The sequence below is a fragment of the Cannabis sativa genome, chromosome 5 (assembly GCF_029168945.1).
Source record: "Cannabis sativa cultivar Pink pepper isolate KNU-18-1 chromosome 5, ASM2916894v1, whole genome shotgun sequence".
Taxonomy (NCBI): Eukaryota; Viridiplantae; Streptophyta; class Magnoliopsida; order Rosales; family Cannabaceae; genus Cannabis; species Cannabis sativa.
Window position 1 is genome coordinate 11,921,604 of NC_083605.1, and position 72,089 is coordinate 11,993,692.

At 34.0% G+C, this 72,089-nt stretch overlaps 4 protein-coding genes and 1 long non-coding RNA gene across 5 annotated transcripts in view; 3 read left to right on the forward strand and 2 right to left on the reverse strand.

Annotated features, from left to right (window-relative positions):
- Positions 1-23,048: 23,048 nt before the first annotated feature.
- Positions 23,049-25,404, forward strand: LOC115717069 (remorin). Its single transcript, XM_030646007.2, has 5 exons — positions 23,049-23,496; positions 24,027-24,080; positions 24,189-24,276; positions 24,445-24,526; positions 25,029-25,404. Exons 1-5 carry the CDS (start codon positions 23,274-23,276, stop codon positions 25,221-25,223), a joined length of 642 nt encoding a protein of 213 aa, XP_030501867.2. The 5' UTR covers positions 23,049-23,273; the 3' UTR covers positions 25,224-25,404.
- A 69-nt stretch (positions 25,405-25,473) lies between these two features.
- On the reverse strand, positions 25,474-27,381 carry LOC115715649 (transcription factor MYB17). The gene is made up of 3 exons (XM_030644310.2): positions 27,223-27,381; positions 26,972-27,101; positions 25,474-26,286 (listed from the first exon to the last, which is right to left on the reverse strand). Exons 1-3 carry the CDS (start codon positions 27,374-27,376, stop codon positions 25,635-25,637), a joined length of 936 nt encoding a protein of 311 aa, XP_030500170.2. The 5' UTR covers positions 27,377-27,381; the 3' UTR covers positions 25,474-25,634.
- Positions 27,382-39,134: 11,753 nt separating this feature from the next.
- Positions 39,135-39,951, forward strand: LOC133037811 (uncharacterized). The gene is made up of 2 exons (XR_009687797.1): positions 39,135-39,544; positions 39,625-39,951. It is a non-coding gene; the product is annotated as an uncharacterized LOC133037811 (long non-coding RNA).
- Positions 39,952-67,206: 27,255 nt separating this feature from the next.
- Positions 67,207-67,980, reverse strand: LOC133038162 (secreted RxLR effector protein 161-like). Its single transcript, XM_061116221.1, has one exon. The coding sequence runs from the start codon at positions 67,978-67,980 to the stop codon at positions 67,207-67,209; it is 774 nt and encodes a 257-aa protein (XP_060972204.1).
- A 3,934-nt stretch (positions 67,981-71,914) lies between these two features.
- LOC115717580 (25.3 kDa vesicle transport protein SEC22-1) overlaps positions 71,915-72,089 on the forward strand; it is a 2,145-nt gene continuing 1,970 nt past the window's right edge. The window contains exon 1 of the mRNA XM_061116711.1: positions 71,915-72,089. This exon is cut by the window's right edge and continues 561 nt beyond it. The gene's annotated coding sequence lies outside the window, so the exon portion shown is untranslated.

Below are 72,089 nucleotides of genomic sequence, written 5' to 3' on the forward strand. Positions count from 1 at the left end.
GACATTATAACAAAATATTTACCACATTTATTCTTCTGCACCAATTACTTTCATGTTCAAGTTCAGTAAGCAGCAAACATCTGTTGAGAATAAAACCATGTTAAGAGACAAAGGTTTCTCAGCAAAGACAAAACCATGTATTCAAGTACTAAGTATCCACAAACACGAAACAGGAAAGCATATAGTGTTTATGTGTGTATGTATATAAAACACTTGCAATCAGATTCAACATTATATTTAAACGCCATTGGCATAAAATCTGTAAAAATCTAATAAACAATAACCAATAAAGCAATACGCAGTTCATTATCTAATATCTACCGATTATAATCAATAAAGCCCATTAAATAAAATATCTCCAATCCAACTCAAAACACAGTAGCAAATCTCAACAAGAATGTCAATAATCTCAACAAGCTGGTGTGAGCGATGAAATTGCAAGATTGCCTAAAAGTCTTTGTGTGAAATTTACCTATTTGGAACCAGATATTTTGAGAGTGAGAGTTGTCGTGACCTAGATGAAGAGGCACTACATATACACATACACATACATATATATATACGCATTCGATGGAATTTCTCTTAATATCAAATGGAATAAGAAAATAAAAAGACTAATTAGTTAGAGCAATCAAAACTAATTGTTCCTAAAATTGAGATAGAAACAACCAAATTCACAATATACAGGGTAGGTTTTTGATTTGGAAAAATATCAAGAGCTAAACATAGCATAATTAGAAAGGAGGAAAAGTCAAAAAATAAAGTCTTAACCTGCGATAGAAGTGGCTGAAGGCATGAGATCGGAATTGTCGTCGACAAGTTGAGGATGCTTGTGGTTGATCATGGCTTCAACTTGAAATCTAGTGCTGTCTTCGGACATATTCATGTTTGGATAAGGGCCAAGAATCGAATTTCAGTTTTCAAATACTCCACTCCCAAATATATAAATAATGAAGCAAAACCAAAACCCATATAATAATTATGACATAAAAGTTGTTCAAAACCAAAACCCCATGATTACCTTGTAAGAATTCGTCTGAATAAGAGGCCGCATTCTGTTCTCCGATTGAGGTGATGATGTTCTCTGGTTGAGGTGATGATGTACCAGCAGTTAACTGAACCATGCTTGCGGCGATGGTGAGAAGACGAAGGAGTGAGAGAACGAAGGAGTTAGTCGGTCGAGACTGGTTGACTATTGAGAGAAAGACTAAATGGAGATAGCTAATCGTTGTCCTGTAAAGAATCGCAATAGGGTTTTGTTAAGGAAGAAAGAGGAATCGCAAAATGTATTTTGGTTCTCCGTTAAATTTAACAGAATATTCTTTTATTTTTAAAGTATATTCTGTTAAACCAAGAATTAACGTTAGATAGACACTTTTAATATATAAAGATATATATTTGTTCTCATATTAAAAAATAAATAAAAATTATATTGTAAAAATTAGTAACTTTGTAATATATATATAGTGTGGTGTAGCTTGAACCGTAATTGTTAAATTAAAAACCGCAAACTGTATCGCACACGCAGTTTGGCTAAAATGCAAACTACAACCACACTATAAAAGATTTCAAACTATATTTTTTATGCAGTGTGGTGCGATGTAGGCGGTTTTTACAATGTAAACGGTTTGATGAATAATCCTAATATATATAAACATTTCCGAAGTAGTATATTAAGTATTCTCAAATTTTAAAGAATTGTGTAAAAATTGACCTTTTAAGTGAGTTAAATGGTAAGCTAAATTAGCTCATAGCTATTTCTTAAACTAAATGAAGCTCAAGAGCATTGATAACAGTTTTTCTACTCTATCTATGAAAATACATTATAAAAAACTCTACTTTTAATTATTTTACCTTAATCTTTTACATTATACAATACATCAATTTCTCTATTTTTCTCTACATCATTTAAATATTATATTTTTCATATATTTTATAAAATAAAATATAGAGTAATTTACGGCGTAAATAGTTAAGTTTAATTCTCAATTGTAAATAAATATATAAGTTTATTTTTTAACGGTAATAATACCCAAGTTATGTTTCTAGAACTATCATAGGTACCTGGTCGTTAAGTATCAAGTCATATATTGGTATATTTAGATTTATTTTTAAATAAAAATACAAATTTAATGACATAGAGCAATCAGGAATTGCCACGTTGCAATTTACTTGACACTTAACAGCCTGGCACTTGCAAAATTTTAAAAAAAAATTATAATTTAAGTATTATTACAACAAAAAATTAAACTTAAGTATATATTTGTAACTGAGAGTCCAAATTAATATTTATGTCGTAAATTACAATAAAATATAATAATATTATATATATATAGAAAAGTTAAACAAATACTAATATAATAATTTTAACTTATCTTTGTATTTAGCTAATTAAACATTATTCATTAAAGTAAAAAATACATAAAATACCTAAGGTTTAGCTTACTTGTTGGAAGCTTACTTTGTCATTTTCTTTATAATTTGAAGATTGAGTTTTTTTAGTTCATCTATTGGGAGTGCTGGTAGTAATGCTGTTAATACGGGTCGGACACTTTGTGTAATGACCGCTCTAGTAATGTGGATTAGAAAAGGCAATTAGCACTAATTTTTATTATTTTATTATTATTTGTGAATTAATTTATTTGTGGACCCCAATATTTAGAAATAAATGTTAGAGTTATAATTTCTCAATTCCGGAGATTTTATTAAACTCTAGGGGTATTATTTAGCTTATATGTGAAATATGTTAATTTTGTAATTTTTGCTCGGCGACAACGGAAAATGCGATGGATGGCTAGATAATCACATGAGTAAGTTTAGAACCCTATTTCATAGTGGGGAATATTTTAGAGGAAATAAATTATCGGGATTGAGCGGGGTTATGGAAATTGACCATTTTACCCCTAGTTTCAAAGAAATACCTTAGTTTAAGTCTAAGGGCATTTTTGTCATTTGAAAGGGATAAGAGATAGGTGGCTTTTTGGTTGATTGACACCTAGCAAGGATAATTTCAGCCAAGGGTTAGTTAATCCTTTTCCCAATTTGGAAAATCAAAGAAAAGAAATTAGAAGAAAGCATTTCCTCTTGAACTCTCTCTCTCTTTCTATTCGGCTGAGGCAAACCAAGGATCAAACCTGAATTTTTTCTTCCATTTCCTTGAATCTAAGCTAGGATTCAAAGTGGTTTTATCTAAGGTAAGCCCTAGAACTCTTGCTTATGTTAATTTTGAGCTTTTTTCTTAGTTTGAGCATGTGATTTTGGGAGTAAGTGGCTGTTAGGTTTCAAGGTGTTTAAGGTTCGAATTTTAGGGTTTAGTTGAGTTGATTCTAAGTTCTAGCTGCTGGTTTTAATGGTGTAGATGGTTTTTATGCAATTTTAGGTTTAAAGTTCAAAGCTTTACTCATTAATGGCAACTTGAGTTGTAATGGTTTATTCTGTGAATTTCACTGAAATCATTGTGTATGCATTGTTTAGGTATACCTTTGGAGAGTTTGGTAAAGTTTGTGATTGAATTGAATTAAGGGGGATAATTTTTTGGTTCCCAGCAGATGAACCGAATTCTTGCCAGGTGGTACGTACTAACCGGTCGACCGGTTGGTGACCCAGAACCGGGATGCCGGTTGGGAACCGGTTGACCTGTTGGGGGATTCTCCAGAACCCTAGTTTTGGCCAATTTTGAGATATTTAGGGTATTGCCATGAGGTTTATCGATAGGGAAACTTTTAGTTTCAAGTTTTAAGTCCCGGAAAGTGATTTAGCGAGTCACTCATCTGTATTACCGTTATTGTGATTAGGGCATCCATCTAGCACGTGAATTCCGTTCGGGTCAAGACACTTGAATTCGGAAAACAGGTAAGAACTGTGTATAATGTATGATGTGATTATCTGAATGTGTGTATATGTGTTTATATATGCATGCTTGAATTATGTTAAACACTACCAACACTTGTATGATTAAGTTATAGAGTGTATTGGTACAGTGATTGTTGTTGATTTGAGTACGATACAGTGATACCAACACAAGCATAGGAAAATGCTAAGGTGTGTGGTACATCACTCAGTGTTACTCAGTGATCGGGATAAACCCTACCAACACTCGTACAGCGAGGTACGATGTGTATGTGGTATAGTGGTTGTACCCTGGTATTGAACGTTCATACTCATCTGTTAAGCTCTGTAAATAGGTGTATGGGCGCCTATTTACAGGTCGGAAATTATATGATATGTTATATGCATTTCTTACTGAGTCTGTTGACTCACAGTTTCTGCTTCCATGTGTAGGTAAAGGAAAGGCGAAGGCTGAACAGGAGTGAACCTGAGCTCGGGTGAGATTGTACATGTCAAGCGCGACCTGGAGTGTTCGGTCTCGGGACATCTGGGAGTTGTATTTTGAAAGTCGCTGTGCGACCTGTAAATCTGTATATTTTGGATTGTATGCTTGAAAAGTAAAGTTTGTAAAGTTTTAAAAATCGGGATCCCGGCACTTGTAAATATTTTATTAAATTACAAAGTTTAGTATTTAATGCAAAAGTTTTAATTTGACACGTTTTTCGAGAAATTTCTTTGATTAGCAAAGATTGCATAATTATTGAAAAAGCACTGTAGCGTGCCTTAGCATTAGGGCGTTACAATTTTGGTATCAGAGCCGCCAGGTTTGTCTACCGAAGCTTGCTATGACATGTACAATCTTCATGAAAGAAAGCTCGGTTCACGGTTCAGTAAGCCCGTACTTGTTTAGTATTTTAAATAAATGTGAATGAGAAAGCATGTTAGGAAGCATATTAGATTTAAATTAAATATATTTCTTTAAAAAGAAAAGAAAGTGTGTTGCCTTAAGTTACTAAGAGCGGTGTTAATTTTGATCGCTGTCTAACCTGCCTGGCTTATGGATTCGCAGGCTAAGTCCTATTAAATGGATGCCCCGCGAAATACAAGAAGTCAGGGTGACATGGTTGAGACCGGAGGCGGTCAGGGGAATCCTCAAAATCCTCGTGGTCGCGGGCTCGTGGCGTGGCAGCTCGTGGTGGTCGCCCCCCGTAAATCCACCTCAAGCTCCTCCCGATCGGGAGCAAAGATTTGCCGAAATGCAAGAGAGAATTCGTCAGCAAGATGAAGAGATCCAAAGATTGAGGCGCAGGTCCTCCCGCCGTGCCTCCTCAAGAAGTTCAGCGTTGCGATTCCCGGCGGTGCCAGCAGAACAACCTGTTGTTGGCAACCGTATGGAACCGTTGTACGAAAGATTTCAAAAACAGGCACCTCCAGTGTTTCTGGGAGGCCCTGATGTGATGAAGGCCGAGCAATGGCTTTCGATGATTGAGCGTATTCTCAACTTTATGGGAGTGGTTGGAAATGACCGGGTGACCTGCGCCACTTTCCAGTTTCAGGAAGATGCCCTCGTGTGGTGGGAATTGATAACCCTCACTCGGGACGTCACGCTGATGACCTGGGAAGAATTTAGGGAGTTATTTAACTCCAAGTATTACAATGAAGCAGTCCGCAGTGCAAAGCGGAAAGAGTTCACTGATCTAGTTCAGACTGAGGGTATGTCAGTCACTGAGTACACAACGAAGTTTGATCGGTTGGCTAAGCTGGCGGCAGGAATTGTGCCCACGGACTTCAGTAAGAAAGAAAAATACTTAGCGGGTTTGAGTGCAAAGATCCGGCATGATTTGGTTATTACCACTACCGAAGCAACCACGTATGCAGATATGGTTGAGAAGGCTTTGAGAGCCGAGGGTGCAGTAAAATTTCTTCAGGAGCCCCGGGTGACTCCGAGTGTTGGTGGAACCCCCACTGTTCCTACTCCTGTTTATGGTAGGGATGGTGGTGACTCCACCATTGAGCAGAAAAGAAAAGTTGTTCCAGCTTCTGGTGGCTCGGGGCAAAGCAAGCGGTTCCGTGGGAACCAAGGCAGAGGAGGACGTCAGGGTTACTCTTATCCTGAGTGTCCAAGGTGCAAGAAACATCATCCGGGAGAGTGTAACCGGAAGACATGCTTCCTGTGTGGCATGGTGGGGCATTTCAAGAAAGATTGCCCCAGGCAAAGAAAGAGGAGCCGAAAGCTGAGGTGAAACCGGTTCCTGCTCGTGTGTTTGCCATTACCCAAGCTGATGCTGCAGCCAGTCCTTCTGTTGTGACAGGTCAGCTTCCCGTCAACAACTTGTTATTTACGGTATTATTTGACTCAGGAGCTACACGTTCATATGTAGCTACAAGAGTGATTGATCTTCTGGGTAGGCCTTGTGATATTTTAGAAAGAGGGTTTGGAACCCTAATGCCTAGCGGGGAATTGGTTATCTCTAATAGGCGCATTAGGTCTATGCCGATTAGGATCGAAGATAGGGAATTGAGTACTGACCTTATAGAATTGAAATTAACTGAATTTGATATTATACTGGGAATGGATTTTCTATCCAAGTATTCGGCCAGTATAGATTGTAGGCGTAAAATGGTGATTTTTCAGCCGGAAGGTGAAGATCCATTTGTTTATGTTGGATCGGTTCAGGGGTCTCGGATCCCGGTTATTTCTGTGTTGAGAGCTAGGGATTTACTATGCAATGGTTGTGTAGGATTTCTAGCGGTAGTTTTTGACTCCAGCAGACCTGAAACATTTGGGCCTGAGGTAGTCCGGGTGGTGAAAGATTTTCTTGATGTGTTCCCCGAGGAATTGCCGGGATTGCCGCCACAGCGAGAGATTGACTTTGTAATTGATTTGGCACCTGGAGTCGAACCTGTTTCTAAAGCTCCATATAGGATGGCTCCAGCAGAACTCAAGGAGCTTAAGTTACAACTTCAGGGGATGCTTGATATTGGGTTTATTCGACCCAGTGTATCGCCCTGGGGAGCTCCGGTTCTTTTTGTGAAAAAGAAAGATGGTTCCCTCAGAATGTGTATTGATTATCGGGAACTAAACAAGCTGACGATTAAGAACAAGTACCCGTTGCCTAGGATCGATGATCTGTTCGATCAGCTTCAGGGAAAGGCAGTGTTTTCGAAGATTGATTTACGGTCTGGTTATCATCAACTCAGAATTCGGGAGGAGGACATACCGAAGACTGCCTTTAGAACCAGATACGGGCACTATGAGTTTCTGGTAATGTCATTCGGATTGACTAATGCTCCTGCGGCCTTTATGGATCTCATGAATAGGGTATTCAAGGATTTCCTCGATAACTGCGTTATAGTGTTTATCGATGACATTCTTGTGTACTCTCAGTCAGAAGAGGAGCACGAGCATCATCTTCGAATGGTGTTACAGCGACTTAGGGATCACAAGCTGTATGCCAAGTTCAAAAAGTGCGAATTCTGGTTGTCCGAGGTGTCCTTTCTGGGTCACATAGTTGGGAAAAATGGAATTATGGTTGATCCAAACAAGATAGAATCAGTGAAGAATTGGCCGAGACCCAAGTCTGTAACAGAAATTAGAAGTTTTCTCGGGTTAGCAGGGTATTATCGACGTTTCGTCGAAGGATTTTCTAAACTTTCTATGCCCCTAACCGAATTGACCAAGAAAAATCAGAGATTTGTGTGGTCAGATAAGTGTGAATCAAGCTTTCAGGAGTTGAAGCAGCGATTGATAACAGCTCCGGTGTTAGCTTTGCCATCGGATCAAGAGAAATTTGTTGTTTATTGTGATGCATCCAGACAGGGTCTGGGATGTGTTCTGATGCAAGCTGACAGAGTCATAGCTTATGCCTCTCGTCAACTGAAGGATTATGAGCAGCGTTACCCAACTCATGATTTAGAGCTCGCTGCTGTGGTTTTTGCTTTAAAGATTTGGCGACATTATCTTTATGGTGAAAAGTGTGAGATTTATACCGATCATAAAAGTCTTAAATACTTTTTCACCCAAAAAGATTTGAATATGAGGCAGAGAAGGTGGTTGGAGTTAGTTAAAGACTACGACTGTGAAATACTTTATCACCCCGGGAAAGCCAATGTTGTGGCCGATGCTCTGAGCAGAAAAGGTCCCGGTCAAGTGTGTACTACGGTTATGATAGCTCCTCAACTAGCCTCAGAAATGGTTAGTGCGGGAATTGAGTTCGTGGTCGGGAAATTACATAATTTAACACTCCAATCTGATCTGTTGGAGAGAATCAGAAAGGCACAACTGGAAGATCCCGAGCTAGTTAAAGTTTGAGATGAAGTAGCGGCTGGTCGGCCTAGAGGTTTTTCAATCTCGAGCAGTGGAATGTTGTTATATAAAGCTCGAGTTTGTGTTCCTAGTGTTGATGAGCTTAAGAAAGAGATACTTGATGAAGCTCACACCACGCCTTATTCGTTGCATCCAGGAACCACCAAGATGTATCAGGATTTGAAACCCTACTTCTGGTGGTATGGGATGAAAAGAGATGTAGTGGACTATGTGTCCAAGTGTTTAACACACGGCGGATTAAGGCCGAACATCGAGACCGGCAGGGTTATTGCAACCTTTAATCCTTCCAGAATGGAAGTGGGAGGACATCGCAATGGACTTTGTAACTGGGTTACCTAGAACTACAGGGATGTATGATTCTGTATGGGTCATTGTGGATAGATTTACAAAGTCGGCTCACTTTCTACCAGTAAAAGTTACCTATTCAGTGGATCAGTATGCTGAATTGTATGTGAAGGAGATAGTTCGTCTCCATGGAGCCCCTAAATCTATTGTGTCAGATAGGGATCCAAAGTTTACATCGAAGTTTTGGGTGAGTCTTCAGAAGGCTATGGGTACCAAGTTAAAGTTTAGTACAGCCTTTCACCCTCAGACTGATGGTCAGTCAGAAAGAACCATCCAGATTTTGGAAGACCTACTGCGAGCCTGTGTTATGGACTTTGAGGGTTCATGGAGTAAGTACTTGCCTTTAATTGAATTCTCCTACAACAACAGCTACCAAAGTACAATAGGGATGGCTCCCTATGAGATGTTATACGGTAGAAAATGTCGTTCTCCTATTCATTGGGACGAGACAGGAGAAAGGAAGTACCTGGGTCCAGAGTTGGTGCAAAAGACCAATGAAGCTATTGATAAGATTAAGGCTCGGATGCTTGCTTCTCAAAGCAGGCAGAAAAGTTATGCTGATCCGAAGCGCAGAGATGTCACATTTCAGACAGGGGAACATGTTTTCCTGCGAGTTTCACCCATGAAGGGTATTCGGCGCTTCGGGAAGAAGGGTAAGTTAAGCCCTAGGTTCATTGGGCCATTTCAGATACTCGAGAAGGTCGGGCAGGTAGCGTATCGGCTAGCCTTACCACCAGCATTATCAGCTGTTCATGACGTATTTCACATCTCTATGTTAAGGAAATACGTGTCAGACCCGACTCATGTCTTGAGTTATGAAGCCCTTGAACTACAACCAGACTTATCCTATGAAGAGCAACCTGTTCAGATTCTGGATAGAAAAGAAAAAGTTCTTCGCAACAAGACTATTGCACTAGTTAAGGTGCTCTGGAGGAACAGTAAGGTGGAAGAAGCCACCTGGGAATTGGAGTCAGATATGAGGACTCAACATCCAGAGCTATTCAGGTTAGATTTCGGGGACGAAATCCTATTAACGGGGGGATAATTGTAATGACCGCTCTAGTAATGTGGATTAGAAAAGGCAATTAGCACTAATTTTTATTATTTTATTATTATTTGTGAATTAATTTATTTGTGGACCCCAATATTTAGAAATAAATGTTAGAGTTATAATTTCTCAATTCCGGAGATTTTATTAAACTCTAGGGGTATTATTTAGCTTATATGTGAAATATGTTAATTTTGTAATTTTTGCTCGGCGACAACGGAAAATGCGATGGATGGCTAGATAATCACATGAGTAAGTTTAGAACCCTATTTCATAGTGGGGAATATTTTAGAGGAAATAAATTATCGGGATTGAGCGGGGTTATGGAAATTGACCATTTTACCCCTAGTTTCAAAGAAATACCTTAGTTTAAGTCTAAGGGCATTTTTGTCATTTGAAAGGGATAAGAGATAGGTGGCTTTTTGGTTGATTGACACCTAGCAAGGATAATTTCATCCAAGGGTTAGTTAATCCTTTTCCCAATTTGGAAAATCAAAGAAAAGAAATTAGAAGAAAGCATTTCCTCTTGAACTCTCTCTCTCTTTCTATTCGGCTGAGGCAAACCAAGGATCAAACCTGAATTTTTTCTTCCATTTCCTTGAATCTAAGCTAGGATTCAAAGTGGTTTTATCTAAGGTAAGCCCTAGAACTCTTGCTTATGTTAATTTTGAGCTTTTTTCTTAGTTTGAGCATGTGATTTTGGGAGTAAGTGGCTGTTAGGTTTCAAGGTGTTTAAGGTTCGAATTTTAGGGTTTAGTTGAGTTGATTCTAAGTTCTAGCTGCTGGTTTTAATGGTGTAGATGGTTTTTATGCAATTTTAGGTTTAAAGTTCAAAGCTTTACTCATTAATGGCAACTTGAGTTGTAATGGTTTATTCTGTGAATTACTGCCTGGAAATCATTGTGTATGCATTGTTTAGGTATACTGGAGAGTTTGGTAAAGTTTGGGATTGAATTGAATTAAGGGGGATAATTTTTTTGGTTCCCAGCAGATGAACCGGAATTCCGGTTCTGGGTGGTCTGTACCAACCGGTCGACCGGTTGGTGACCCAGCTTAGGGATGCGGTTGGGGAACCGGTTGACCTGTTGGGGGATTCTCCAGAACCCTAGTTTTGGCCAATTTTGAGATATTTAGGGTATTGCCATGAGGTTTATCGATAGGGAAACTTTTAGTTTCAAGTTTTAAGTCCCGGAAAGTGATTTAGCGAGTCACTCATCTGTATTACCGTTATTGTGATTAGGGCATCCATCTAGCACGTGAATTCCGTTCAGGTCGACGGCCAAAGACACTTGAATTAAAACAGTAAGAACTGTGTATAATGTATGATGTGATTATCTGAATGTGTGTATATGTGTTTATATATGCATGCTTGAATTATGTTAAACACTACCAACACTTGTATGATTAAGTTATAGAGTGTATTGGTACAGTGATTGTTGTTGATTTGAGTACGATACAGTGATACCAACACAAGCATAGGAAAATGCTAAGGTGTGTGGTACATCACTCAGTGTTACTCAGTGATCGAGATAAACCCTACCAACACTCGTACAGCGAGGTACGATGTGTATGTGGTATAGTGGTTGTACCCTGGTATTGAACGTTCATACTCATCTGTTAAGCTCTGTAAATAGGTGTATGGGCGCCTATTTACAGGTCGGAAATTATATGATATGTTATATGCATTTCTTACTGAGTCTGTTGACTCACAGTTTCTGCTTCCATGTGTAGGTAAAGGAAAGGCGAAGGCTGAACAGGAGTGAACCTGAGCTCGGGTGAGATTGTACATGTCAAGCGCCGCGACACAGGTGTTCGGTCTCGGGACATCTGGGAGTTGTATTTTGAAAGTCGCTGTGCGACCTGTAAATCTGTATATTTTGGATTGTATGCTTGAAAAGTAAAGTTTGTAAAGTTTTAAAAATCGGGATCCCGGCACTTGTAAATATTTTATTAAATTACAAAGTTTAGTATTTAATGCAAAAGTTTTAATTTGACACGTTTTTCGAGAAATTTCTTTGATTAGCAAAGATTGCATAATTATTGAAAAAGCACTGTAGCGTGCCTTAGCATTAGGGCGTTACACTTTGACACAACATGTAACCGGTACAAGTCCAGAAGGCACGAGCATGATTAAGCACAAAAAAAATACAAGCTTGGGCACGACACGACACGAGACTACAAAGTGGCATGATACAACACGAAAAATATGTCCTTAAGCACGACACGACACGAGAAGCACGAAAGTCACGACATGTAAGCATGAATAGACTACTCTGAAAAACACGACACATGACAAGCCCGAGAAGCACGACACGACGTATTAAAAAACTTATAATTTATTATTATTAATACTAATAAGATATGAATTCATCAATTATAAATAAGTTAAAATAATAATAAAACTAAAATCTAATGTTAAATATTATAATTTTATAATTAAAACTATTAAAACATGAAAACTAAGATTATATTAATTTATTTATAGGGTAAAATATAAAAATTTGAGTATTTATAAGTAAATACTCAAATTCAATGATGTTAATAATTTTTTTGTATGATTATTTATCAAATATTATCTAGAAGTTATATGTATATAACTAAAATTTTAAAATATATATAATTTAGTAATTGTTAAAAAAATATGAAAAAGTAAAATACAAATTTAAGTTTGATATAAAAACAGACTAGCCTGTTTAAGAAATATAGGTCCACACAAGCAATGTACGTCATGAATCTGAGCACGACAAAAAAATATCAGGCCTGCAGGTCGTGCCGGGCCTACCCTTTAAAAATATGCAATACATGACACGATCCATATTTTTCTGTGGCACAACACGACACAACCCGTTTTTTTTTAAAAAAAAAAAAAATATGAATCGAGTCAGCACGACATGCACAAACTTAATTAGAACACTAGCTGGTAGTGAGGTAAACATATTATATATTATTTCATTTTTCTCTCTCTCTCATTCTTTTAATTATTTTTTTTATATCTTTTTGTTATTTTTTTTTTGTTTTAATTAATGAAATATATGTAAATATATAATATTTTAATCATGTAGAGAAAAATATAGAAAAGTTGATGTATGATGTAATGTAAAAAAGAAAAGGTAAAATAAAATTTTGTTATATAGTATTTTAAAGAATAGAGTAAAAAAAAGTGGTGGAAATACTCACATCTTTCATATTACTTATTAAATTAAAGGGTACGAGTTGTATTTTTATTATTTTTTTTAAATCTAGACCTTTGAATTTTGATGCAAACAAGTGGGCCCTAAGTTTACAATACATTCTCTTTCGACATCAAATGAAATTTTTTAGTTCAATTTTTCTTAATCATATATGTTATAAATTTTATAATTTTTTTGAGTATTTATACTGCTAAAGATAAGGGTCAAATAGTTATTTACTATACCTGTAAGAAAAATTAGTTACATGTATTGTAAAATATTTAAAACTTTTATTTTTAAAATTGTAAACTATTTCAATTTTTTTTTTTTGAAAATTGACAATAGTACTATAACGTATACAATTATAAAAAAAAAAAAAATTATATTGAAATAGATAAATGATGTAATAGAACACGCCTTTTTAAAAGTGTACTATAATTTTTTTTAAAATTAAAATGTATGAAATTGATATTAAATTGAATACAATTATAAATTAGGGTTATTCACAGTGATGGATCCAGAATTTTTACTTTGTGGGGCTTATTTCATTAAAGAATATTTACATATACATTATAATTACTCTTTACTAGATTTATTTAATTTTTTTTTTTTCGGTTTTTCTACTATCTTAGTCTATAATTATCAAACTAAAAATATTATATTTAACTTTTTAAAAGATAATATTTTTGTTAGTAGGGGCTATAGCCCCCATATTAAGGTACTAGTGGGTCCGTCTTTGATTGTTCACAAAGTATCTGATCTAAGTTAATTCACACAATCTAATGTAATCCGCAAAATGTAGATATTCACACTTGCGCGGATTAGATTAGATTGAAAAATTTAAAATTCATACTTGAGCGAATTAGATTAATTATTTAAAAAGTTATAATATATAATATATAATATATATTAATTTTCTAGTAATATTAAATAAAAGACACAAATTTCTAACTTTTTAATTGTTTTTAGTAATATATTGAGTTAGTGTATTTTATTTATTCACCTAAAACATACACATAAATTTATATATATATATATACACTAGCTTATTTATTTTAGTAATAGATACATATATATTCTAGGAAATCTAAATATATATTGTAATGATTGATTTTTTTTTTATTTGAGATGAGAACATATTATATACTGGCATATATGTATATTAGTAGAGATTATTATTGGAGATGAAGAAACAATAATGATTTTTTTTTTCTATTTTTTTCCATTTTAATAAAATATTAAATAATTTGTTATTAAAAAAAAGTAATCGATCTAAAATAACTGATCCCCGTATTATTGCAGATTGAATTTAAACTGCTATGCGGATCAGATTGAATCCAAATTATAAAATTCATACTTAGTACAGATTGGATGTTATTTGACCAAAAAAATACGAATTGAATCGAATGAACAACCCTAATACAAATAATGACTAATATCATTCTTAATTTATTTTATTGCCGAAAGATAATAAAAAGAAAAATATTAAGCAATATTATGAGAAGTGACATGTATTTTAATAGTTATCTACGGCAAAACTCTCTTAACTATCAATTCACTTGCAGTTAACTTTCAAAGCTCAAATTTTGGTGGTAAAACCTTCCAAACTGTTGAACTATTAGCAAATTTATAAGGTGTCATCTATTTTTCACAGTTAACTGCCAACATGGACTGTTTATGTATACATTCTTGTACATGTGGTACGTTTATATTAGTACATGTAACATTATTGTCTAAAAATTATAAAAAAAAATTATTTCAAAATTTATAATATTTTTTTTATTTTAAAATTATTTTATTTTTTATTTTAATTTAATTTTAAAATAAATTTTGAAATAAAAATATTAGGTGTACTAATATAAACATGCTAACATGTATAAGAGTGTATACATAAGTAGTTTAGTGGCAGTTAATCGGATGACACCTTAAATTTGCAAGCACTTTGATTTCATTTCTAAAATTTGAACTTGGAGAGTTAAGTATAAGTAAAACAATAATCAAAAAAGATTTAGCCGCGATTAACATTAACACACATAATAATAATCAAACACGATTACATGTATTCCTAGCTCCCTTTTATCTTTAGTGTCAACTTAATGTCTTATCATCTCTTTCCTTAGAATTTAGTTTGTTTCGATCCGTCAACGTTTTTTTTGTTTCGATTTTTTATTTACTCCTATTTGGAAATAGCCGATGTTAGGATTTTTATGATTTCTGATATATTGAAAAAAATTAAGAAAAGTGGGCAGAGAACTCTTCTTATATATATATATATATAACGTACTGCTATATCGTATTGGTGATCACCTTAGTTTTAGTTGTAGGCAGAGAACTCTCTTGTTTTGATCTGATTATTTTCCCAGAGCGTTAGATCTTGTTCGGATTTTATTAGTAAAGTGTTTCTTCTAAGAAACAAATTAATAAAATATAAAGATGGAAATTTTGAGACGTAGAAGAAAGGAGGATTCATGAAATTAATTAGATTAAAAAAGGGGAAGACGATGAAGAAAATTTGAATGAGAGAGTTCGGTTTGGAAGATTTGAGGGTTTATATTATTATAGGTTTTGCTTTTTTAAATATTTAAATTTTATTTTGGTTTTATTAAAAAAAAATACCTTGATTTATTATTGTAAAAGTTGTCTTGTCGTTTTGACATGTTTAGTATGTGATTTTTGCTGTTGAGTGGTGTGTAATTTTTGCTGTTGAGTGGTGTGGTTAGTTCTGAGTGGTGTGATTTTTGTTGAGAGTTATGAATTTGTTGAGTTGGAATTGTCGTGGGCTTGGGAACCCCCGGGTTGTTCAATTCCTTAAAGAAATAGTTTTTTAAAAGAGACCCAATTTAATTTTTTTGTGTGAGAAAATTTGCAAGAAAGAAAAAGTTGATTGTGTTAGAGCTTTATTGGGCTATGATGGAAGTTTTGTTGTTGAGGCCCGTGGACATAGTGGAGGTCTTGCAATGTTGTAGAAAAATCAAGATGATGGCAAACTTCTTAGCTTTAGTAATAATCACATTGATTTGGAGTTGAAGCTTGACGGATACCCTTTGTTTCGTGTGACTGGCTTCTATGGTGAACCTTAGAGGAGTTTGGGTGGGAATTCTTAGATACTTATTCGGCAGCTTGCTGGGGAATCGATTCTTCCTTGGTGTTTAATGGGAGATTGGAATAATGTCCTTCATCATAGTGACAAGAGAGGCGGTCAAACTTATCCAAGCTCGTTAATTCAGGGATTTCAAGATGTGGTTTCAGATTGCAGTCTTATTGATATGGATTGAAGTCTGTTTGGATAGAGCTCTCGTCACGCATGGTTGGAACGATCTTTTTCCGGATGCAAGGTTAGAAAATTTAGAAATTTTTGCTTCTGATCATTGTCCTATTTTGTTGAATCTTAATTTATTCAGAAAGTGGTTAGATTAAGGAAATTTTGGTTTGAAAATGCTTGGTTGTGTGAGCTTATGTGTCGCCAAATTGTGCATGATAATTGGGATGTTCATGAGTCAAATTCTTTGAGCTCAAAAATCAAATGTTGTAGTATTGCTTTAGCCGAATGGGGGAAGGATATCACTAGTAATTTCAAGCAGCGAATAAATAGTTGTCATAAAATTCTTAAGCTTTTGAAAAATAGAAGGGATGTTGATTCGGTTAACAGGTACAAGGAGGCTCAAAATCGTTTATTCAAAGTCCTCGCCCAGAAGGAGGTCTTCTGGAAACAGAAATCCAAACAATTGTGGTTGCAATCTGGTGACGAAAACACTAAGTACTTTCATGCTTGTGCGACTACTAGGAGGAAAAATAATCAGATTTTGTCTCTTAAAAATAGAAGTGGGATTTGGGTGGATTGGGAAAATGGCTTACCGGGTGTCGTTGAAGATTATTTTTAGAGAGTTGCTCACAGCTTCAGATTGATTGGGGTAGGGTTACGGCTTGTGTGCATAATTGGGTATCGACTTCTATGAATCAGTCTCTTACTATTCCGGTTGACATTGAGGAGGTTCGGAAAGCACTCTTTCAAATGCATCCTGATAAATCTCCTAGTCCTGATGGCTTTAATCCTGGATTTTATCAGAAGTTCTGGGATATCGTTAGTAAGGATATCATTCGATTAGTTCAACACTTCTTTACTTTTGGTGAATTTCCTGATCATTTAAAAGAAACGAATATTGTGCTTATTCCGAAAAAGTCTAAACCCGAAAGCATGAGTGATCTAAGACCAATTTCTTTGTGTAATGTGGCTTATAAAATTGTTTCTAAGGTGCTGGCCAATCGGTTGAAAGTTGTTCTTCCTAGTGTTATTTCTAAAACTCAAAGCGCCTTCTTACCCGAAAGACTGATAACTGATAATGTCTTAATCTCTTTCGAGGTGATGCATTATTTGAAAATGAAGCAAATGGGGAGGGAAGGGTTTATGGCACTTAAATTGGACATGAGCAAGGCTTATGATCGGGTGGAGTGGGGCTTTTTACAGGCTATGTTGAGGAGATTGGGATTTGATGAGCATGTGGTGAAGTTGTTAATGCAGTGTGAGTTTTGTCTCCTACACAATCACATAGGGGGTGTCATTAAATTGGGCCTATAATTCTTACAGGAGGTCTTCGACAGGGAGATCTCCTTTCACCCTATCTTTTCCTTCTACGTCCAGAAGGATTCTCAACTTTGATAAGAGACTATGAACGGTTGGGGAAGATTCGAGGGTGCAAGGTTGCTCGAGGGGCTCCTGTGTTATCTCACATGTTCTTTCATGATGACTGTTATGTGTTCTGTAAAGCCTCTGAGGATAGTGCTATTAACATGATAGAAATATTAAATATCTTTCAAAAGGCCTTAGGAAAACAAGTCAATCTACAAAAGTCCTCTATATTTTTCAGTGTTAATATTGTCAATGAGGTGAGGCAACATCTGTGTTCTATGTTGGGAGTGAATGAGGCAGGTGATGATAGCACATATTTGGGTTTGCCAAATATTGTGGGTCGTAATAAAATGGCCTTACTTGGGTTCTTGAAGGATAAAATGCGTAAAAGGATTCAAGGTTAGGAAGAAACATTACTTTCTAGAGCAGGAAAGGAGTTGCTAATAAAAACTGTGGTTCAATCTCTTCCTAGTTATGCAATGAGATGGAGCAGTTGATGTGTAAGTTTTGGTGGCGTTCGTCGAATAACAACAAAGAAATCCATTGGAAAAAGTGGGATAGATTGACGGTACATAAGTCTAAAGGTGGTATGTATTGGAAATATATTTTACCATGAACTTAGATCTACTCACAAGTATGTTGATTTAACAACCTAAAAATGAACTTCTAAAACGATGAACTAAACACATAAAAGTTAAGAATAACTTACATTGATGGTAGCGGAATTAAGTGTCTCCTTCCACTCAGATCTCTCACCCTTGATTCCTGTCTGTAGCAGAGTATAATCAAGATCTGAGCCCGAAAATTCTTCAGTTGGATGTGATCCTTCACAGTCTTCCAAACTATGATGAGGTACTGAGTGATGTGTGTGGGCACTTCTCTCTCACTAGGATTTTCGAAATTCTCTCTTGTTTTTCTCTCTTGATTTCGTGTATAGTGATTGCACACACAAGCCCATGCAAAAGCATTCCAAGAGTAGAGAGAGGGGGCGGCTATAAATAGGAAAAGGGAAGAGCACAACTTTCCAAATAAACAGTTTCCTCTTTTACTGTGTAATTGAATAACTGCCTTATTTAGTGTGATCCACCACTTTCCTATTTAGGCTAGGCTTTGATTAGCAATTACATGACAATTTAAATTGAAAATAATAATTGGGAAACAAGCAAAGGGTGGCCGGCCATGGTGTGTATGGGCCTCACTGGAATTTTGCAGTTTCCTCAATTTTATTTCTATTTCTCCAGAAATGCCATTTTTCCAATTCTAACCTTTTAAATGCCAAAACTAATTATTTAATAACTAAAATAGATTATTAAATAATATTGCCATTTAAAATAATTATTAATTAGACATGCAAAGTCTCTTAATTAATAATTAAACCTAGAAACCCTTTTATTTACAATTTCATCCTTAAACTGTGAGAATTCACAAATTAGACATAGTCTAACTTTTAGAATTATAATTGATTAATCATAAATCAATTATAGAGTCTTACAAACAGTACAGTCTCAACTAGAATGGGGACCATGGATCTATATGCTGAGCTTCCAATAAGTTGAACCGATTTACCAAGTAAATCCCTAACTTATTAATTCCTTGTTGAATCCACTCTTAGAACTTGGAATTGCACTCTCAGACTTATATAGAGCATATCATATGTTTCACGATATCAATATGCTATCTCATTTAACCATTGTTATAATCTTAATGTGATTTAGAGATCCTCTATATAGATGATTTACATCGAGATGGGACCAATTTACCGTTCACAACCCTCAATGTATTTTGCCCCTTCGAACACTTAGTTACCTGTAAATGATGTTTTAGTGATCTAATATACAGTCACTGAAACAAGAGCTCATCCATTTACTTCTATTTAACTAAGCTCAAAAGGAATCATCACTTTACTTCTATACAGTAGAAGCTATAGATTTCCATATTTATGTTCAGCACTCCCACTTAGTTATGCTATCATGTTCCCAAAATATACGTATCATCCTGTCCTAAAAGGTAGGCTTAACTAATAAATCAAAGAACATGAATAGCACTCCTGAGATTGAGCCTAAGCATATCAGGATTTAGATTCTTTTAATCTAAGATCAACTTCTGACATTGACTTGGAAAGATACAACGGTAAGTTTACAATATCTTTGACCAAGTTCAATATCGGTCCAGTCCAATGTATACTCCATACATTCGAAACTAGTATACTTTGCCAATGTTCTGGAAATAACATAACACTTACTCCAAGTGTAAGTATACTTCATCGCTGATTATCACATCAGTGTAAATCCAAAACACTGATGAACAGGGACCAAATCTTTTGAATCATATAATCACAATCACATTCCACTGTATTGACAATACTGTAATTGTGAATAACTATATGTTCTGGATTTAACTGATTTTGTGCATATATCAAGTATACATATATATTAAACCATAAACATGTAACATACATGTAATCATAATTCACTTTAAAATTCTAAATTGATAACTAATCAGATTGTAATGGGTTTTATTTAGGGCACAAAACCCAACAGTATGAGATTTCACAACTTGCATGACTTTTAACTTGAGTTTGCTTTGTAAACAAGGATGGAGATTGTTTAGTTGTCCGGACTCACTTGTCAGCAAGATTTTTAAAGCTAGGTACTACCGTAATGGTACCTTTTTAAATGTTGAGTTGGGGAGCAATCCAAGTTTCGTGTGGCGAAGTATTTATGAAACTTAAGAGATTGTTTGAAAAGGGGAGAGATGCAGAGTTGGTGATGGTTCTCGAATTAATATAGAGTTGGATCCGTGGCTGCCGAATGAAGATAATCCAAGAGTAACTTCGAATAATCCTGCTCTTATTGATCAAAATGTTAAAGCTCTTATGGAAACTGATACGTTGACTTGGGATGTTGACTTGGTGCATGATATGTTTAATGAAAGGGATGCTAACTTGATTCTTAGTATTTCCTTGTCTTCAAGTCGTTTATGTGATGTTTGGTATTAGAGTTGGGAGAGCTCGGGCCATTTCTCAATAAAACCAGTTTATAAGTTCTTACAATTGAGCAAAGAGTTGGGTGCACATGATGATAATTTTGTCTTTTAGAATACTCTTTGGAAGCTAAGTGTTCCTCCGAAAGTGAAAGACTTGTTATGGCGTGCTGCCACTAACTGTCTGCCTACGAAATCCAGACTTCGTTCTAGACTTCTTGCTTGGTGGATTGCTCTTTTTCCAAAGCGTGTTGGCAACAGTTGGCTGCTGGTGTTAATTTGACGACTGTTGGTTCTTTTGCCAACTGGTTTTCTATGGTTCTACAGCAGGCGGATGGGGAGAAAAGGAGGTTGATCGCAATGACATGTTGGGCAATTTGAAAACATCCAAATGAGCTAGTATGGTCTGATAAGTCCCCTACTATTGCGAGTGTTGCTCACTTAGCTCAAGCTTTACTCGCAGATTGGACTCGGGCTCATGATTCAACATTTAATCCTACAGCTGAATTCCTTACTGATGTCGTTGGTTCTGAGACTTGGGCCAAACCAGCTGAAAACACCTTGAAGATTAATGTAGATGCTACCATTTTTTCAGGAACTGTAACTTACAGCTTTGCAGGGGTGATTAGGGATAAAACTGACGCATTGGTGGAAGTTTTTACCTGCTGTCGGTCAGGGGTGTGGCAACTCGAAATGGTGGAAGCTTTGGGTGTTAAGGAGGTACTGAGTTGGGTTAAACAGAAATATTGGAGGAAGGTTGTCATTGAAACTAATAGTCTTACTGCGGTGCAAGGATTACGTAGCTATACTCCTATGGTTTCATACTTTTGGAGTATTATTTCTGATTGTAAGATGCTGTTAAATAACTTGCGAGATGTTTATCCCAATTTTTTTAGACGTTCTGCAAATAGTGTTGCTCATTTCTTAGCTCGAGCATCTTATTTAGTTGTTGATCGTGTTATCAGTAGTAGGGATGTTACTCCAGATTTTAATCATGTAATCACTGTGGATTGCAATTAATAAAGATTATAAAATTTTTCAAAAAAAAAAAAAAAAGATTTAGCCGCTAAAGCTTCATTTACAAACCGAATAAACAAGGTAAGAGATCGGTTATGAATGTACGAGAATCTTACCATAAAAGAAAAAATATTTTGTCAACTACAATATATATTATAAAAAATAGTTAATTAAGTATAAAATATAAGAATTCACGAGAGATGTGGCTTTGAGGTTGTCAAGGTAAATTAAATAATAATGCTATAATAAAAAAAGAGTCGTTTTTGAGCGTGGCTCCCACACAAAGATTCCTTCATCCACACGAAACTGAAGAATCCCCGAGAGACATCTTTTCATAATGATTCAAAAATCTACTCTATCAATAATACGTCGTCGTTTAACTCAGCTCAAATCAAAACCATTGCTTTCTCTGTTTGTGGTTAGTTTGTGACCGAATCTGAGCTGTCTTTTGCTTATTCATTTATTTTTGTATTCGAGAGAAAGGTTGTACGTGGCTTTCATATAATCCTTGCCTTTATTACTTTTTAAAAAATTTCTATTATATTACATTGAGTGAGCTATAAATCATAGTTAGTTTTGTTATTTAGCTAATATATCTATTCAATTATCAACCACGTATATATCAAAGAATTTGCAATAGTAGTAATTTTTTTTTTGTTGGAAACTGCAATAGTAGTATTTTTAAAGATGTTTAAAATTTTAATATTATCTAAAAATATAATATATATTTTTTTTCATATTATTTTTAATATTTTTATTTTAAAAATATTTGATTGATATGACATCTTTTAAAAATATTATTATAAAAATATTATTTATTTTAATTATAAATTATATCCTGAGGACCAGCTTAAAATGTTGTATAAAAATTTAAAATTAAATCCTTTACAAAAAAAAGAAAAATATATGTACATTAAAACTACAATTCTATTATTTTTTTTAAAGATGTTAAATTTTTTTTTATAAATTTTTTATTTATGTATTTATAAAAAAAATAGACCTTTATTATTATTTTTTTTTCTAAAAAATTAACCTTAGAAAAGAGAGCCTTGTAATAACTCAACTGCCCAGGACTAGCTCTGTGTATAACTTAATTCATTTTAAAATTTTATTAAAAAAATTACCAATACAAATTACAATTATTATTTTGATAACTAAACTGTACACTCATTCTCCAAAATTTAAGCTATGGGATATTTTGTATCTAAGTGAAACAGACTTTTCAAGCTAGTTAGCTCAAGTGATCATAAAAAAGTAGTGTGTATAAAAAGTTTTGGTTCGAATCTTAAATTATACATTGTATAATATTTAAAAGCTAAATTAAAAAACCAAACGAGTAAAACAAATAAAAATCATTCCATCGGTAACCTTTGAAGTAATAGTGTAAAAAAACTGGAGCATTTCATCTTGATTTTAACAAAGGCCCAAATCCAAACCACCTTAGGTGTAACAACAAAGCAAATCCAATACAACAAAAGAAGAAACAATAGTCCAAAAATCGCTATTAATTATTAGCCGTATCATCATAACAAAAGAAGGTAATTACAGGCATAAAGTTTCTATAAATAACCTTTTATTTATTAATTTATTATATAATTCCAACAATAAATATATAAATATAAATGATCAAATGTGGGGCCCATACAGCGTGGCAATTCAAGGTTGGCTTACTTGTACCAACTATCCAGCTAGATCACCCAAGTTTTTGTTTCAAATAACAGTTATCTTCTTCACTTCAACTATAATATCCCAACCAACTCTCTCTCTCTCTCTTCAATTTACTCTTTCTTTCTTTGCTTTGGAATTTATTGAAATTTTTATTCTTCTTATTATTATCACTACCTTTTTATTTTATTTATTTATTTTTGATAAGTTCAAAGGACTTTCTTTTCTTCCATTTTTCTCTATTAGCTTTTTCTAAGACACGTTATGGCAGAGGAAGAGGCCAAGAAGATTGAATCAGAATCTCCGTCGCAGCCTCCACCAGCTACAGTTCCGGCTCCGGCTCCGGCTCCAGTACCGGAAGAGAAGGCCACCACTGAAGAAGCTCCCAAAGATGAAACCCAGGAGAAAGCTGTGATTCCACCACCTTCTTCTGAGGACAAGCCTGATGATTCCAAAGCTCTTGTTGTTGTTGACAGTATAGAGACTAGTAATTCTTCTAACTTCAACTCTTACTTTCTTATATGTTTGTTGTCTGTTCTGTTTGGCTGGAAAGAAAAGAAAAGAAAGGAAAATTGCTCTCTTTTTCTCTTTTTTTTTTTCCTTTTTTAGAAAGGAAAAAATTGTTTTAGTTGGCAAAAGTATTATATTATCTAAGTTGGTTGCTTTGGTTACCTACATACAAAATCATAAAACTATATTAAATTTGTAGCTAAATTATATTGTATTTGTTTTATAAATATCAGAATCAGGAACCTTTTATTTTGATCGTATTGTATAATATTTATCAACCCCTCTTTTTTTGGTCATAGATGACTAGATTTTTGAAATCAAATTAATACTATTATTAGTAAAATTGATTTTAATTTTGAAATCCTTGAAAAAGCAAAGCTAGGCAAATTACAGGTTAAAATTTTGCTAGAGAGGCATGCATATATATAAATATGTTATAATAGTTAAAACCATAAAAATTTGTTCTCCCCTTTTAAATTAATCTAAATTGTTACATATTCTTAACAGAGGCATCTGATTCTGGTATAGAGAAAAGTAGTAGTGAGGGTTCTGTCAACAGAGGTAAAGTAAACTTATATTTCAATTTCCTTTATCAATTCAATTTTGTAAATTTAGTAGGAATAATATAACTCTTTTGATATTAACTTTTACTCTAATTTTCTTTTAAAGATGCTGTGCTTGCAAGGGTTGCTACAGAAAAAAGGATGTCTCTTATCAAGGCATGGGAAGAGAGTGAAAAGTCTAAGGCAGAGAACAAGTAAGAGTTTTATTAAGATTGTTTTTCTCTCTTAGTAACTTTTACTATTAAGTGTTAATGATTACTTTACTTTTGGTTGCTCTGGTTCACGAACTTGACTAATGGCAAATCTGATTTCAAATTGGCTGATACCTTGTTACTTAATTTATTTTTTATGATGTTGAGCAGAGCTCAAAAGAAGTTGTCTTCCATTGGAGCATGGGAAAATAGCAAAAAAGCATCTTTGGAGGCTCAGTTGAAGAAGCTTGAGGTATCAAACATTTCAATTCATTCTGTCATTTATAAACTTGTGTCGACTCTATCTCTTAAAATACATTATTAAAACTTAATTTCTCTATTTTACATCGAAATTTTACAGCATACAATACAACACCTACTCTATCTTTTCTCTAAATTATTAAAATACTTTATTTTCTTATACTTTTTATTAATTAAAGCAAAAAAATAATTAAATTAAGAAAAAGAAAGAGAAAGAGAAATGAATAAAATAAAGAAACTTTAAAGCTTCTCTAAGTAAAGAGCAACAATTTTGCTTTTCTAAAATAAAGAACTATTTGAATGAGCTCTTAAATTCATTTTATACATGATTCTTTATAATTTTAAAGAAATGCTCTTTTAAAAGAGCTTGGAGTGCTAAAGTGTATCATAGATTAATGAAAACATTAATACAGAACATTGGCATTTGACATTCAAAATTGAGATTATAAAAACAACCTTTTCCTTTTATCTTTTTCTATTTGAATAATGTACAGGAGGATTTAGAGAAGAAAAAGGCAGAATATGTGGAAAAAATGAAGAACAAGATGGCTTTGATCCACAAGGATGCAGAGGAGAAAAGAGCAACCATTGAGGCAAAGCGCGGGGAAGATCTTCTCAAAGCAGAGGAAACCGCAGCTAAATACCGCGCCACTGGAACTGCTCCAAAGAAGCTCCTCGGTTGTTTCTAATTTTTTAATTCTCAGATTTCTTCTTCTTATGGATAATTCAGATGTGGTTGTTTTAACAGATGATATATTGGTTTCAAATTAGTTTGTGTGCATAAGTTCTATATTTGTGTGTATAGACGTTTGGAGGGCAAACAAAAAAGTGTAATTTAATTGTGAAAGATTAAGTTTTGTTTTATCTTTATTGTAGTTATTGAATTTATGAAGTTATTATATTCAATATTTAGATTTTGTTACATTCATTTCATGGTGAAACTAAAACACACAGCAAGAAAGAACTTCCATTGAAATGACTTCTAAACATTAGAAGTTTAGAAGTTCTCGTATCATTTTTAGTAACCTAAAGGCTAAACACACACATATATATATATTCTAAGTTTAAACATCTAACACTGAAGATAGCCTAATAATGAGCTAAAACATAAGAGAGTTATCAGGTGATCTGTCAAGGGAGATGGCAAAACCATCTTCATTTCCTTGAAAGAAATCCAGATCAAAGCCAACTGGGGAATCTAGCAGCATATCAGAAACTGTATTAGTAAAATCAGACAGTTCACAAAGGCTAGATGAGTTGGAATCAGTATTTGGTTTATAGCCATCTTCTTCTTGTTGAATCATTTTATTTGAGTGATTGTTGTTTATGTTTCCTGCTTGTATAGGCACACAAGAACTTGACCCGAATTTCGCAGTGGAAGTTATTTCGGGTACATGGCTTCGGTACATGTCTTCATGTTTTGATTTGATCTGGCGAAATGATTTTCCAATCTCTGAATTCCACAGGAGTAGGAAGTGATCTGCAATCTTATTAGTCGATGAGCTAAGTTGTGATGATTCCATAGAAAGTCTCAGCTCAGCTTCTAATCTAGCACTCTCCCATTGTATAGAGTGGCGAGTTAAAGGGGATACTTGGTCCTTGTTATGGCTTGGATTATCAGATTGACATAAGAGCAAGCTGTGTTGGAGGTTTTCAGCCGAGCAAATGCCACGCTTCTTCAAATGAGTGTTCCAATAGTTCTTTATCTCATTGTCTGTTCTTCCTGGAATCTGAGATGCTATAACAGCCCACCTTAGGCCAAAATTGAATCATTTTAGGTCCTTTATTATCAATACCAGCTTATGAAAACTCAATTTTACAACAAATATATATTCAAGGATAGGAGACCATGTTAAAAAACAAAACAAAACAAACAAAAAATACCCTTTACAGAATATATTGTAGAAAGTGTTGTTATTGGCATTGCAGATAAAAAATTAATGTGTCATGTTGTTGAGAATTATGTGGTTCCATCTCAAAATTAATTGACTATAAGTAAAGTAGCTCATGTTTTTATATATGACTCATTATTCTACTATTTATTCTATGTGGGACAATGTCCACAATATTCCCTCTCAAAATATTAGCTATTTTTTTTTCTCACTAATCTTGAACTTTATTAAAGTAAATATAATAACTATCTGTATATGTGCAGATTAGATAGGATTACGCAAAGAATATAGCTCTCATATCGTGTTCAGAAGGTTTCATCCAAAACCAACATTTGTAAAAAGGTTTGGAACTTTTGATATGTATGCAAAAAGTGTCATTTTGCAGTCTTGAAAGTAGTGATCCTTCTCAGTGTACTACTGTGGGTTTGAAATTTTGTTGTGTGTATATTCAAAAAGACAAAAAGTATATATACATATATGGATGTGCAGCAAAAGATATAAAAGAAAGCATAAAAAAATGATTGGAACAACGTTATTTTTTTTACCTGTTACCAAACATGGCATGAAGTTGGATTATAGTGCTCTCTTCTTCTTGAGAGAAGGGACCACGCTTAATACCAGGACGAAGATAATTTGTCCATCGAAGCCGACAACTTTTTCCACATCGAAGTAAACCTGAACAAGTAGTCAGATAATGTTTGTTTCTTAACCTTTTATCTATACAAGTAGTAGTTTATTATATTATATTTATAAGAACTAAAAACATCTATAACAAATGTAAACAAAAAAGAGAGACCAGCATGCTTAGGAAGAGAACGCCAGGTGCCATGACCATGGCGTTTGATGTAGTTGACTAAGATTTGGTCTTCCTCTGGTGTCCATGCCCCTTTCTTCACTCCATTCTTGTCACAACATGCTATCTTTCCCATCTTCACCTCATTGAGATTCATACTCCCACACCTCTACCACATTATATATATTTATACACAAACATAATATTTAATTTTAGTACTACGAACGAAATCCTTGCATTAAATTGACGTGTCCCATTATAGCTACGCTGGATGGAGGAGTTAATTCTACTAGCTAAATTAATAAAAATTTTATATTTTCTTGCTAAATGTACATATCACTCTTCATTATCATAAAAGTATTCTCTATATTATATATTTTTTTTTTAAATAAAAAAAAAATATATATTAAAAACATATAATAGTGAAATGATGTAGAATAAAAAAATATTAAAAATTTGATTTATAGTGTAATGTAAAATGTGAGACAAAATAAAAAATAATAATAATAAAAATATGATCCTTACTTTTTAATATATTATTTTTTGTAGAGTGTCTACCATAATTTATGTTTTATTTAAATGGGTTAAGATGCAAAATGACCTTAAATCTAACAATTAAGTTAATAAATGTTTCTTTTTATAAAAAATTAACAAAATGTCAATTCTGTTAAAAATTTGATGATGAAATTATAATTATAACCTTGAATAATTAAGTATTTGGTATATTTATTTTGCACAATAATATATCGTTTTTATGTGCAATAGTATATTAAAAAAATTTGAAAGGTAGTATATTAGTTTAAGATTGTAATATATTATTTTAATGTGCTATGGTATATAATGAACGAAAGACAGAAATTAAAAAATGTGGAATATTAGATTAAGTTTGAGGTAGAGTTATATTTCACTAAGAAATATGGTCTTTATGTTCATTAGTATATCATAAAGGAAAGAAAAAGAAAAAAAAAACATGTGGAACATTAAGGTGCCGTTTGGTAACACTTTTGTTTTTTAATTTTTTAATCACAAAATGAAAGTAAAATTTTTGTTTTTAAAAAATTTGTTTTTGAAAAACAAAAATGCGTTCTGTAACCACTTTTGTTTTTCAATTTTAAAAACAGAAAACAAAAGTGTGTTCTATAAAGTTTATTTTTATTTTTATTTTTTGATTTTATTTAAGTCGGGTCTAGGTCCGGGGTCGGATTCGGGTTCAAGTCAAAAGTCGGGTTTAGCGCCAGGGCCGTAGGGAGGGGATTTGGGTCCGGGTCTGGTCCTAATCTAAAAGATTGATTAAGAAAAAAAACTATTTAAAAAAATATTGAAAGTGATTCTTTTTGTTTTTAAAATTTTGATTTCTAATTATAAAATTGAAAAGTAAAAACAGTTTTATAGAACATGTTTTTGAAAAATATTTTCACTTTTCTACTTTTAAAAACAGAAAACTGATTAAAAAAGTGTTACCAAACCCCACCTAAATTAAGTTTTTGGTATATATATATCTTTTCTACTATACTGGTAGTATATTAATTTTTTACTATAGTATTTATGCTTATCATTACAGAATATAGTTTTTATATGCTCTTGTATATCATGAAAAAAAAATCATTTAATATATAGTATATTAGTTTAAGTTTATGGTATATTCATATTGGTCTAAGGTATATCGTTTGTAACTTTGTATGTGATATGGTATATCGTGAAGGATAGAAAGAAAAAAAAAACTATTAAATATTAATTTAAGTTTTTAGTATTTTTTTATTTTGTACGGTATATCTTTATTATGTGCCATGATAAATTAATAAATAGAGTGGTATATTATTTCTATTTGCTATGGTATATCATGAACGAGAGAGAAAAAAAACTTGTGGAAGTTTATTTAAGTTTTTTTTTATATATTTATTTGACTATAGAATTGTTGTGATATATTCATATTACTCTAAGGTATAGTATTTGTATGTTATATTATATATCATGAAGGAACGAAATAAAAATAAAATTAAAAGAATTGAATAATAGTTTAGTGTTCGGTATAGTTATTTTGCACTATGATATATTATTTTTATGTGTAATAATATACTAAGAAAAAAAAATTGAAAGAAAATATATTAGTTTAATATTGTGGTATATTGTTTTAATGTGCTATGGTATATAATGAACGAAAGAGGGAAAAACATGAAATATTAGTTTAAGTATTAGGTATAGTTATATTTGGTTGAGGTATATTGCTTTTATGTTCATTGGTATTTCATAAAGGAAAGAACAAAAAAAAAAAAAACTTGTGGAATATTAAATTAAGTTTTTTGTTTAATTTTTTTCACTATGCTGGTGGTATATTAATTTTTTTTCACTGCACAAACAGTAGAACAAATCGAAAAAAAATAGAGTTGAGCTTCATCTATATAACTAAGGGCATTTTAGGTATTAACATTTATAAAATGCCATTTACTTCATTTTTTTCAAAAATGGACATTAACTTTCATCAGTGTGAGATTTAAGGCCATTTATTACAATTTTTCTATTTAAATACAGTATCCTATATTTTCAATAATATTTATTTAATATCTTATAGTTTGAAATTATATATATTTATTATCTTAACTTAAACTCAAATTTAATCGATAAAATTTTGAAAATTTACACAATATTATATTTAGTAAAAAATTTATACTTTTACGTTCAAATATATAAATATTTTTTTGCATTTAACGGTGTTTTATAAAAACAATACGAAAACAATAAAAAAAAGTTTTTTCATAAATATGAGAAAATGGGGTAGAGTTTACTTTTATATGACATAAATAAATAATGCAAAAAAAATATAGGATTAAAAAATAATTAAAGTTTAAATAATGAGAAAAAATAATAAATAAATTTAATAAAATTTGTAATAATAAGTTTCGCCAGAAAAGTCACTGACGCCGAAAAAGTCACTGGAAAATTCATCGGTGCTGGAAAAGTTACTGGAAAAGTCACCGTCGCCTAAAAAGTCACTGAAAAAGTTACAAGAAGTAGATGTCTCAGTTATAAATAAAAATAGAACCGCTTCTATAATATAATGAATAAAAACCAATAACTCAAACCGGTTATAAGCAAAGCATGCCCAGACATCCCAGTAGGGCAAGCCAGCAACAGGCACTCTGAAGGCTGGCCTCCATCTCTGAAAGCTGGCCTCCATCTCCAAAGGTTGGCCTCCATCTTTGGAGGCTGGCTACCATCTTTGGCCAGGCACACTGGCAGGTGCCAGCAACTCTGCCCAAACCTCCAGTGGCAGGACACTTAGGGGCCACCATTGGCAGATCCCATATTGCAGGCGAGACTAGCAAAGCTAGGGAGTGCTATGCTTGGACACTCTATCACGAGCCCAAAAGCGACATCTAGGTAGGCGAAGAATGAGACTCTAAGCAACCAAAGCTTGGAGAGCCCACGATCTCTTTCTCAAAAGGAGATCCTGCCCTAGTCAGTTTCCCACAGTAGGGCAAGCCTGCCCAGTAGGGCAAGCCAGCAACAGGCACTCTGAAGGCTGGCCTCCATCTCTGAAAGCTGGCCTCCATCTCCAAAGGTTGGCCTCCATCTTTGGAGGCTGGCTACCATCTTTGGCCAGGCACACAGGTAGGTGCCAGCAACTCTGCCCAAACCTCCAGTGGCAGGACACTTAGGGGCCACCATTGGCAGATCCCATATTGCAGGGGAGACTAGCAAAGCTAGGGAGTGCTATGCTTGGACACCCTATCACGAGCCCAAAAGTGACATCTAGGTAGGCGAAGAATGAGACTCTAAGCAACCAAAGCTTGGAGAGCCCACGATCTCTTTCTCAAAAGGAGATCCTGCCCAAGTCAGTTTCCCACACAACAACTCTCTAGTCGTTACTACATAAATCGAGCAAATGACTTTAGCAAGATACATGGTGGACAATAGGGGTGTGCAGAAAGTCATTCAATTCAATCCCAACCGATCCAATAGAATCAAATATCCAATCATAATTGGATCGAATCGGATGCAAATTTTTAAAATCCAATTGGATCAGATCGGATGTTGGATGAGACATCCGATCCAATGGATAACCGATCCGATCCAATCCAATATCATCCAATGTCCATCAAATCATATTTAATATTTATAATTTAATATATTTAATTATTTTGTTTTAAAAAAATATATTAATTATTAATAGATTTTACTGTGCACCTGCACACATTGATTTAATATTTTATATAATATTTGCATTTGATGTATTGGACTTGTTTATTAAGACTTTTGCTTATTAAGTTAGATTTTTGTTATATTTTTATTATGGGATTATGAAAATTAGGTTGAATTTGGATTAAACTATTGTTTATTATTGGATTATTAGGCTTTAAATTATGTTTTTTTTTATATATTTTTTTTTTCTTTTGAATGAAATCAGCCTAAATAGTGGCTAAAATGGATTGGATTCATCCATTGGATCCATCCAATGGATCCAATCCAATCCAATAAAAAACTAGTTAAAGCATCCAATGGATGAACCGATCTAATCCAATACATCCATTGGATCAGATCGGATCGGATGACTCAATTCAATTGGATTGGATCGGATGGCAAAATCCAATATCCAATAAATAATTGGATTGGATCGGATGGGTCTAAATCCATTGGATGTGATCCAATGAACACCCCTGGTGGACAATGGAGCCTCCTTCAACATTCTTTTCAAATCAACATATGAAAAAATGAGGCTCCAACTCCCTGACTTGGCACCCTGCAGTCAAGTGATGTATGACCTTTTTGGCCAAGACATCACACCCATCAGGTATATCAAGTTACCCCTCACTGTTGGAAAAAATCCAACTACTAGAACTCTGATGGTGCAGTTCGTCGTAATCGACATTCCCTCGGCTTCCAATGCCATGATGGGTTGGTCACAAGCCCTATACGACTTGAAGGTGGTAACATCCATCTACCACCTCTTCCTGAAATTCCTAACAAGGCAGGGGTAGGATGTTGAGAGGAGACCAACAATCTGAATGTTACTGTTACGACTCTTCCTTGTCAAAAGCTAAGAAAAAGAAGATGCATCCCCTAAATTAGGATCATACAAGCTTCATGATAGACTTAGTCTTGTATAGCTACAAAGTCATGCCCTTCAGGGTTAAAGAATGCAGGGGCCACATATCAGAGGCTTGTGAACAGAATGTTCAATGATCCTATCGGCTGCAACATGGAGGTGTATGTGGACAACAAGCTTGTCAAGTCTAAAAGGGTTGGGGACATATAGAGGACCTAGACGAATGCTTCAAAATCCTTCGCAACTTTAACATGAAGCTTAAACCCAGAAAAGATCCAAGCCCTTTTGGACATGAAGTGGCCCACAACCATCAAGGAAGTACAAAATAGGACGCATTGTTGCACTAAGCAGATTTGTGTCCAAGTCTACAGACAAATGTGTACCCTTCTTCAACATTCTCAGAGGCAACAAAAAATTCAAGTGGACAAAGGAATTTGAAACCGCATTCCAGGAGCTGAAGAAACAATTGACTCAGCCACCTGTGTTACCCAATCCCCTAAACAAAGAAGAGCTAGGCGTGTACCTAGCAGTCACCGAACATGCTTACAAGAGAAGAAGGAAGAGTACAACACCTTGTATACTACATCAGCAAGAGACTGGTCGACACTGAAAGTCGATACCCACTCATGGAGAAGCTGACCCATAGCTTGCTCTCGGCTTCTAGAAAGCTAAGGACATACTTCCAAATACACCCTATAAAGGTGTACACTGATCAATAGTTGCGGTAGGTTCTACAGAGACCTGAAGCATCACGCCAATATAAGGCTACCTCTCAACCAAGCATGGCTAGCAAATGCCAAGCTCTCATCAGCTTCATGGCTAATCATAGAAGCATATCTCTCAAAGTTTGGGAGAAAAAAAGGAGCCAGAGAAGAAGCGAGAGCAAGAACCCAAGAGGTACATTAACCACCTGCCCGATGCAAGCATGACCCCCAGGGCATCTGTGGGCAAATGATGCACGAGGTAACAAGATCAGTTTCAAAACTTCTGACAATGATGCTGAACATGAAGCTCCGAATGCTAGCCTTAGGCTAGCACACAAAGCGCTAGCTAACCACCTAGACATGCATCACGACTCTCAACTAGTCGTAGGCTATGTCCTAGGTGAATATACAACTCAATACAAGAAGAAGATGGCCTACCTGAGCTGTTAAGTCAGCTCAAAGGATTTACTAAAGGTAAGCCCCCAAAGGCGACACAATAGCCGATGCACTCGCTCAACTACCCAACTGTGCCTTGACAACCAAGGCAAACTTACTAATTGCTCAGTTCTTCAAAGAACTAAGCATCCCTATTCCAAAAGAAATAGACTTACTGGACAATCAATATGGATACACCTACAACAACATACCTCCAAACAAAAATCTTACCAGAAAGTAAGAGGGGATGACTGTAAGGTGTCAAATCCTGCACAACATAACACGTGGAAGTGGTATCTCAACACCACCTCTAAGGAGAGTTACCAATAAAGAAGATAAATAGCTATTGAAAAAAGTGCACAAAGGCTTTACGATAGTTATGCCGGGGGGCAAAGCCAACCGAGTTTAGACGGGATCAAACTGCAGCATCGGTCTAACCTTCGAAAGGCTGGGCGATGTTGCGAAAATTAATAATTACTACGCAAGTATACGCAGTCAAGTAGTAGCTCACGCAAGTGAGGTCGAACCACAGGGAATTGGATTAATTACTACTAAACTATACTTATAATTCTATTTGGCAAATCAAAAGTATTTATTATTTAAGAAGAATTAAAATAATTCAGAAAACTTAATAACACAGTTAAAGTTAAACAAGATGAGATGATAGGGAGGAGAATCCTGTTGTTGTTTACCCAAATCGTTAATGCCTAATTGCTATCCTATTCTTGTAGTGAATGACAGATTATAAAGTAACCTAGCTCTTTTCAGATCTTCTAGGTTCTAAATCACATATTATCTAATTAATTCCTTAACTAAACTAACATGAAATCAGCATTAGGTAATAATCTACTCGTCACATAAGTCATGTGAATACTCTCGTTTCACATAGAACATCGATTATCCAAATTTTAGCATTCTCAATTCTCACTTTTCCGATTTCGAATTGAGATCATAAAGCATGCACAAGGTGATCAATCTTAAACATGAAATTAAGCACAAATTAAGATAATTTCACAAACAAGAATGGAGGAATGACAATTAAACATTAACTAGGCAAAACATTAAACAACAATCACCATCCTCCCTAAATGGGAAATTTAGTTCAGAAATAAATCCATAACCATTCCTATAACAATATTCAACATAAAGAAATTAAAACAGAATAGAGAAAGAAACTGTTGGTGGAATAACTCTGGATCTTCACTTTGATTTCCTCTGCTCTTCTTGCCTCTTTCTGCTGTGTTTTAGGGTTCCAAATCGCTTCCCCTGACTTCCAATCACACTTTTCTATCTATATCTAATTTTTAGGGTTCGTCGGACAAAAATACCCCTGAGTCGTACGGAATCTCGCCGCGGCCAAGTATGGTCTCGCTGCGTCCAGATCGATGCTAAAAATGATGGTTCTGTAACTTTTATATGGCCGCGACGAGGGTGTATCTCGCCGCGGCGACTGTAGCTTCAAAATTCTGCCTATCTGCTTGGTGATCTAGCCGCGGCCAAGCTGTCTCTAGCCGCGGCCAGATATGCCTACTTCTTCAAAATGGTGTTTTTCTTGGCTCAGCTCGTCTTTTACTGGATTTTTGCATCCCGAGACCTCTATTATTCCAAAGAACCTGAAAACATAGAAAACAAGCGTAATTCTGTCCCAACACGGTGAAAAACGCACATAAAATAGATCCAAAATATAGGCTAAAAATAGCCTAACAGCCGACCCTGGCCTGAACAAGCTGGCCAACCATAGAGCCATCAACTTGGCCGGCCACCACCTCCACAAGTTGGCCGACCATAGAATCAATGACTTGGCCAGCCGTAGCCTCCTCTAAATGGGCAAGCAAGGCTCTAATGTGGCTACCACCTAGTCTCGCCCTCGCCAGCCCTATCCACTAGCAGTCTGCTTTCATACTTCTGGTCTATAGTGACCTAGCGGTAAACAATATCTTACATAGGATCCATTGACAAAAGAGAAAGAAGACCAAGCCAACTCAAAGCTGCATGGCTTCCCATAAAGAGTTACCAGACCCTTCAACAAATACATAAAAGAAAGAAATTCTATGTAAGAGAATTACTCCCTGAAGAATATTTCTTAACAGTAAAGGTCCTACAGTAAGCATGTTTGGACCAAACTAAAAAGGTCCGCACCATGTTACAAGATAACAATAAAGGTGCATACAAGTCTGTCAAGTACAACGAGAACTTAGAGTTGGAACTTGTACCCAAACACTGAAATAGGGAACATCTCGATAAGTACTCTCACCAGCCAACTTGTCAATTAGTTCCTCTAACATTTCACCGTGCAGGAACCCGTAAATGAGCTAGTACCCATTGCTTTTTAGCACGGCCTCCCCTCACTCTTCAGTGATGGCCGTTGCGCGCTAAGCCGCGTAGGGGTAGCCACTACGTGATTTCAAAAGTAGACACTAAGTTGTAAGCTTTTGTTACACGTAAGACCAACTATATCTAAACTACTTGCTAAAAAGATTAACTTCTTTAAGTTATTCTTTTAGTTCCACATGCGTACAACAGGCGAAACCCTAAGAAAAGTCCCATGCAAGGTCTGTGAAATTTTGTGAATAGCAAGTGACCAAGAGACCTGAGTCTGTATGGTCACTTGGGGGCACCCACACTGTACAATGCATCGAACTGCTATAAAGAACTTATTCAGAGAAATTTCAATGCTTAGAATGAGCTACAAAACCTGCCTCTAAGTCGTATACACATACTTTGGATTGACAAAGTAAATCCAAACCCTTACATGTCAAGATTATAAGAAGATAGCCAGGACAATAATATGTTCGTTGTAGAAGGCTTTAAGGCTAAATAATCGTAGTGTTTGAAAATAGAGGGCCTATAGGCCAAAGCAAGAACATGAAAGCCTTGAGGCCGAATATAAAATTAATTCAGATGCATGAGGTTAAGGCCCTACATGAACCGTATAGCTAGAAAAGAACCAGACAGAGCTCCTACAGGGGCCACGTACTGGGCTACAGCTAAGGCAGAGTTCCTTACAGGTTCCAAGCCATGATGAGTCTTAATTTGAACATTCAACTATAATAGACTCACCAGTAAGTTTCATATAGAGTTTCCAAGGGAACCACGTATGAGACTAAGGTAATATATGCCTATAGAGCCAGTTCTTGCCAAAGTCAAAAGAGGATAGAAAACTGGCTATCCACTTGGAACTAAGGCCCATGCCGTCCAAGGTTCTCAAGCTTTGAAAGGGTCAGCCAGGGTCCCATGACTCAGTCAAGAACTGGCTAGGCTCACCAAACCCAAGCATGAACAGGCTAGCTTTATAGGGTAAAACCCTAGAGCTGGCCAACTCCCATAATTAAGCCCTAGGGTCGGCCAGGTCTTAAGCAAGACCTCCTACGCCGGCCAAGGTAAGTTTTGAATCTTAATGTCTGTTCTTCTTTCAAAACTCGAATATGTGCCTCGTATTCTTTATGACTCAAAGAGTCAAGAATCACAACAAAGGACATAATTTAATCTTTTCCATCAAAAAGTCACACATTATACATTTCAAAAAAGTCATGAGGATCAATATACTAAAGAGATTACAAACTAACATGAGAATCAAAAAGTTTCCAAAAGCTTAAAAATTGCTTTAAACTTGTTAATGGAAAGTACAAAGAAGAGATATCCAAGAAGAGAAAATGAGATGTATATAGAGAGAGAAGATCAAAGATCCAAAAGCATACCAAGAAAAAAGCTAACACTTGGCTAGACAAGGCTACTCAACAGAGACTGCTACAAACAGGATGAGAGCTAGAAAGTCCCTATCCGACCAGATGTTCGAACAATGACTTGGGGGATAAATGTTATCCCAAATTTTGTCCACCTGACGTGGCATGTCCACGTTGTTGGGTTTTATGCCCTAAATAAAGCTCATTTCATATAATCAGATTTACTTATTAATAAAGATCAGAAATAACATTTTATGTTGCATGGTTCACATGATTTATTTCATGATTATATGTGTATAATGTATGAATTCTTTTTAAGTCCAGAACATATGAGTTTGTTAAAGATTATAGTGTTGTCAGCACAGTGGAATATAATCTTAATTATATGTTCAAAAATTTATTCCCTGATTTTTCAGAACACTGGATTTAGACTGACATGGTATAATCAGCGATAGGTATTCTTATACCTTGGAAAAGTTTTATGTCCTTTCTAGGACATTGGCAAAGTTTACCAGTATCGGATGTATGGAGTATATATCGGAAGGGACCGATATTGAACTTTGATTAGATACATTAAAACTTACCGAAATATCTATTCAATTCAATATCACCTGTTGATCCTAGATCAAATGATCTTAATCTTGATATGGTTAGGTTCAATCTCAAGAGTGTTATTCGTGTTCTTTGATTTGTTAGTTAAGCCTACTTTTGGGTCAGGGTGATACGTACATTTTGGGAACACGGTAATGCAATTGAGTGGGAGCGCTAACATAAATATGGAATCTATAGCTTCTATCTGACGAATAGAAAGTAAAGGATGATTTCCTTCGAGCTTAACCAAACAAAAATAAATAGTGGAGATCTCATTTCACTTAGCTGAAATATCATTTATACAGGGTTAAGTGTTTTAAGGATAAAATACATTGTAGGGTGTTACGGTAATTCAATCCCTTTATAGTGTAAATCATCTATATCGAAGATCATTCATCACATTAGGGTTATAACAATGGATAACTAATGACGTGTCTATATCATGGAACATATAGAGTGTTCTATATGACTGAGAGTGCAATTCCAGGTTTTAAGTGTGGATTCAATGAGGAATTAATAAGTTAGGGAATTCACTTGGTAAATTCAGTTCCACTTATTGGAAGCTCGGTTATATAGACCCATGGTCCCCATACTAGTTGAGACCATACTGCTTGTAAGACTCAGTTAATTGATTTTAATTAATCAATTATAATTCTAAAAGTTAGACTATGTCTACTTTATGAATTTTCACTAAGCAAGGGCGAAATTGTAAAGAAAAGAGATTTTAGGTTTATTTATTGATTAAGAGACTTTACATGTCTAAATTAATAAATATATAAAATGGCAATATTATTTAATAATTATTTTCAAGTTATTAAATAATTAGAATTGGCATTTAAAAGGTTAAATTGGAAAATTGGAATTTTTGAGAAAATGGGAATGGAAAATAACAAAATGGGAAAGTTACAAAGTGAGGCCCAATACCCTTTGTATGGCCGGCCACTATGCATGAGAATTTCCATTTGTAGTTTCCATTATTTTAATGTCATACAATTCTAACCTAAACCTAGAGGGTTTTCTATAAATAGAAAGTGTTGGCTTGAGGAAACAGACACATCTTTGATCACATTAGTTTCCCTCAGAAATTTTCTCACACACCTCTCTCTCTTTTCTTTTCTTTGTATTTTCGAAAATTCCTTGAGTGAATGAGTAATGCCCACACACATCAAGTGGTATTTCAATCATAGTATGTAAGACTATGGAAATTCTGCATCAAAGAAGGAGAAAAGAAGATCCATGTTCAGATCTTGGTGATGCTCTGCTACAGAAAGGAATCAAAGGCTAGAGATCTGAACGGAAGGAGTCATGATATTCCGGTGCACCCAATGTAAGGTTTTCTAACTTTATATGTGTTTATTTTCATTGTTTTAGAATTCATATTAGGTTGTTAATCCAACATACTTGTTAGTAAATCTAGATCCTGGTAAAATAAATTCCAACAACTGGCACCAGAGCCGCACTCCTAAACTCAGCCGCACGCCTAAACAAAACACAAAGCCTTCTCAATCTCAATCCGAAACTCAACTCTCTCGCCTCTTCTCTCTCTTTGTTTCATAGTTATTCTTGTTATTATCTCTCTCGGTGGTTCGCGAAGGGGTTCTCGATGGTGAGGGGTTGTTCTTAGTGGCTCTTTGCGTCGATGGTGAGGGGTTGTTCTTAGAGGCTCTTCCCGGACATAAGCTAGAGGATGACCGGAGTTGAGTAATAGCAGCAATGGTGGAAATCGAGCGACGACTGTGGAAATCGAGCGACGACCGTGGAAATCGAGCGACAACCGTTATTCTTGCTTGTTGATCAGTTTCTCTTTGTCTCTGTGCACAAAACGTTGGACGACCGTTGCCGTCCCCGTCCCCAACAAGCCCCATCAAGTAAGTACCCTATGTCGATCTCTATTTTCTATTCTCTTGGTCTCTCTCTCTCTCTCTCTCTCTCTCTCTCATTTTTGCAGGGGTCGATGGTGCGGGTTCAAGTCGACGTTCCTGGTTTCGGATTAACGTCAGGTTCAAGTCACTATTTAATGTTCGTCGTTGATTGTACTGGCCGGTTTAGCTAAGGTTCGTGGCTGCCGATCTGAGTCGGGCGAGATTGTTTTTGCTGATTTGTAAAAATCGTCCAAACCACATCAGTGTTATTTTGTTTTTGTAACAATGACATTTTGTTTGTAATTAACTATTTCAATTAAGTTTTTTATGTTCATTTCATTTTTCATTTTGTAAAATTTATTTTCTTATTCAGTGTAAATTTATTCAGTGTAAATGAATATTAAGTTTTTACATCTTTTAGTTTATAAAAAATTGTTGGAATTATATATATTCGTTTAAATTAATTTGTTAGAATTATATGTAGTTAAAAGATTTTTACCCATGATTTATTAATTGTTTCTATTTTATTTTTATAATATTAAATTTAATTATTATTTTTTTTTAGAAAAATTATATAGATTCTAGTGGAGCAAAATTGGACATTAAAATAGCATCCCAATTTCAAGTCCATCAATGTTGGACTAGAAATGTTTTTCTAGTCCAATATTATTGGACATGAAAAATATACTTTTTATGTCCCTTGATATTATGTCCAACACAAAAAGGGACTAGGAAGACTTATCTAGTCCAACTTTAATGGACATAAAAGGGATTTTTTGTAGTAGTGTTGCAAGAAATTTGGACTTTAAAACGATTGTTTGATGTTTTTGGATGGTATCATGTTGTATTGAGTGTTATTTGATGATTGATTGATGTTTGTGAATTTTCGTTAAAAATAATTGAATATATGTTTCTGGAATTATTTTATTAGATAGTATGGGAAAAATTAAGCAAGTTACCTTTTTACAGAACTCAATTTCGATTTAATTTGAATTAGTTATGATTTTTTGAATTTTCGAAAAATCGAGGTGGTGTCGCTGCACCTCGTGCGCGCGCGGAAATCATGCAACCTCCCCCTGCGCCGAGTTTTCACGCCCAAACACCTCCCCATGCGCGCGCAGACATGTATGCTCAGCATACTGTTCGTACAGCTCGCAAATTTTTCGTTATTCTTCGTTTTTTCATGCTATTTCATGGATTTAACTTCCGATTTTTTGTGTAGTTCTGTATTTATACATTTACTATTCCTTTTTTTTTTTTGAACAAGAAGAAATCTTTTTATTCAAAACAGGCAAAATACAAACAAGAAAAACAACCCCAGCAGGCCGAGAACAGCCCCTGACAACCAGCTGTTAATTACATTGAATATATAGTTATCAATCTTCCCTTTTCCCCCATTACAACCCAAAAGACATCTAGACTTTACACTATCTTTGATCTCTTTGCTCAAAGCACAAACAATCTTACAATTCATCTCAAAAACACACCTGTTTCTGTTTGTCCAAACCAAGTATAAAGTTGCCAAAATCACAGTATTAATAATCTTTTCCTGCAAGTTTTTGGCTGTCTTGGAGAACCATATGTTCATGTCAACTGGCCATTCAAATTGGCCACACCAATTGTTAATCTCACCAGCCAGCTTCCGGGTAAAACAGCAGTGCACAAACAGGTGCTGGTGCGTTTCATTAGCCTGACAGCAGACCGGGCATAACGGGGAAGAAATTGGTAAAAAACGGCTGAGGTTGTCCCTGGTTAGCAGTTGATTGTTCACGATTTGCCAACCTATGAAACGATGCTTGGGAAGGACCATTCTATTCCAGATGTTTCTTGCATAATCAACCTTGCAAGCTTGAATATAAGAGAGATAAAAAAGCTTAGCACTGAATTTACCTCTTTTGACAGCAGCCATGACATTGGATTCATAGACAGTTGAGCGAAGACGGAGGATTTTTTTGAAGTACCAGCTCGCATCTTGTTTGAATTCAACTGTCCAGAAGCTCAACCCTTTCAGATAAACCGCATCAATCCACCAAACCCAAAGATTGTCTTGTTTGCTCGAAATTGCCCAAATATGCTTTGCCATAAGAGCTATGTTCCAAACCTTCCCTTCTCTGAAGCCAAGCCCTCCTGAGTTCTTGGGGAGGCAAACTTTCCTCCAAGAAGGAATGTGGAAGTTGCTTCTGGTCCCTTTAGATCCCCAAAGAAAGTCTCTACAACATTTGTCAATAGCCGCTGTGATTTTTTGAGGAAGCAAGAATAAACCCATCCAATAGTTCCTTATACCAAGGAGAATTGAATGGATTAATTGGGCTCGTCCGGCAAAAGAGAGGTTCCTACTAGCCCAAGTGTGTAGATTCTTGTGAAGCTTGTCAAGGATGATACCACAATCAGCAGAACGCCACTTGGTAGGCCGAAGGTTCACACCTAAGTACTTCAAAGGGAAAGAGCCCTCTTCCATTTGTAATATGTTGGCAAGTCTCTGTCTACAAGAAGTTGGAATACCCCCAAAGAACACCGTTGATTTGGCCTTGTTGGCAGATAGACCAGTTGCTTCACTAAACCGTTGGAAGGCCTCTTTCACTATCTGAACTGATTTCTCATTGCCCTTGCAAAAGAGAATAAGATCGTCTGCAAAGCAAAGATTGACCAGGCCTAAAGATTTGCAAAGAGAGTGGAATCCGAAACCTTTCGTCTTAGAACTCTGTATCAGAAGTCTAGATAAATATTCCATTATGAGCACAAACAAAAGCGGTGACATTGGGTCCCCTTGACGAAGGCCTTTTTCACCCTTAAAGGAGCCTTGTATTCTTCCATTAAGCAACAGGCTATAGGTAGCTCCTTGAAGACAGCTTAAAATCCAGCTAATAAACTTTGATGGAAAGCGGAGAGCTTTTAAGATATCAGCCACAAAGCACCAATCAACCGTATCATAGGCCTTGCTCAAGTCAATTTTCATGATGCAGCGAGAAGAAATGTTCTTCCTAGTATAACCTTTAAGAAGATCCTGCAAAATCAAAACATTATGAGCTAAAAGTCTCTTCTTAACAAAGGCACCTTGGTTTCCATGAATAAGCCCAGGCAGAACTTCCGAGAGTCTAGTACAAATCATCTTTGAAATGCATTTGTAAGTTGTGGTGCAGCAGGCTATTGGTCTGTAGTCAGAAGCTCCTTGAGGATTATCAATCTTGGGAATTAGAGATATGGATGTAGCACTCACTTCCTGAGGAAGTTTTCCAGATTGAAAGAAACCCAACACAGCACAAGAGAAATCGTCCCCAATATCATTCCAAAGCTCTTTGAAAAAACACGCTCCAAAACCATCAGGGCCCGGACTTTTGGATGAGTGAATGCTAAATAAAGCTTCTTTGACATCCTTCTTGTTGAACGGCCGAATGAGTTTGAACTGGTGTTCAACAGTAAGCTTATTCCCATACTCCAGGCAGTCCACTTCCAAACGTCTTGAAGCCGAACTCTGTCTCCCCATGAAATTGCGGAAATGATTTTCAAAATGCTCAATCACTTTGTCATAATCATCAACAACCATCCCATTGTCAGTGAAAGAACACACTCTGTTTGCAGCTCTCCTCTTTTTCATGATAGCATGAAAATAGCTTGTATTTTCATCACCAAGCTTTAGCCAACAAGCTTTAGAATTTCGGTGAAGGTAGCTGAAGTACTGTTTTCGAGCACCAAAGTAGCTAGCACGGCTTATTTTTTCAGTTAGAACAGCTGAAGGACTATTCGGATTGTTTGCCAAGGCTTCTTGAGCTTCTATAAACTTGTCTCGAGCTTCATTGTATAGGCCAGTGATATCCTCTTTCTTCTGAACATAGCAGCTTTTCAAAGTGTGTTTCACCCTAAAAAGTTGCTGGTGCAGCGAATTCAAATCTGTGACCTTGTAGTTCTTCCACGTAGTGAGAACATTATCTTTGAAATCCTCTCGGAACACCCAGTGATTGCAAAACCGAAAAGGTTTAATTCCACAATTACCAACCTTGATATGCTTGACTAGGCAGTAACTGTGATCTGAGAGGGCCCCCCATCTGAAGCTTGCTTCTGTATTCGGGAAATGATCTAACCAACTTTCATTTGTGAAAACACGATCCAGCTTTGAGTACACTCGGCTTTCCTCCTCGTGGTTATTGGACCAAGTAAAAAAGGAACCTGAAGTCTTCATCTCTTCAACTTGACCATTAGCAAGCCAAGATTGACTATCCTGGATTTCAATGTCTCTAATTTTCCTTCCTCCACTTCTATCTTTGTAGGCAAACATAGCATTAAAGTCTCCAAGGATAATCCAAGGAGCTTTTAGGTGCCCAATGCTAGTAAGCTTATTCCAAAGATCTTTCCTCTCATTTAGAGAGTTGCTACCATAAACCGCAGTGAGAAAAAACTCCTCCTTGTAACCCACCATTTTGAGTTTACAATGAATAAATTGCCTATCTTCCATCAAAATATCCACTTTAACAAGTTTATCAATCCAAATCAACAAAATTCTAAAAGAAATCTCTTGACTGGAATGAATCTTCCAATACGGATTATTAGTCATAAGTTTGCTAACTCTATCATGATGGATCTTAGTCTCAAAAAGAGCCCCGAAACCCACCTTATTTATCTTACAATGATCAAACACTTCACGCTGCTTCTCCACATTATTCAGCCCCCTAACATTCCAACCTAAAAGATTGAGACTATCCATTTGACAAGTTTCTAATATCAGTAGCCAACATCCCCTCTGCATCCTCTAATGCTTCATAGTCATTACTGGTAGTTGCTTCTTGTTGCGGCCTAATGACATACTTAGTACCTTTCCTCTTAGGAGTCACCCACTGCTCATTATTAGGCTGTATATCCATATGTTTCAATGCCCCTACACCATCAGGAAATTCTCCCCTATCCCCTTTACTATCACCAGTAGGTATAGTAATATTAGTAGCAGATATATCAGAATGATTAGCATCAGTAACATTCGTTTCAAATTCCTTGACACTATCCATTGGTTTCTCACTGTTACTAACTTCCTGTTTGGCAGCATTGTTATTATTCCCTTGCTGTTTTTTCTTCCATATAATCGGTTTCCCTTTGTTGCAGTTGGAAATGGAGTGTCCAAGCATATCGCAAGCCGTACACTTGGTAGGCAACCACTCATATTCAACAGATTGTTCCATTAATTGCTTCTTCTCATTAACATAAGCAATAGTTTTCGGGGGGTCTTCCTTAATCTCAACATCCACTAACACCCGAGCATACTTGATCATAGATCTCTCAAGAGTAACCTTGTCGGCCATGATCGGTTTTCCTATCGTACTAACAAGAGCACTCAAGTTCTTCTTCCCCCAATATTGGAGTCCCAAACCATTTAACCTCACCCAAACCGGGACCGATTTGACCATCCGTGCTGTGTCCATATCCTCAGACCAAGGCCTAAGAATCACTGGTTTTCTATCAAATTGAATTACTCCAGTTTCAAGAATGACATTCCGAGTAACCTCATCTTTGAAACTTACAAGTGTAAACCCTGAGTGCATTCTAACAATTCTTTCCACTCCCAAATTCCCCCAAATTCTTTTGATAAAACCTTCAAACACTCTAAAAGGAGGATTTGCCCCTAAAACAATACACACTATCGATGATCTCCAATATGAAGCCTCTATTTCCACTTCATCCAAATCCAAATTAGCAAACACCTGATCCCCAACTTTGGAAGGTTCAGTATAAGAGAGCTGTGAGGAAGGGGTTTTTACCTGATTCAGATTGAATTTACTCCAGGTGAACTGAGCAGATGCCTGACAATCCATCACCTCCGTATCGTCCGCCCAAGCCGTCGATTTAGGAATCGACTTTTCCACTTCTGCAACAACCTCCTTCTCCGGTTCCAGTTCATCGCACGGGTCTAGGAAGACCTCCGTAGCTTCATCTTGGATTGAGGACAGCTCCGGGCTTGCAGCAGCTACGGTGATATTGGCTGCACGAGGCTTCGATGTACCTTTCCTCTTCTTCACCATGGGAAGAGAATCAGAGCATCACACGCCTACCTGATGCCATGGAAGATTGAAGAGGGAAATCGCACAAGGAGGAGTAGAAACAAGCGAGAAAAAGTGTAATTTGAATTTGAAAATAGTAAATATCTATCTTTTTGCTTAATTATCTATCTTATTTTTAAATTTGATTATATCTGATCTTATTTTTAAATTTAAGGTCAGATATTAAATTTTTTAAATTAATTTTTTTTTAAAAAATAATTTGACCTTATTTAAATTTAAAATAAGATAACTATAATCATGTAATTTTAAATAGATGTAAGATATTTTGCTAACTTTTAAATTTTTTTATTTTATTTATTTAAATTATATTTAAAATCTGAAAAAGATATTCATTTATCTTTTTTAATTTTTTATTTAATTTTTATTTATAAAATAACATTAAATTTTTAAAAGTAGTTAACAAATTTTGTAATGATATTTAGGTTGGTTGAAACCTAATTTTTCAAAATTGTAGGTTTAATTTTAAATATTCTTTTTTTTTAAAATTTTGAAATTTTGAAATTTTACTTTATTTTATTATTTTCGAAAATAATTTTTTTTAATTAATATTTCGAAATTATTTATTTAAAATTAAATAAATCCTACATCCAACTATCCAGCTAATCTTGTTGCAGGAGTATGTGTTTTAGCTTGTTTGTAAGTTTTTAAAACCTATTATTGCTTGATTGCAAATAGCCATGGTTAACTTGTTGAGAGATCCAATGATCTGATTTTAACTCATGGCTCCCTTGGTCAAGTAAATAATTTGTAATAGGTATATTTTCACAATCTTCTTTCATCTGTGTATGACCTAGCAACATGATAGGATCCATCCAAATTATGTGCCTGTGTGAGCCTATGTGTTTAATTTCCTTATAGATGCATATAGGTTGTTGTTGCTAAATAAAATATCATAGTTTTTGATAGATTTTATTTAGGCCCATTTAGTTTTTGGGCCTATTCAATTAATAACAATTGTTCATTTTAAGGTTAAATTCCTCTCTTTTGGGCCTTGTGTGAGAGTTGGGAGCCATAGTAGTGGGTACGACATACTGAACCCAGCACCCCCTCACATGAACTACCCCAATTGTGAAGGCCCATTTGCGTGATTTGAATAACTGTACTAGGTTAATTAAACTAGTTTAACCTAATAAAATTGATTAGCAACATAATTAATTTCATTTATTTTGAAATTAATTTAAGAAAATCATAGTTTAAAGAATTTTATTCGAAGCTAAACTATATGTATTTTCTTTTATTTAATTAAATATAGAATTATAACCAGCTAGATTCTTTCTGAAGCTTAATTTAAATTTTTCATTAAATATTCCTTTTTAAGTTGATATTTAGTTATCTCTAACTAATCAACTTAAATCTGAATATCTTTTGGATTTAAAATTTCAAAATTAAGTTGAGGAATTGGTTATTAAGATTCTTTAGATATTTTTTAAGTTGATATCTTTTCGAATATTAACTTAAAATAGAATATTTTCAAATTAAGTGGTTACAACTTAATTTTTGATATTTAATTAAATTTAAATTTGAAAATATTTAAGTTCTAGATTTTTTCTAATATAACTTAAATTAGATATTTTTTTTTTTTTAAATTTTGTGGAAAAGATACTTAGTCAAATAAGATATTTTCTAGATAGTTATTTGAGACTACTTATTATTTCTAATATTAATAGGAAAAAATTATACATTGTGAAATTAATTATTTATATAATTAATTTTGGTACAATTTATTTTAAGTATATTTTTCCTAGTATTAAACTAGAGATTAATAATTAAGCCTTCTCTAAACTTAATTATTTATTTCTTGAATTTAATACATTTAATTAATTTGAAAATTAATATCTAAGTTGATTTTCATCATGATATTTTTAGTTGAAATTTATTTTTTTAACTAAATTTAAATAATTTTCAAAATATATTTTTTTCTTTATTTTATTAATCAAATTTCGAAATTGCATTTCTTAAATGCTGGAATTTCAAATTTTATTTGAAAAAATAGACTAAATTTGTAAATTATTTATTTTAATTTTGGGCCAACTTAAATCAATGATTTTTCATTTAATGATTAATTAAAATAAATGAGGTAAAATATATTTAATTAGAAAATGAATTAATTAGTCCATGAAAATCTAGATAGATATTGTCTGTTTTTGCTTGAAGTATTTTTCTAGTGTATTTAATTAAATAGAAAATTAATATTTAAGTTGATTTTCATCATCATACTTAAATATTTGAAATTTTTCTTATATATTTAATTAAATAGGAAAATTATATTTTTTGTTGTAAATTAATTTTATTAATTAATTTTGGGCCAACATTAAATTAGAATAATTTTTTCCAGGATTTTTTTTATTTTAATATGCATTTTCGAAAATTGTATTCTTAAATACTTTAATTTTTTGAAATGCAATATATATTTATAGAAAATTAAATTTTGTAACAACTTAAATTGAATATTTTTCTAAATATTTATTGGAAATTATTACTAAGATGGAAGAAATTCATGTTATTTTCATATCCATCTAAGTAAAATTTATAAATATTAAATTAAAATTTATAATTAGAATTTTTCATTCTAAATTGGAAATTTTAATTAAATAAATTTATATTCAAAATAAATAGATTAAAGTAAGTATCAAAGAAAATACAACTCTCTTTAAATAATGAGCTTTATTATTATTAGGATATTCGATCTCCATTGTTGGTCTTACAATAGTTAAATATTTTCAATATAACCTCGAGACGCTAGACTTCGTCCCCCTATGGATGGTTATTCGTTGAACGCATTTAACACCGTAAGATCTCATTTGATAAGTGTTTTGTAAGTTTTCGTCTCTATTAGACTCTCCCCTACGGTGACTACTTAGAGATAAACTTATGAAACATGAAACAATGGTGGAAGCTCATAAAATGAGAATAACCTTGATTCTCGCCTACCAGGACAACGTTGGATTCTTATTTTTGATCGAATAAAAGGTTGCTAGAATGGTTTGCATTTTAGATGAGCTGACAACTCTATTCAATGAATGATACTTTGACTCTCGCCTACCGGGACACTGTATCATTTTGTTGGAAACCTTGGAAATTATTTAGGATTGTATATTTTAGTATTTTCACTTGTCATTCCTACTTGCTATACGTTTAATAATTTCTGAATTGTGTATGAATTTATATTGAACCATATTATTTTCTGTTATTAAGTTGTACTTTAATTTCGAATCTTCATTGTTGGTTTAACTTAGTTTGTTTATCTAATGAGATAAATCCCTAGTGGATTTTCACCATTAGACATACATAATAGTGTTAGATCTCAAAAGATAAATATTGTATATGCGACATCTAGCTGTTCATCAATTGATGACACCTTAGACTAGTATTTTTACGATATGAAATAAGAAGATTATATAAATAAGATTACTTTGACTTTCGCTAATCGAAGCATCGTTGGATTCTTATTTAAACAACGAAATTATGCATGGAGTATGCATCGGAAGGGACCGATATTGAACTTTGACTTAGATTTATTAAACTTACCTTAATATCTATTCAAGTCAATATCGCCTAGTTGATCCTAGATAAAATGATCTTAATCCTGTTATGATTAGGCTCAATCTTCAGAGGCTATTCGTGTTCTTTGATTTGTTAGTTAAGCCTACTTTTGGATCAAGGTGATACGTACATTTTGGGAACACGGTAGTGCAATTGAGTGGGAGCGCTAACATAAACATGGAATCTGTAGCTTCTATCTGGCGAATAGTAAGTAAAGGATGATCTCCTTCGAGCTTGACCAAACAAAAATAAATGGTGGAGATCTCATTTCACATAAGCTGAAATATCATTTATACGGGGATAAGTGTTTTAAGGATTAAATACATTGTATGGTGTAACGGTAATCTAATCCCTTTACAGTGTAGATCATTCATATAGAGGATCATTGATCAAATTAGGATTATAACTAATGATGTGTCTATATGGTGGAACATATAGAGCATTCTATATACTGAGAGTGCAATTCTAAGTTCTATGCGTGGATTCAACGAAGAATTAATAAGTTAGTGAATTTTAGTAATAAATTCTTGATCGGCTTATTGGAAGCTCGGTTATATAGACCCATGGTCCCCGCACTAGTTGAGATAATATTGCTTGTAAGACTCATATAATTGGTTTTGATTAATCAATTATAACTCTCAAATTAGACTTTGTCTATTTGTGAATTTTTTCACTAAGTAAGGGCGAAATTGTAAAGAAAGAGTTTTAGGGGCATATTTGTTAATTATGATACTTTGTATGGTTCAATTAATAAATATGATAAATGACAATATTATTTAATAATTATTTATAGTTATTAAATAGTTAGAATTGGCATTTAAATGGTTGAATTTGAAAATTGGCGTTTTTGAGAAAATCATATGCAGAAAAGATAAAACTGCAAAATTACAAAAAGTGAGGCCCAAATCCACATTGTATGGCCGGCCACTTTTGTAGGGCTTTTCCTCTGATATTTTCATTATTTTAATACCAAATAATTCAAACCTAACCCTAGTGGAATGCTATAAATAGATACTGAAGGCTTCAGGAAATTGACACACTTAAATTTTCTACTTTTTCATTCAAAAAAAAAATGAGCCTCTCTCTCTCCCTATCTTTGGCCGACCACTCCATCTTTCTCTTCGTCATTGAGATTTCGAAATCCTTAGTGTTAGAGTAGTGCCCACACACAGCAAGTGATACCTCAATCATAGTGAGGAAGATCGTGAAGAAAGACTTTCAGCAAGAAGGAGTTTCAGCACTAAAGATTCAAAGAAAGAGATCGAGGTTCAAATATTGATAATGCTCTGCTACAGAAAGGAATCAAGGGCTAGATATCTGAACGGAATGAGTCATTTAATTCCGCTGCACCCAATGTAAGGTTTCCTAAACTTTATATGTGTTTATTTCATCGTTTTAGAAAGTTCATATTTAGGGTGTTAATCAACATACTTGTGAGTAGATCTAAGATCCTGGTAAAATAATTCCCAACAGTCTATTCAATGGACTTAACAAAACTTCCTGTTCCTTGTACTATAGGTAGGAATGTCAATCTGGGCTATTTTCGCGGGCCGGGCCGGGCCCCCGGCCCGACGGGCCAACTGTGGCCCGAATGATTCGGGCTCTTATCGGGCTTCTGGCCCGGCCCGGCCCGGCCCGGTATATATTATTTCGGGTCGGGCCCGGCCCGGCCCGGTTTCAAATATTAAAAAAAAACCTAAATCCCTAAAAAAAAATCTCTGGGTGATGAAAACTATGTTGAATTATTTGCTGGGTTTGTCCTATTTTCCCCATATTTAATCAAGATTTTAATGGGTTGGTAAGGATTTTTATTGGTTGATAGCAGTCCACTTATTACTCGTAGAATTGGGATTTTCTTCCTTGAGATCGATCGACTGAGTATATATAAGTATTCATAATCAATTATATCGGCATAGAGAATTGATTAAGTTTTCTTACTGGTATGTATTGTTTTTTCTTCAATATAATATATGTATATATATAAGTTTTCTTACTGGTATGTCTGGTCAAGCTTTTCAAGCTTTCATCAGCTATAGTAGACCTGTACACGTTTTCCTTCCCAAGAATGATCTGAAACAAGCTTTTGTGATCCTTACAAGAGTTTTACTTGAATACGGTATTCAATGGCAGCATATATATATGTGTGTATTTCACTGTCAAGCAAAGCGATATTTTTGTATTATTGTGCCATGTTGTACCGAGACTTGAATTACAGAACTTATTTGTCTTAATTTACAAGGGTGATTATTTTCTACCTAAATTTTATGTCTGCAATGAATAATTATAATTCTTAACAACTCTCCAAGTAGATTTTATGGTTGGTTTCATGAGTTCAGGAGTCATTTTCCCATTGTTCCTTTAAGAAAATAACATAATATATAAAAAAAGTGTCTATAATGAATTGTCTCAACAACCACCAAAATTAAATACCCAAATAAAACAAAACAAAATAATAAGTATTCTTAAAAAAAAAAAAAAAAAAAAAAAAAAACCGGGTCGGGCCTAACCCGGCCCGATTATCTCGGGCCGGGCTTGACCCGCTAGGCCAAAAGAAGGAGTCGGGCCGGGCCGGGCCGGGCCAAAGTGATGTCGGGCCGGGCCCGGCCCGGCCCGACTGACATTCCTAACTATAGGTTTGAGTTTATCTAAACCTATGGCTTGTGGTATACCTGGTAATTACTTACTCTAATACAAGCCTAAGATGCTGAAGCATTTTCTTTCCAATTGAAATCTATAGAAGCTTCACAACTTCTTAGATATAGATTTTATTTATCTAAGGAAAAGTCTCAACTATTCCAGAGAAGATAAATCCATGACAGAATTTCTTAAATCAACAGTGAGAGGTCTGAGATATGCTTTTGTATGCCTTAGACCAGACACCTGCTGTTGAGTGGGAGTAATGAGTAGGTATCAGATTAATTCAGGAGAAGAACATTGGAAGAGAATCAAGTAAATTTTAAGATTAAGAAGAGGAACTATATGTTAGTCGATAAGGGTGTGTTTAAAACTCTTAGACTACACCACATCAGATTTCGAGACTTGCCTTTGTGATATAAAGTCTGCTGAGAAGATGGTGATTACTTTGGGGGTGGAGTAGTGATTTTGGAGAAGTTTAAAAACCTATCTGAAATCTCTTAGTCTACCAAAGAGAGACTGAATGTTAAAAGTTGCAAGAAAGGTACTTATACAGTCTAAGGAAAGTTCTATACATTTGTGGCACTGTTCCAACTTGCCTTAACTACTAGGGTTACTTCCTGAATAACCAAGAAGTAGTTGCCAAAAGTATAGAATCCAGTATCCCAAGAGAGTAGACATATAGAGAGGAATTTCACATTATCAAGGATTTTGTGATTAAGGAAGAGTAATGGTGGAGAAGAGGTTGTGTTTAATTCAACCTGTCAGATCCTATTACGAGGAGTTTACTACTATTACACTTGATTGGTATATCAAGGTGTTAATGATTATTTGAAATGCACTTTTTGTTTTATATTAGTGCAAGTGGGAGTTTGTTGGGTTTTATGCCCTAAATAAAACTCATTTCATATAATCAGATTTACTTATTAATAACGATCAGAAATAACATTTTATGTTGCATGGTTCACATGATTTATTTCATTATTATATGTATATAATGTATGAATTCTTTTTAAGTCCAGAACATATGAGTTTGTTAAAGATTATAGTGTTGTCAGCACAGTGGAATATAATCTTAATTATATGTTCAAAAGTTTATTCCCTGATTTGTCAGAACACTGGATTTAGAATGACATTGTATAATCAGCGATAGGTATTCTTACATCTTGGAAAAGTGTTATGTCCTTTCGAGGACATTGGCAAAGTTTACCAGTATCGGATGTATTTAGTATACATCGGAAGGGACCGATATTGAACTTTGATTAGATACATTAAAACTTACCGTAATATCTATTCAATTCAATATCACCAGTTGATCCTAGATTGAATGATCTTAATCCAGATATGGTTAGGTTCAATCTCAAGAGTGTTATTTGTGTTCTTTGATTTGTTAGTTAAGCCTACTTTTGGTTCAGGGTGATACGTACATTTTGGGAACACGGTAATGCAATTGAGTGGGAGCGCTAACATAAATATGGAATCTATAGCTTCTATCTGGCGAATAGAAAGTAAAGGATGATTTCTTTCGAGCTTAACCAAACAAAAATAAATGGTGGAGATCTCATTTCACTTAGCTGAAATATTATTTATACAGGGTTAAGTGTTTTAAGGATAAAATACATTGTAGGGTGTTACGGTAATTTAATCCCTTTACAGTGTAAATCATTTATATAGAGGATCATTGGTCACATTAAGGTTATAACAATGGATAACTAATGACGTGTCTATATCATGGAACATATAGAGCGTTCTATATGACTGAGAGTGCAATTCCAAGTTCTAAATGTGGATTCAATGAGAAATTAATAAGTTAGGGAATTTACTTGGTAAATTCGGTTCGACTTATTGGAAGCTCGGTTATATAGACCCATGGTCCCCATACTAGTTGAGACCATACTGCTTGTAAGACTCAGTTAATTGATTTTAATTAATCAATTCTAATTCTAAAAGTTAGATTAAATCTACTTTATGAATTTTCACTAAGCGAGGGCGAAATTGTAAAGAAAAGAGATTTTTGGTTTATTTATTGATTAAGAGACTTTACATGTCTAAATTAATAAATATATTAAATGGCAATATTATTTAATAATTATTTTCAAGTTATTAAATAATTAGAATTGGCATTTAAAAGGTTAAATTGGAAAATTAGAATTTTTGAGAAAATGGGAATGGAAAATAACAAAATGGGAAAGTTACAAAGTGAGAGAGTAAGTGCCCACACACAGAAATTTCTCTCTTCAGAAAAACTGAGCCTTCCTCACTTTCTATACCTGGCCGAAATCCCTTTCTCTTTTCCCTTCATCAATTTCGTGACCCTAGTGAAAGAGTAAGTGCCCACACACAGCAAGCAGTAACTCAATCATAGATTGGAAGACTGTGAAGGATCAAACTTGAAGAAGAAGGACATTCGGGCTCAGATCTTGATTATACTCTGCTACAGAAAGGATACAAGGGTTAGAGATCTGAGTGGAAGGAGACATTAATTCCTCTGCATCAATGTAAGGTTTTCTTAATTTTATATTTGTTTATTTTATCGTTTTAGAAAGTTCATATTTAGGGTGTTTAAACAACATACTTGTGAGTAGATCTAAGATCCTGGTAAAATAATTTCCAACAACTGGTATCAGAGCCATGGTAATTGATTTACTTGCATGAAATTTGGACTTTAAAACGATTGTTTGTTTGTTTTTAGATGGTATCATGTTGTATTGAGTGTTATTTGATGATTGATTGATGTTTGTAAATTTTCGTGAAAAATAATTGCGATTCTGTTTCTGGAATTATTTTTATTGGATAGTATGGAAAAAATTAAGCAAGTTAGCCTTTTACAGAACTCAATTTCGATTTTATTTGAATTAGTTATGAATTTTTGAAGATTTGAAAAAATAGGGGCTCTACTGAAATTTTCCTGCGATCGCGAAAACTGTCCGTACAGCTCACAATTTTTTCGTTTTTCTTCGATTTTTCATGCTTTTTCATGGAATTAACTTCCGATTTTTTGTATAGTTTTGTATATATACTATTACTATTCCTAATTCAATTCTAATTATCATTTTGAATTAATTTAATATTTTTTAAATTTAATTCAAGATATTAGTGTAATTTGAATTTGAATAGAATTAGTATCTATCTTCTTGCCTAAAAAAAAAAAAATCTATCTTATTTTTAAATTTGATTATATCTTATCTTATTTTTAAATTTAAGGTCAGATTTTATATATATTTTTAAATTAATTTTTTTTTAAGATATTTTGACCTTATTTAAATTTAAAATAAGATAATTATAATCATGTAATTTTAAATAGATGTAAGATATTTTGCTAACTTTTAAATTTTGTTATTTTATTTATTTAAATTAAATTTAAAATCTGATAAGATATTTCATTTATCTTTTCTAATTTTTATTTTTAAAATAACATTTAATTTTTAAAAATAGTTAGCAAATTTTTGAAATGATATTTAGGTTGATTGAAACCTAATTTTTCAAAATAGTAGGTTTAATTTTAAATATTTTTTTAAATAATCTCGAAATTTAAATTTTTTATTTTCGAAATAAATATTTATTTTTTTTATTTATTTTTCGAAAATTAAATTAATTTTTTTTTAATTATTTAATTATTTATTTCTCGAAATTGTTTATTTAAAATTAAATAAATCATACTTCCAACTATCCAGCTAACCTTCTTGCAGGAGTATGTGGTTTTAGCTTGTGTGTAAGTTTTCAAAACCTATTATTACTTGATTGCAAATAGCCATGGTTACTTTTTGCCAGATCTAATGATCTGATGGCTCCCTTGGTCAAGTTAATAATTTGTAACTGGTAAATTTTACAATCTTCTTTCATTTGTGTATGACCTAGCAACATGATAGGATCCATCCAAAGTGTGCCTGTGTGAGCCTATATGTTTATTTTGTTTTAATATAGATACATATAGGTTGTTGCTAAATAAAATGTCACACCATGATAGATTTTATTTAGGTCCATTTAGTTATTGGACCTATTCAATTAATAACAGTTATTCATTTTAAGGTTAAATTCCTCTCTTTTGGGCCTTGTGTGAGAGTTGGGAGCCATAGAAGTGGGTACGACATACTGAACCCAGCACCCCCTCACATGAACTACCCCAATTGTGAAGGCTCATTTGCCTGATTTGAATAACTGTACTAGGTTAATTATATTAGTTTAACCTAATAAAATTGAATTAGCAACATAATTAACTTTTAAAATATATGAAATTTATTTTCATTTTAATATTTTAAAGTTAATTTTAAGAAAAACACTTTTAGTTTAGATATTATTTCTAGACAAACTATTTGTATTTTTCTTGTATTTAATTAAATATAGAATTTTAACTAACTAGATTCTTTCTGGAACTTATTTAATTAAATATTCCTATTTAAGTTATAAATTAGTTGTAACAACTGATTTTTCTTATCTAACTTAAATTTGAATATTTGATTTAAATTTTAAATCAAGTTGAGGAATCCTAGGCATTAGTTATTAAAGATTCTTAAGATATTTTTTAAGTTAATATCTTTTCGAATATTAACTTAAAATGGAATATTTTAGATATTTTTTAGGTTAATATCTTTTCAAATATTAACTTAAAAAGATGTCTTCAAATTAAGTGGTTACAACTTAATTTTTGATATTTAATTAAATCTAAATTTGAAATTATTTAAGTTTTAGATTTTTTTCTATATAACTTAAATTAGATATTTTTCAAATTTTTGAAAAGATACTTAGTCAAATAAGATATTTTCTAGATAGTAATTTCTAGACTACTTATTATTTCTAATATTTAAATAGGAAAATTATACTTTGTGAAATTAATTATTTAAATAATTAATTTTGGTACAATTTTATTAAGTATATTTTTCCTAGTATTAAATAGAAATTAATAATTAAGCCTTCTCTACACTTAATTATTTATTTCTTGAATTTAATACATTTAATTAACTTGAAAAATCTAAATATCTAAGTTGATTTTCATCATGATACTTAAATATTTATTGATTTTTCATGACACTTAATTAAATAGAAAATTATTTTTAGGTTGAAATTTAATTTTTCAACTTAAATTTATATGATTTTCAATATATATATTTTTCTTTATTTTATTAATCAATTTCGAAATTTCCATTTTAATTATGCAATATTTTCGATTTTTTTTTTTTATTTATTTTGAAAAATAGATTGAGTTGAAAATTAATTATTTATTTTAATTAATTCTTGGACCAACTACAATCAATGATTTTTTCATTTAATTGATTAATTTAAAATAAATGAATTTAAAATATATATATTAATAGAAATTGAATTAACTAGTCAAAAGAAAATCTAGATAGGTGATATTTTTGCTTGAAGTATTTCTTTTCTATTTTTTATTATTTTCGAAAATTGTATATTTTTAATATATACTTAATTTTTCGAAATTCAATAAATATATTCTAATTTTTAAGTTGCTAATTATTTAATTCAATTCAACTTAAATTAATTTCCTTAATATTTATATTTAAGATTATTACTAAGATGAAAATAATTAATTTTATTTCAATCACCATCTAAGTATAATTTTATAAATATTATATTAAATTCTTATTTTTTGAATTTTAATTCTTAATTTTGAATTTAATGAGAATTTATTTATTAGAATAATAAAGAAAATACATTTTAAATAATGAGCTTTATTATTATTAAGATATTCGATCTCCATTGTGGGTTTTACACCGCGTTTGTTTTAGTGAGTAATCCTCCCTAATGGAGGAACGTTCATTAGCAATTTCGCACCGTTTAATCTCGCATGATAAGTGGTTTGTAAGTGTTTTATATGGTATAGATCACCCTAATGGTGGCGACCATATTTGACTTGCAAATTGCGAAACAATGGTAGAAGCTCATGAGATAGAATAGCCTTGACTCTCGCCTAAACGGGCAACGCTGGATTCCAATCTTGATCGAATAAAAGGTTGCTAGAATGTTTAACATTTTAGATGAGCTGACAACTCTATTCAATTGATGGTAGCTTTGACTCTCGCCTAAACGGAACACTGATATCAGTTTGTTGAAAAACCTTGGAAATTATTTAGGATTGATTTTTTAAGTATTTTCTCATATCATTCCTACTTGCTATGTGCTTATAATTTCTGAATTGATTTTGTGTTAAACCATTATTTATTTCTATTTGTTGATTTCTATTATTTTGTAGTATTCTGTATTATCAAAATGAATCCCATGTTATCACTGTTGACTGAAAACAAGCTGAATGGATCTAACTTTAATAAGTGGAATGAGAACATTAACATTGCTCTCATAGGAGAAAGTGCCTTGTTTGTTTTAACTGAGCCGTCACCTGAAGTGCCTGGGGACAATGCTTCCAAAGCTGTGAAAGAAAAGTATGAGCGTTGGCAGAAAGCAAATGACAAAGCTCTATACTTTATGCTTTCTAGCATGGTTTGACACCCTCAAAACTCAGTTTTCTAAAACCGAGAAGGCTGCTGAAGTTATGACGAAGTTAAATGAGCTATTCGGTAAGGCATCACTTCAGTCACGCTTTGACGTGACTAAGAAGTACATTAATGCACGGATGGAACCTCATCAAAACGTGCGTGACCATGTTCTCCTCATGTCAAGTTATTTCCAAGAAGCCCAAGATCATGGTGCTGAAATGGACAGTGCTACTCAAGTTAGTCTTATCTTGAATAGCCTGACTCCAGCATTTCTACCATATACATCAAATTATGTCATGAATAAGAAGGAAATTAATTTTCATGAATTAGTCAATGACCTTCAAACTTATGAAAATTTGATTGGAGGACCCAAGAAGAAAGGGAGTAAACCTCATAATCCTGGAAATGGTAATGGGACGATTAAACCTGAAGCAAATGTTGCCTCTGCTTCAAAGCCCAAATCAAAGAAGAAGTGGAACAACACCAAGAAGCGAACAAAAACCATGAAGAATAAAAAGGTTGTTCCTTCTGGTGATGCTACACTTAAAGGAAAGTGTTTCTACTGCAATGAGAAAGGTCATTGGAAACCCCAGTGTCCTAAACTTCTTGCAAAGAAACAAGGTATTTCCATTTATAAACTTTAAGAGTTTTAGTGAATTATTATCCAATTGGATTTATGATTCTGGACTAAACTTTGTTTATTTATTTTCTTCTTCTTATAGGCCAAGTTACTTGAACTCAATTGAGTTGGATCAGAAAGCTGGACCAAAGGGTGAAATCGTCCAGATGAAGATGAAGCTCTTCAATTTATTTTTGAATTAATTGTTTTAGTTTAAAGATAATTTGGATTTTAAATTTTAGTTAGGGATATTTATCCCTGTTTTTCTCATATTATTGCAATACATATTTTTATTAATAAATTTCTAATTTTTTGAAATTTACTATTGCAAATTATGAGATTGAGCTTCATTTAATTTATCTTCATCAATTATTACCACATTATATTTGTATGTTTGTATGTGTAAGTGTTTTTATTATTGATGCAAATTGTATAATATTTACAACTCTTCATAGAGTTATATTAAATAAACACTAGAAATTATTTCTATGTTTATTAATAATTGTTAATTCTCATACAATTATTAAGAATTTGTTTATTAAAAGGATCTTTTGATCTGATAGGGGTAGAGAAAAGTTAAGAAAACTATGCAGTTCAACGATCTTTTATATCTAATGAACTCTGGATAGTATTCAACTCCACATAGACTCTATCACACTAAGAGAATCATGATCTTTACAACCTTTAGGGGTGGATCATAATCTCTATATACTTAGGGGTGGAGGTTATCCATAGTACCCTATATGTATATTCTTAGGGGTGGAGTCCATTCCACAATTCCCTATGAAACACATATCTTGTTTAAACATGGAAGTAATATAATGAGTCAACTATTGTCAATATAAATTCTTGATCTTGATTGTATGTTCCATTTCGATTTTACTCTTGTAAGTAAGAGTTTGATACCTTTGAAAGTTCTTTGTTAAAGTTTCACACTACCTTAATTGAGTGGGAGAATTTTAAAGTTCTATACCCATCTTCATTAGGTTGATAATTGTGATAGGTACTTAAAAACACTACTGAAAAGCAAATCTAACCATTCACATGGATATGTATAGCTTATCAGAATTATGAGAATAAGATAAAGAACTCTAGTTCAGTCCATTCAAATGACTTGAACCAAGAATTCTTAATCCTCATAAAAATTTGATGGTATCTTAATTTTGATTACTTTATCTCTGGCATGTAATTTTTAACTTCAAATACTAGTCTGCTATGTTGATGACTTACTCTTAACTTATTGTTTCAGACTAACACAAAAGTCACAGCTAGGTAACTCTCTAAACAATCAGAGGTTAAAAGTATTATTTAACCAGACATCTGCTATTGAGTGGGAGCTATCTGAGATGTAATCAAATAGGGAACATTAGAAGATATTCAAGAAAGATTTATGAAAGTGATCTATATGATATATATTAAGGAACTGTGTATCAGTTGTCCTTGTATCTCACCATCTAATTTCGATTTCTATAAGATGGTGCTTACTTTGGGGGTGGAGGAATTATTGTATAATAATTCAAGCTCTACCAGAGAAGAACTATAACTTGGTCTATTCGAAAATACCAGAAAGTTATATCACTGAAGAAAAGTCTACACTGTATTATCTCAATTACATATTTTAAAATATGAGCGATATGTCTTCTGTTAATTCAGATGTACTTTTAAAACAGTAAAAGATTTCAGTATCCCTTGATGAGTAAAGCATATAGTAAAGGATGTTTCATAAGTGTATTTATGAACTAGTTTCCAGAAGTTTGGGTGGATTCAAATATACTACACTTGATCTGAAGATCAAGACATCAGATTGACCTATTTGCACAGTTTGTTTTATATTAGTGCAAGTGAGAGTTTGTTGGGTTTTATGCCCTAAATAAAACTCTTTACAATCTGATTAGTTATCAATATAAGAAATTTGAAGTGATTGATATTTGCATGACTTTTACATGCTAATGGTTTAATATGTTTGATATGTTTATTACATTCATACACACAAAATCAGTTAAATCCAGATCATATGTTTATTCACAATTACAGTATCGTCAACACAGTGGAATGTGATTGTGATCATATGAATCAAAAGTTTTGGTCCCTGTTTCATCAGTGTTATTGGATTTACACTAATGTGATAATCAACGATGATGTGTACTTACACTTGGAGTAAGTGTTATGTTCTTTACAGGACATTAGTAAAGTATGCTAGTTTCGAATGTATGGAGTATACATTGGACTGGACCGATATTGCAACTAAGTTAAGATATTGCAAACTTACCGTTATACATATCTTTCCAAGTCAATATCAGTAGTTGATCTTAAGATTAAAAGAATCTAAATCCTGATATGCTTGGGCTGAACTCAGGAGTGCTATTCATGTTCTTTGATTTATTAGTTAAGCCTACTTTTGGGTCAGGGTGATACGTATATTTTGGAAACATGATAGTATGATTGAGTGGGAGTGTTGAACATAAATATGGAATCTATAGCTTCTACTGGTGTATAGAAGTCAAGTGATGATTCCCTTCGAGCTTAGCAAATAGAAGTAAATGGATGAGCTCTTGTTTAACTGACTAATTATTAGATCACTAAACAACATTTACAGGTAGCTAAGTGTTTTAAAGGGCAAAATACATTGAGGGGTGAGAACGGTAAAGAAATCCCATCTCGATGTAGATCATCTATATAGAGGATCTTTAAATCACAATAAGATTATAACAATGGTTAAATGAGATAATATATTGATATCGTGGAACATACAATATGCTCTATATAAGTCTGAGAGTGCAATTCTAAGTTCTAAGAGTAGATTCAACGAAGAATTAATAAGTAGGAATTTACTTGGTAAATTTGGTTCACTTATTGGAAACTCAGCATATAGATCCATGGTCCCCATTCTAGTTGAGAACATTCTGCTTGTAAGACTCATTAATTGATTCGTGATTGATCAATTATAATTCTAAAGTTAGATTATGTCTAATTTTATGAATTTTCACTAAGCAAGGGTGAAATTGTAAAGAAAAGAGTTTCTAGGTTTATTTATTTATTAATGGACTTTATATGTCTAATTAATAATTAAATTAAATGACAATATTATTTAATAATCTATTTTAGTTATTAAATAATTTGTTTTGGCATTTAAAAGGTTAGAATTGGAAAATTGGCGTTTTTGAGAAAATAGAGATAAAATTTGATAAAACTGCAAAATTAAGTGAGGCCCAATAACACACCATGGCCGGCCACTTAAATAGGTTTTTCAAATTAATATTTTCATTATTTTAATGCCAAATAATTCCTAACCTAAACCTAGTAGTTGCCTATAAATAGAAAGTGATGGCTCAGTCACATAACATGCTTTCATTAGTAATCTGACAGAAATTTCTCTCTTCAGAAAAACTGAGCCTTCCCCACTTTCTATACCTTGCCGAAATCCCTTTCTCTTTTCCCTTCATCAATTTCGTGACCCTAGTGAAAGAGTAAGTGTCCACACACAGCAAGCAGTAACTCAATCATAGATTGGAAGACTGTGAAGGATCAAACTTGAAGAAGAAGGACATTCGGGCTCAGATCTTGATTATACTCTGCTACAGAAAGGATACAAGGGTTAGAGATCTGAGTGGAAGGAGACATTAATTCCTCTGCATCAATGTAAGGTTTTCTTAACTTTATATGTGTTTATTTTATCGTTTTAGAAAGTTCATATTTAGGGTGTTTAAACAACATACTTGTGAGTAGATCTAAGATCCTGGTAAAATAATTTCCAACACAATCATAGTATGTAAGACTATGGAAATTCTGCATCAAAGAAGGAGAAAAGAAGATCCAGGTTCAGATCTTGGTGATGCTCTGCTACAGAAAGGAATCAAGGGCTAGAGATCTGAACTGAATGAGTCATGATATTCCGCTACACCCACTGTAAGGTTTTCTAACTTTATATGTGTTTATTTTCATTGTTTTAGAATTCATATTAGGTTGTTAATCCAACATACTTGTTAGTAAATCTAGATCCTGGTAAAATAAATTCCAACACACGTAAGCCAAAGATCGAGTACATGTGGAATACAACTTTGCCAATAGCAAGACAGGGTCTGCATGGAAGGTATGGCAAAACTGTCAATAAGTAACTGAAAGAAGTGAAGCGAGCCATCAAGAGGTTGTACCAACATATATGGTTGTCCAAGAGAAGCTTATAGGCCGGCTAGAGTGAGCTTGTATGGCTGGCCAAGATCTGGGAGCAAGCTGGTTGACCAAAAGGTGACTGTCAGACCAGGGGAACTTCCGTTGGACAAAAGGAACCTGACCTCTACAAGGAAACGGTGTACAAAGCTGTCCTCCACTTGCCAAAGGCTGGCCTCTACATCCAAAAGTTAGGCTCCTCTTGGTAGAGCTACAGTGACCTGTAAGATCTTGGCAGGCACATGACCTGCCAGGTCCTGGTAGGAGCATGGCTGGCCAGACCTCAACTTGCAGACCTTTGCCGACTAGACCATATCCTACAGTGTATGGGCGGCCAGGATTGGCCTGGAAGGAGTTTATGTACAACCTGATACATGGACAACAAGTTACCTACAAATTAGGCCCTTAACAACCTAACAAACTGATGAAAACTATCTACTTTCTAGGGGAAATTTAGTCTTTTGTATTTAATCAATTTATATGTAAATATCTAAGGGCTTAAGTTGTAAATTAGGGTTTAGGCTTTCCTATATAAAGGCCTTAACTCTAACATAGAAAACCTAAGTCTAATTCTAGCCTGCAAATCACTCCAAGTCTAAAACCCTAATCTCTTCTCTTCTCTTCTCTCTCTCTCACTTGTACACGCCTAAGGGGCTCTTCTCACTTCATCTCTCACATGCCACTAAGGCAATACCTCTCTCAATAGAGATTTTCCTACTTGATCCATGTTTTGTAACCTTATAGAGAGTTATATCATATCACACCTATAATGATCTTAATAATATTATCTCTTGGTATGAATACAACCATAATAGGAGTTGGTCATTACCCGCTAACTAAGGGGGCTGGACCTCTATAAAAATCCTTGTCTTATTTACTTTATCGTTCTTGTTATGTAACACGTGACAAACATCAGGTTTATACGACTCCACTGTCGGTTGATCACTTTTTCAGGTCAACAATACTAAATAAGTATATTTTTTGTATTGAAAAATTTGATAGATTTTTATTTTTGTCTAAATAATTTATTTTTTTTAGTTTTGTCATCACATATTTTTATTTTTATTTGATAAATTTATATTTTTCATTTTTATACTGACATACTTTAATATTTATTCCATAAAATTTTTATTTTTGATTTCTATTCTACATATTTATTTTTAATCCAATAAATTTTTTTTTCTACAATAAAACTAATATATATTAATTTAAGAAAAGCTTTCTACCTTTAAAATTTGTAACTGCTCCGCCACTTCTTGGTACATTTCTTATGCACACTCTACTCTATGCCACTCTTACTATATGTTAATCTTTTTTAATTTATTAATATTAATTAAGTTCCATTAAAGTTATATTTTTTAATTGGTTCACATGTTTCTTAATGTATGGTATTACTACTCCAGCGCAATAGAGTTATCTTGAGCTCATAGAGTTGTGGAGATGGGGTGGGTGGGTGGAGATTTTGGGATTTCTCAAAAGGACATAGAATCATTGTCTTGTATCCTTCTTCATTTTGAACCCATTTAAAAGGCTGAGTGTAGGTTTTATTGTCAAAATTTTGTAGCTACATTGTTTTGTCCGTTTTCAGCTTACTTTTGATTGGTGATAAGATTCTTTCCATTTTTTTCTTGTGGATTTGGGATGGCTCGATGATTGTAGTTTTATTATTTTTTTTCTATTTAGGTTCTTTACAATAATTGTGTGTTTGCAACATGTGTCCTTGTGACGTTGACTTTGTCTCATTTTTGTGGGTTTTACTTTATTTTTTTTATTGTAGATTTTAAGCTTTTTGCTCTGTTTGTAATCATCATGGTTTTTTATTGAATTGGATATGATGTATTAGAATTTTATTTTTGCACCGTTTTAAAACAAAATTCTAATAACTCCAATTCAATTCAATAATTTAACATTTAGCTTATTCAAATAAACTAATAAATATACCTTTAATTTAAATAAAAATATTCACAAATCTATAAACTTAAATCTAAAATAAAATAAAAAATAACTCTAAAAATTTCAAAAAACTAAAATTAATAAATAAATAAATATTTAAAGAATTTTTTAGAAAAGAAAATACATAAATACATAAATATTATGTAAATATATATAAATACATACGACAGAGTTTGGTGCCCCGATCGTGGCTTGGTGGTGGTATGGAGGCGCTGGTGGCTCAGTGGTGGTCCAGAGCCCAAGACATAATGATGACCCCACAATCTCTCTTGTTTTTAGGGCTTATCGAGGGAGGGGGATGATGGGGTGGGTTTCTCGCTCATTGGGCTTACCAATGGAGGAGGAGGGAGACACATGGTGAGTGAGAGGTGGATTTCTCACTCGTGGAGGCCTCGGCTAGGTCGCCGTTGGGTCAAATCTCTGGAGAAGAGAAAAGAGAGTGAGAAGTGGTGGGTGTGGTGGTTGTCCTCGGAAAAGAGAGATGCGAGTGAGAGGTGCGTCACTAGCTTTGATTCGACAAGAGAGCTTCGTCGACGGAGAGAGAGAGAGAGAGAGAGAGAGAGAGAGAGAGAGAGAGAGAGAGAGAGAGAGAGAGAGAGAGAGAGAGAGAGAGAGAGAGAGAGAGAGAGAGAGAGAGAGAGAGAGAGAGAGAGAGAGAGAGAGAGAGAGAGAGAGTTTGTCAAATCTGTGTTTTGATCTGTGTTTTGGGTTTGGGGATATTTAAATATCCCATATACTAGCTGACAGTTTTGCAGCGTCACTATTGATATAGCCTTCAGTTTTAAAGTGTTAACTATTTTGTTCACTACAAAAAAATTTACTTTTAGTCACAATAAAATTTGTGACTGAAAGTGAAAAAGTTGTGACTAATTATAAATTATCATTCCTATATTGTGACTAAAAGGTCCGTAGCTAAAAGTATTAGTTACAAAAATTACAATTTGTTGTGACTAAATGTAGTTTTAGTGACAATACTTGTTGTGACTAAAATTAAATTAGTGACAAGTTATATCTAAATACTATACTTTAGTCACAAATAATATTTTGTTGTGACTAAAAGTCACACTCAGTCACAAAAAAATTATGTTGTGACTAAACAGTTGTCACTAAAAGTAGCAGTTTTGTAGTGGTTGCTAAGTGTGCAAAACGAAAGACAATTAATTTGAAACACAATGTTTTAGTTATTAATTAAGTGACTGTTGTTTAGGGGTGGGCATCATCCAATCCAATCCAATTGAACCGAACTGATCCAATCCAATCTAATTACAAAAAGTTGGATATCCAATTACAATTGGATTGGATTGGATGCTAAAAGTTGGATTCTAATTGGATTGGATCGGTTATTGGATGTCAATCTCAAAATCCAATTAAAAACTGATCTAATCTAATTACATTTATATATATTAAAAAAATTATTTATATAATAAAAAATATTGAAAAATATAATAAATATTTATTATATTTTTATTAGATTTTTTTGTATGTTGAATTTATAACACTTGATTGTTTAGTGTATTTATTTTCATGATGTTTCGTTCTATTTTATTACTTAGAAATGTTATTGTTTTAATTATTTAAAATTTTTAGCTACAATACACTTGTAAGAACAGTATATTTATGTTGTGAAAAACAGTACCTCAGCAAGAACAAATGTAGAACAGTAAGATCAATGAAAAACCAAAATGACAAGTGCAGAGTTATGCAGTAAAGATTAAACCAGAAAACTTGAGCAATAAAACATAAAGAACACAATGTATTTTACGAGGTTCGAGCAAGATGACTTGCCTACATCCTCGGCCAGAAATAGCCACAACTATGGCTTATGAGAATTTATTGATTGAGCTTCAAAGGAAGGATTACAACTGATACAGATTTACATACACAATGAAGCAATGCTTCTGTAAATTCTATCTCTAATGGTGATGATCAAAGGAACAAAGTCACACCAGTTTTGGGCACTCAAAACATCTCTCAATCAAACTGAATTCTCTCTCTTTCTCACTGTATAATTCTTCTCCAAGATTTTTTAATGTAGCAGTGTGAAGGAATAGCCTCTTAAATACTGATGTTGCATCAGTGGTTCACAAGGCCCGAACACTAACTGAATTAACTAATAGTTAGTTAAGTTAGTTAAGTTCAGTAAGGGCAAAGGTGTCATTTGATATTTGGACAATTATTTCAACAATTATCCACCTTGGACATATATCAAATGATTAGAGGCATAGAGATGAGTTGCAGCTATTCTGGACTTGAGCAATCTCAGGCAGTGAGAATGCTAAGCAAATTCAGACAAAGTCTGAATTTTGCTTGAGGAACATACTTGGTTAGCATGTCAGCAGGGTTTTCTTTAGTTCCAATCTTCTTAATCTGTATTTCTTTCCTTGTAATCACTTCTCTAATAAAATGTAGCTTGATATCTATATGTTTGGACCTTTCATGGTACATGGGATTCTTCATTAAGTGAATAGCACTTTGATTATCACAATGGACAGTGATGTCTTCTCCTTTGAAACCAAGTTCTTCAGTGAATCCTCTTAACCAGATTGCCTCTTTAATGGCTTCAGTGGCAGCCATATACTCTGCTTCTGTGGTGGATAATGCAACTACCTTCTGTAGATTCGATTTCCAGCTAATACATCCACCAAACACTGTAAATGCATAACCAGTGATAGACCTTCTGGTGTCAATACTCCCTGCATAGTCTGAATCAACATACCCTGCAATTTCAGTTTCAAATTTTCCATTGTCTCTGTACAGCAATCCAACATTAGAAGTTCCATTTAGGTACCTTAGAATCCACTTCACAGCCTCCCAATGTGTCTTGCCTGGATCAGATATAAATCTGCTTACCATGCTCAATGCATAGGCCAAGTCAGGTCTGGTACAGACCATACAGTACATTAAGCTTCCAACACAGGAAGCATAGGGTACATTGTCCATGTACAGTCTGTCTTCTTCATTAGCTGGTGCTTGATTTTGAGCAAGTTTGAAGTGTGAGGCAAGAGGTGTAGTGACTGTCTTGGCCTCACTCATGCAAAACTTGTCAATAATTTTCTGAATGTATCCTTCTTGAGATAAGAAAACGAACTGTGTCTTTGTCTCTTGATATCTATCCCGAGTATTCTTTTGGCTTCACCTAGGTTCTTCATTTCGAATTCAGAGCTGAGTTGTTCTTTTAGTAAGTCAATGGCCTTTCTATCTTTTCCAATTATCAAGATGTCATCCACATAGAGCAGAAGCCATATAGGAGTCTTGTTGTAGTAGACACAGGGGTCATATTCACTTCTTGTGAATTCTATTTGCAGCATGAATTCATGGAATCTAAGATTCCATTGTCTTGGTGCTTGCTTCAGGCCATATAGGGACTTTTGTAGTAAACAAACTTGATCAGTTTCCACATTCTTAAATCCCTCAGGCTCTTCCATGTAGATTTTCTCTTCTAAACTTCCATGTAGGAATGCTGTCTTTACATCCATTTGATCCATTTCAAGATCAAACATAGCAACCTTAGCCATCATGATTCTAATGGAAGTTTGTTTTACCACAGGAGAGAAAATGTCATTATAGTCAATTCCTTCTCTCTGATTGAACCCCTTTGCAACTAACCTTGCTTTGTATCTGATTTCTTCACCAGGTAACCCTTCTTTGTGTCTGAATATCCATTTGCAGCCTATTACCCTCTGTCCTTTAGGTCTAGGTATTCTAATCCATGTTTTGTTTCTTTCTAGTGATCCCATTTCATCATTAATGGCACCAAGCCATTTCTTTCTATTCTTTCCAGTGACAGCTTCTGTATAGGTGGTAGGTTCACTGTTTTCGATTTCTTCAGCTGCTGCAAGTGCAAAAGCAATGCAGTCAGCATATCCAAATCTTTCTGGTGGCCTTACTTCTCTTCTTGCCCTATCTCTGACCAGTTGATACTCTTGAAGCTCAGAAGATGATTGTTCTTCCCTCAATTCTTCTTCAGTACTGTGTCTTCTTTGTGTTGTAGATGTATCCACCTGATCTACAACTTCTGTATTCTCCTGGTCTGTCTGAAGTTCAATACTTTGCTGTTCATGGTTGCTCTTTGTATTGGCAAATTTCATTGCCATTTCATGTTCCTTAAACACCACATCTATGCTAATGAAACACTTATTGTATCCATCTTCTAGGCACCACAGTTTATAACCCTTGACACCATCAGGGTAACCCAAGAACAAACATTTGATGGCTCTAGGTTCTAGTTTGTCTTGTTTGATATGAGCAAATGCAGTGCAGCCAAAAACCTTAAGATGATCATATCTAGGCACTTCACCTGTCCAAAACTCTTGAGGAGTTTTGAACCTTAGTGCTGTTGAAGGGCATCTATTAATGAGGTAGCATGCTGTTTGCAGTGCCTCTCCCCAAAATTTCTTGTCTAAACCAGCACCTTTTAGCATACATCTCACTCTCTCAAGCAATGTCCTATTCATTCTCTCAGCAATCCCATTTTGTTGTGGTGTTTTCACAACAGTTTTGTGTCTAGCAATACCATTGTCTTGACAAAACTTTGTGAACTGATCTGAGCAATATTCCAACCCATTATCTGTCCTTAGTTTCTTAATCTTCCTTCCTGTCTGGTTTTCAGTTAGTTTCTTCCAGTTGACAAATGTCTGAAAAGCTTCATCCTTAGTTTTGAGTAGAAAAACCCAAACTCTTCTAGTGTAGTCATCAATGATGCTCATGAAATAGCTGGCACCTCCAATTGTCTTGGTTCTTGAAGCACCCCAGAGATCAGAGTGCACATAATCCAGCTTGTCCTTGGTTGTGTGTATTCCTGGAGTGAATTTCACTCTGCTGCATTTACCATACACACACTCTTCACAGAATCCTAGTTCCTTGTCAAGTTTGCCTTTGAGAATTCCCTGTTTCTCCAATTCATAGAGACCTCTCTCACTAACATGGCCAAGTCTCATGTGCCATAACCTTGTGTTGTCTCTATCACAGCTCTTGACCACCAGATTCGAATTTCCCACAACTGTCTTTCCTTGTAGATAGTAAATTCCATTTTTAATGTCTCCCTTCATTACTATTCTAGTACCCTTCATTACTTTCATTGAACCATCTATCTTTACAGTGCAGCCCTTAGATACAAGTTCACTAATTGAAAGTAAATTTCTCTTTAATTCAGGGACATACCTGACTTCTTGTATGAGCTTGATCTGACCATCATTCATCTTGATCAGTACACTTCCCATCCCTGAGATCTTACAGGCTTTGTTGTCTCCTAGTAGAACTGAACCACCTTCAATCTTCTTGAAATCACTTAACAGTTCCTTCCTTGGTGTCATGTGAAATGAACATCCTGAGTCAAGAATCCATTCACAACCAGATTCTTGACTTGTCACAACTAGAGCTTCGCGTACTCATAGCCATCAAAAACAATCCCTGCAGCTCCTCTTTCTTGTCCCTTTTCTCTCTCTAGTTTTGCCTTGAGTGCCCTACATTCATCTCTGAAATGTCCTTCCTTCTTGCAGTAATAGCACTGCTTTCCTTGTTTAGATTTTGCTTTGGATTTGAATCCTGAACTGTGTCCTCTGTTTTGATTGTTCTTGTGATTAGTTTTGTTTTGTCCACTTCTGAAATCTCTTGAGTTACTTCTGGTTTTCACAAACAAACTATCTGCTATGCTATCAATCCTTTCATCATTTCTTTTCTGGATTTCCTTCGAGTTGAGTGCAGCCTTGACCTCTGTCATGGTCAATGTTTCTTTGCCATAAAGAATCGTGTCAACAAAGTGTTCATAGGTTTTAGGCAGTGAACTGAGCAACAAGATTCCCTGATCTTCATCTTCTATTTTCACTCCAATGTTGCTAAGGTCTAGGATGATTCGATTAAACTCATCAAGGTGTTTTCTGAGTTCTTTTGAGTCTTCCATCTTGAGTGTGTACAGTTTCTTTTTCAGGTATAGTTTGTTGGCAAGTGACTTCTTCAGGTATATTGATGCCAGCTTTTCCCATAATCCCAGAGCTGTTTCTTCATTGGATACCTCTCTCAACACTTCATCTCCCAAACTCAGCAAGATTGCACTATGAGCCTTTGTTTCAATTTCTTTAATCTTCTTCTTGTCATCTCCCAATTCCTTCAATTCTTCTTTGTCAATGGCTTGATACACTCCTTGATGAACCAGAAAAGCTTTCATCTTTATTCTCCACAGCCTAAAGTCATTGGCTCCATTGAATTTATCTACTTCAAAACGTGCGGAAGCCATAGATTATTTTCTTGAATCAGTTCTTGCAGCAAGAAACCTGAGCTCTGATGCCAATTGTTGTGAAAAACAGTACCTCAGCAAGAACAAATGTAGAACAGTAAGATCAATGAAAAACCAAAATGACAAGTGCAGAGTTATGCAGTAAAGATTAAACCAGAAAACTTGAGCAATAAATCATAAAGAACACAATGTACAATGTATTTTACGAGGTTCGAGCTAACTAAGTATCACTTTTTTTTTTACGTATTTTTTTTTATATTTTTAAGCTAATATTGAAATTTAGGTGTGTAATTGAATATCCAATTAAAAAACCGATCAAATCCAATTAGTAATTGGATTGGATTGGATTTTGAGGTCTAATTGAATTGGATTGGATTTTGAGGTCTAATTGGATTGGATCGGATGATGATTTTCTAAATCCAATTACTAATTGGATTGGATCGGATGAGGAAAAAAAAGTTGGATTGAATCGGATGCCCACCCTATTGTTCATTGACAACAATACATAGCAACTTTTTAAAACCAACAAAAAAGTCAACTATAGGCGTCGGTTTTTAACAAACAGACCATTTTAATAGCATCGGTCTTCAAAAAATACTGATATTTTGACTGGCAAAAATTCCCTATTTTGTAGTAGTATTATCACCTTGTGACAAATTTCTGCGGTTTCTTCCTGCCTTACCGATTGGCATTTGTACCCGTGAATGCAAGTAAACTTGGGTTCCACACTAATAATGATGATCCTAGAAAGAGAATATATTTTCACAAGTGATGTGAGGGCTTAATAATAAGTACAAATAACATAGAGAGCTCAGAAGTGGCCATGTCAGGATTCGCCGCATGCTTGACTGTCTCAATACGCCAATATAAATCTCCATTGCCTTTGCCTATAACTCTTACAAGCTCTTCT

Coding starts and splice junctions, on each gene's coding strand:
- LOC115717069 (XM_030646007.2), top strand. CDS start 23,274: ATGGCAGAGGAAGAGGCCAAGAAGATTGAATCAGAATCTCCGTCGCAG. Junction 23,497..24,026: donor TGTTGACAGTATAGAGACTA/GTAATTCTTCTA, acceptor TATTCTTAACAG/AGGCATCTGATTCTGGTATA. Junction 24,527..25,028: donor CTCAGTTGAAGAAGCTTGAG/GTATCAAACATT, acceptor AATAATGTACAG/GAGGATTTAGAGAAGAAAAA.
- LOC115715649 (XM_030644310.2), bottom strand. CDS start 27,376: ATGAATCTCAATGAGGTGAAGATGGGAAAGATAGCATGTTGTGACAAG. Junction 27,102..27,222: donor TTCTCTTCCTAAGCATGCTG/GTCTCTCTTTTT, acceptor CTACTTGTTCAG/GTTTACTTCGATGTGGAAAA. Junction 26,287..26,971: donor CATGCCATGTTTGGTAACAG/GTAAAAAAAATA, acceptor TTTTGGCCTAAG/GTGGGCTGTTATAGCATCTC.
- LOC133038162 (XM_061116221.1), bottom strand. CDS start 67,980: ATGAGTGAGGCCAAGACAGTCACTACACCTCTTGCCTCACACTTCAAA.